Source organism: Delphinapterus leucas, chromosome 1 (genome assembly GCF_059928025.1).
Source record: "Delphinapterus leucas isolate spDelLeu-1000000601 "Yukka" chromosome 1, BTC_Dleu_Yukka2, whole genome shotgun sequence".
NCBI lineage: Eukaryota > Metazoa > Chordata > Mammalia > Artiodactyla > Monodontidae > Delphinapterus > Delphinapterus leucas.
Window position 1 is genome coordinate 53,936,878 of NC_143129.1, and position 66,600 is coordinate 54,003,477.

At 45.3% G+C, this 66,600-nt stretch overlaps 2 protein-coding genes across 2 annotated transcripts; both read left to right on the plus strand.

The window, feature by feature from the left end:
- The first annotated feature begins 6,333 nt into the window (after window positions 1-6,333).
- Window positions 6,334-21,273, plus strand: RGS16 (regulator of G protein signaling 16). The gene is made up of 7 exons (XM_089894357.1): window positions 6,334-6,429; window positions 16,807-16,838; window positions 17,054-17,197; window positions 18,048-18,194; window positions 18,977-19,041; window positions 19,330-19,496; window positions 20,917-21,273. The coding sequence occupies exons 1-7, from the start codon at window positions 6,334-6,336 to the stop codon at window positions 21,127-21,129; spliced, it is 864 nt and encodes a 287-aa protein (XP_089750483.1). The 3' UTR covers window positions 21,130-21,273.
- Window positions 21,274-29,087: 7,814 nt separating this feature from the next.
- Window positions 29,088-46,971, plus strand: RNASEL (ribonuclease L). The gene is given in 8 exon segments (XM_089910294.1): window positions 29,088-29,208; window positions 31,650-33,314; window positions 37,532-37,617; window positions 38,859-39,064; window positions 39,856-39,988; window positions 43,947-44,077; window positions 44,696-44,817; window positions 44,820-46,971. Coding segments are annotated over 7 exon segments (2,211 nt in total). The 5' UTR covers window positions 29,088-29,208; window positions 31,650-31,837; the 3' UTR covers window positions 44,876-46,971.
- The last annotated feature ends 19,629 nt before the right edge of the window (window positions 46,972-66,600 follow it).

The window sequence follows — 66,600 nt, forward strand, 5'->3', positions numbered from 1 at the left end:
GAAAAGATACTTGATACGATTCCAATTTTCTTAAATTTACCAAGGCTTGATTTGTGACCCAAGATATGATCTATCCTGGAGAATGTTCCATGAGCACTTGAGAAGAAAGTGTATTCTGTTATCTTTGGATGGAATGTCCTATAAATATCAATTAAGCCCATCTTGTTTAATGTGTCATTTAAAGCTTGTGTTTCCATATTTATTTTCATTTTGGATGATCTGTCCATTGGTGAAAGTGGGGTGTTAAAGTCCCCTATGGTTATTGTGTTACTGTCGATTTCCCCTTTTATGGCTGTTAGCATTCACCTTATGTATTGAGGTGCTCCTATGTTGGGTGCATAAATATTTACAATTGTTATATCTTCTTCTTGGATTGATCCCTTGATCATTATGTAGTGTCCTTCTTTGTCTTTTGTAATAGTCTTTATTTTAAAGTCTATTTTTTCTGATATGTGTATTGCTACTCCAGCTTTCTTTTGATTTCCATTTGCATGGAATATCTTTTTCCATCCCCTCACTTTCAGTCTGTATGTGTCCCTAGGTCTGAAGTGGGTCTCTTGTAGACTGCATATATATGGGTCTCGTTTTTATATCCATTCATCCAGTCTATGTCTTTTGGTTGGAGCATTCAATCCATTTACATTTAAGGTCATTATCGATATGTTTGTTCCTATTACCATTTTCTTAATTGTTTTGGGTTTGTTATTGTAGGTCTTTTCCTTGCCTTGTGTTTCCTGCCTAGAGAAGTTCCTTTAGCATTTGTTGTAAAGCTGGTTTGGTGGTGCTGAATTCTCTTCGCTTTTGCTTGTTGTAAAGCTTTTAATTTCTCCATCGCATCTGAATGAGATCCTTGCTGGGTAGAGTAAACTTGGTTGTAGATTTTTCTCTTCCAAGACTTTAAATATGTCCTGCCACTCCCTTCTGGCTTGCAGAGTTTCTGCTTAAAGATCAGCTGTTAACCTTATGGGGATTCCCTTATATGTTATTTGTTGCTTTTCCCTTGCTGCTTTTAATATTTTTTCTTTGTATTTAATTTTGATAGTTCGATTAATATGTGTCTTGGCGTGTTTCTCCTTGGATTTATCCTGTATGGGACTCTCTACGCTTCCTGGACTTGATTGACTATTTCCTTTCCCATTTTAGGGAAGTTTTCAACTATAATCTCTTCAAATATTTTCTCAGTCCCTTTCTTTTTCTCTTCTTCTTCTGGGACCCCTATAGTTTGAATGTTGGTGCGTTTAATGTTGTCCCAGAGGTCTTTGAGACTGTCCTCAATTCTTTTCATTCTCTTTTCTTTATTTTGCTCTGTGGTAGTTATTTCCACTATTGTATCTCCCAGGTCACTTATCCATTCTTTTGCCTCAGTTATTCTGCTATTGATTCCTTCTAGAGAATCTTTAATTTCATTTATTTTGTCGTTCATCATTGTTTGTTTGCTCTTTAGTTCTTCTAGGTCCTTGTGAAACATTTCTTGTGAAACGTATTTTCTCCATTCTATTTCCAAAATTTTGGATCATCTTTACTATCATTACTCTGAATTCTTTTTCAGGTAGACTGCCTATTTCCTCTTCATTTGTTTGGTCTGGTGGATTTTTACTTTGCTCCTTCATCTGCTGCGTATTTCTCTGTCTTCTCATTTTGCTAAACTTCCTGTGTTTGGGGTCTCCTTTTCTCATGCTGCATGTTCGTAGTTCCCATTGTTTTTGGTGTCTGCCCCCAGTGGGTAAGGTTAGTTCAGTAGGTTGTGTAGGCTTCCTGGTGGAGGGGACTGGTGCCTGTGGTCCGGTGGATGAGGCTGGATCTTGCCTTTCTGGTGGACAGGACTGTGTCCGGTGGTGTGTTTTGGGGTGTTTGTGACCTTATTATGATTTTAGGCAGCCTCTCTGCTAATGGATGGGGTTGTGTTCCTGTCTTGCTAGTTGTTTGGCATGGGGTGTCCAGCACTGGAGCTTGCTGGTCATTGAGTGGAGCTGGGTCTTAGCGTTGAGATGGAGATCTCTGGGAGAGCTCTCACTGACTGATATCAGGACATTGGACCAAGAGAGACATCCTGGGGCCAGGAGGTTCTTCTTGGTCCAATGTCCTGAACTCGGCTCTCCCACCTCAGAGGCTCAGGCCTGACACCAGGCTGGAGCACCAAGACGCTGTCAGCCACATGGCTTCTAGTGTTGGAAGGTGTACTGCAGAGGCAGGGGGTGGCTTTGGCTCACTGCGCGTATGAGGACCCCGGCAGCAGAAGTTCTGGGAAGTACTCCCCTGGTATATTTAAATGTTGGCTCATAGATCTTTGCTTGCCAAGAAAAGTATGAAGGCAGGGGGCAATGAAACTTTAAGCTGAAATACCCAGTTGTCAGTGCGTGCTGAAGAGCAGTTGGAAATTAACAATGATTTCTGAAATGATGGTGTAAGCCAATGAGTATATAGAATCAATTCCCAAAAATGCAACTCACATGCAGCTTTGGGGTCATATGTGTTTTATGAAAGTAAGCCCTGCCCATAGCAGTGTAAACCCAGAGGTACAGAACCCCAGAGAAGATTTATGGAGGCCTGGTGCGCTAGGCTCAGCGGGATGGAGAGGTCTGCCTTGACAAAGAAGAAACCATAGATCCCTGCCAAATGGCCTCACAGAGCTTGGCTACGTGGGAGGCTGGGACAGCTGCAGTCCTGGGGTATCAAGAAGAGACATAGGTGGTTAGCAGGTAAAGAGCTGGAGAGCCTCGGTCCTAAATCCAGATGGAGTTTACTGCCCCCTCCCTCCATGGATCATGGCTGAGATTCAGCAGCAGGGATTTCTTTTGTGCCAAAATTTTGCCTGAATTTCAACCCCACTAGGAGACAGCGTGTGTTCCTGTGAGCATAACGGATCTGTGTTCAAATCTGGGCTCAGCCATGTTCCAGTCAAGATTCCTAATCTCTCTGAGCCTTAGATTCTGCATCCAAAAATGGAGAGAGTGAGTAGCTACCTTGCAAAGACGTAGTAAGCCTGAGAGATGATGTCTGTAAAGGATTTGCATATAATAGGTGCTCCAAATTAGTAGCTATTATTTTTATTGGAAGAGAGGCTGAAATCCCATCAAGGGGAAAGAGAAAGGCTGCCATCAGCCAAAGTGTGTTTGGAGGGGGGCGGACTTCAATAAAGAGTGGATGGATAGTCAGCCCTAAGCTCCGGTCTGCATGCTTAGCAGCAATTGGACCGGTGCCAGAAGCTGCCTGTATCTGCCCAGCACAGCTTGGAAATTTGCATCAGAAGCAGCAGGGTGCCGGTTAGGTACCCTCATCTGGGACTCTTGAGTCAGGAGCTGGTGATGCAAAGAAATGGGGTGGGGGAGACTCCACTTTGAGGTTAGTGGTGGCCGTGGCATCTGTTTTCCAGGGGCAGCGGAGCCAGCGGGGGGGTTCTGGGGAGTTCCAGCGCTGGGGTTCTGGGGAGTTCCAGCGCTGGCTGTGGAGCGGGCTGAGACATCTAGCCTTCAGCTGTGGCACCTTGCTGGTGCTCATCAGAGTGGTTCTGTGGAGGGATTTTTGGCCACCGAGCCTCCCTTTGTTCTTGTCTGTGTTCGGAGACTCCCCGAAAATTCTGTAGGCTACCCCAAACTCCCTTCAATAATTTTTTTCTCTTTAAGTCAGAGACAGTCCATTTCCATCCTTAGCAACAGAAACTTGACCAGGACATCTTTCCGACCACCTTACTTAAAGTAGGTCCCCCTTTGCTCTCTGTTTCCTTTATTGCTTTCGTCACTGTTCATCATTATTTTACCAATTTGATGCTTGTTCCTTATTTCTCTTCCCCTTCCGGATGTAAGCTGCCTGAGGGCTTCATCTGCCGTCCTCTGGGGTCCACCCACAGCCAGGGCTCCTGGAAGCTGCTTGGCACAGCATCCTGGCTATGCCCACAGATGCCGGGGCCAGCCTGCCTGGGTCTGAACCATGGCACTGCCACTGTGAGATTTCAGACCTCCATGTGTCTTGGCTTCCCTAACAGTAAAGCAGGGATAATAACAGTTCCTGTGTAAAGTTGTTGTGAGGATTAAATGAGGGCACATATGAGAAGAGTGCCCGGCACACAGTGTTCATGGATGAACTTAGGAGAAATCCAGATAAGAAGGCAGCTGCTTTTCAGGATTTAATGATCTTCGTCCCATTGCTTTACCCTTCACTCTCAGTGGAGAACCCCTTTCCTAGGGTTAGGCTGAGTTTATCAGATTGAAACTTGGGGTCCAGAACCAAGGGCCCAGTCTTCGACGTGCTCTCATCTTTTGAGTATTTCATGCTGCCCCTGTTTTGTTACATGAGCATCCCAAACCTGGGTGCTCAGAGCCTGGGAAGCCAAGCTTCTCTGAACCACTGAGTCATGGCCCGCCGTTTCCTTCCTCAGAGGCCCCTCACTGTCTTTCCCCAGCCTGCTGGGGCTAGTGGGACGGCCACTGCTTCTAGGAAGAGCTGCTCCTTCTGGGATCCCCAGGCCTTGGATGATACAGGAACATCAGGGCAGAGCCTTTCACCCAGACAGGCTGTGGCAGGGCAGCCAACTAAAACATCACATTCTTGGATGACTGCTTTTCTCCAGAACCAGTGCGTTACCTTTTTTTTTTTTTTCAGTGTGTTACTTTTTCCATGGTCTTTGCTCTTCCGGCGCAGAGGGCTGGATGCCACGTTAGCCATCCATTTCTCGGTGTCTGCTGCCAAAGTCCACCGATGGTGCAACCGAGCCTGGGGCTATGAGCCCAGATGTTTGCTGCTCTATTTTAAGATTCCTAGTTCTGTCTGTTTCCCAGAAATTGTCAATTGGTCAGAGGAAAGGGAAAGCGGGGGTGGGAGAAGATGAGGCCCAAGCCACAGTGGCTCATTCCTTCCAGCTGGGTGGAAATTCCCATCCTTCAATGAAGCGAAGCACCGCCCTCCAGCCCCAGACAGAGTGACTCAGAATTCTTCACTGGTCCTGGCCACGACGAAAAAGTCTTGTTCATTTTAATAATAGAAATGAGGAGAGTACCGCATTATTTGTGTAAATCTTAGACTTCTCAGAGCACAGTCACACACTTTCCCAAACAGAGGCACAGAGAGGTTGGTCGTTGCCCACGGTCACACAGCTGGTTAGTCACGGAACTGGTCACAGAGGCTAGATCTCCTGAGTTTTAAACTGTTTTCTGCCATTCAGTAAACAGCCATTTATTATCTTTCCCCATGCCAAGGCGCTTTCCCGGGCTTGTCAGCGTCCATGTGATAGAGAACGTAGCCTGGGGGCTGGTCTATGGTAATTCCCAAGACTTCCTGTTCCTATGGCTTATTGCTTCTCAACCTCACAGGAGAGGACATTCATTCATGCAAATGAACAGTTATTGTGTGCCTGCTGTGTGCAACTACTGTGCTTTTGCAGATTCACAATTTGCAGAAGAGGAAGTTGCTAAATGCAAAATTACAATAAAATGTAGTAAAGTGCTGTGTTGTTGGCAAACACAGAATGTTTAGGGAACACAATGAAAGAGGTAATTCACTTTGTTGGGGGGAATTCCCTGGCACCCCAGTGGCTAGGACTCCACGCTTTCACTGCTGAGGGCGAGGGTTTAATCCCTGTTCGGGGAACTAAGATCCCAGAAGCCGCACAGCCAATAAACAAAAAAACAAACAAACACTTTGTTGGGGGCAATGAGGACAAATCACAGATGAGGTGGTTTTTCCCCCTAACTTAAAAAAATTTTTTTATTGAAGTATAGTTGATTTACAATGTTGTGTTAGTTTCAGGTGTACAGCAAAGTGATTCAGTTATATATACATAAAGAATATATATACATTCTTTTTCAGATTTTTTACCATGATAGGTTATTACAAGATATTGACTATAGTTGCCTGTGCTATACAGTAGGTCCTTGTCTCCCAACTTTTAATTGTGAAAATTTTCAAGCATATAGAAGAGCTGAAAGATGATTATAACCACCACCTAGGTTCAACCATTGCTATCATTTGCCATATTATCTTTCTCTCTCTTGATATATAGACAGGTGGATATAGATAACTAGATACACAGATATATACACATTTATGTAGGCATATAGCTGAATCATTTCGAAGTCAGTGAGGGATGTCATGACACTCGCTCCTAAACATCTCAGCATGCGTCTTTGAAGAATAAAGACATTTGGAGAGGTGCATTTTGAGTTGGGTCTTGTCAGATGAATAGGAGTTTATCAGACAAAAGGGGAAGGTCATTTCAAGTAATGGCAATGACAATGTATATGAAAGCAAGTGAACGGTGTGGAGTGTTTGGGGGAAAGGTTATGGAGTGTGACCAGAGCTGAAGGGGCTGGGGAGCAGGTAGAAGAGGAGCCTGCAGCAATGGATTGGAACCAGGCTGTGGAGGAACGGGAATGTCCTGCTAATGGTTTCAGTGTGGCCCTGGGGGAGGTGGGAGATACTGGAGGCTTGAAGAGGGTAAGGACACGCTCCAATTTTTCTTTATCTGGCACCACAGTAGGTAGGATGGGTAGGATGTGAGAAGATGGCTTAGGATGCAAGAAGGTGGACAGTGGTTGTGAGGATGGAGAAGGGAGAGTCCAGAGATTGGATGAGAGTAGACAGGACTTAGAGGCTGATTGGAAACAGGAGGGATGAAAGTGAGGGATCATTGATGGTGAGTGAGATTTCTCTCAAGAGCAACTGAATGGATGCTTTACTGCCATTCACCAATGCCATTCATCTAGTCACATGATGGTATGTATACCATATTGAATGAGTTTTGGACAAGTTAAGTATGAAGACACCTAATAAGCAGGTGGAAATATGGGTCTCGAACGCTAGAAGGGGTCAGAGAGATGGGTTTGGGAAGGCAGCAGTGTATAGAGAGTGGTTGAAGCAAAAACAACTTACTCTGCTAGAGGCTGAAGTACAAGGAGAGAGGCTGGCCAGGGCACAACCTTGGACGGCACCTATATGGAAGGACAGATAGAAGACAAGAGGGGCAGCCTCGGAGGTGGGAGACCAGCTAGAGGGAGGCCCGCCCACCCGCCAGGTTCCCAGTGAGCATTAAATGAGCTCATATGAGTGAGATTCCAAACTCCAGGCTAGGACTGGGTAGGTGTTGGATAAGTGAAAATACCATTTTTTTTTTTATGGACCATTTTTAAAGTCTTTATTGAATTTGTTACAATATTGCTTCTGTTTTATGTTTTGGTTTTTTGGCTGCAAGGCATGTGGGATCTTAGCTCTCCCACCAGGGATTGAACCCACACCTCCTGCATTGGAAGGCAAAGTCTTGACCACTGGACGGCCAGGGAAGTCCCGAAAGTACCATTCTTAGAGTGGATGGATGTTGTAGGTGATGAGTGTGGCTCCAGGGTCAAAAGCTGCCGTGATTGAAGGGCTGGCTCCTCCTGAACTGAGCCTTGGAAGCTGAAAGCCCTGTTCCTGTTCCCAAGAAAGGAAGACCAGACTGAATTAAAAGAGAAGGAAGGTAAACCTTCATCTCTCGAACCCTCTTAGAGCCGCGAATGTGAGTGTTTGGAACCCAGGGCAGGAAAGCACTTTCTGCAACTCTGGAGGGGGCGAGGAGGGGGCTGTCTACACAGTGAGTGGCTCACTGCGTGGGTGCTGGCGTCAGACGACCCGGTATCAAACCAGGGCTCTGGCCTCTTGTCCCTTCTTCAATTAGCCTCTCTATGCCTCGGTTTCCCCATCTGTAAAACCACAATAGTAGGCATACCTTCCGCAGAGGTTAGTGTGAGGATGAGATGAGATGAGAAGAACCATAAATGTGAAGCACAGAGAATGCTCGCTTCATGTAGCAATTGTCCTCACCATTGCTGCCGCCCGGGGGTTCGGGAAGCCTGAGGATTTGGATCCAACAGGTTCTCCTGTAGCCCACACCGGAGCAGCACAGCCACGTGGAGAGGGAGTGGCTCGCCGGGGCTCAGCCACACAGCCCAGCGCGTGTCTCCCCTGTGCAGATGTCCGGGGCCCATTAGGCAGAGCTCATTTCTTTCTCGGCCAAACATCACGCAGCCTCCCGCTGCGCTCTTCCCTCTGTCCACCTGGGCCTGTTTCTAGGACATCTGCTATGTCAGGAGCTGATGGCCGGGGAGCTTGTGAAAGGATCACCTGTTCCCATGGCTCCCCCCCGCCCCCTTCCCTCCCACCCCACTTCTGCCGGCCCCAGCCTCCCGTGGCTCAGACAGCTGGCCACGTTCCTCCCTTCGCTTGGGGAGCTGCGGGCACAGTGTAAGGAGGCACGTTTCCTCCCAACTTGTTACGGAGGAACAGCTAGGGTTGATGCTTTGTCAAGCCTCCTGCTTTCCTACAAGATTGCTTTTCCTCTGTGCCCCTCCTTCAACCCTCCCCACCGGCCCCTATTCTCTCCCTATTGAAATGGGGGTTCATGCACTGTGACTCAAAAGACGGCAGGTCCCAAACTCCCAGGAGATGGCAAACCACTCCTGTAGCTCCGACCTGACATCTCTGCACGTGTGTGAGACATTCACATGCTGGGGCTTGCTGTGTGAGCAGTCCTCGTGTGTCATCTGTGGCCTGTGTAAGCACCTACATATCCCTATCTAGGGCAGCGTGGAGAAATGGCCTGAAGTAGCAGCCAGGGGCCAGGGGGAATGCTGCTCAGAGGCAAGAGGACGGGACAATGAGTAGCCCTGCGTCCGGATCTGCTGGACAGAAATGGGTTTCAATGCTGGCACCTCTGTTCACTGGGTGGGTCACTGTGGGTAGATTACTTACCCATGCTGTTGGTTTCTCCATCTGGAAGGCACTGAGTTCAGTGTTGGGTCATGGGGGCCCTGCAAATGGCATGTCTCTTCCTCCAAGACAAGGTCTAGAGCAGGGCCAGGTGTTAGCCAGCTGCAAGCAGCTGAAATCCGTTCTTACTACCAAACACAGCATCTCCCTAGCACCTGCCTCTCTGGAATACCTAGGAGAGAGGGAAAGGCGGTGAGGTGTGCCAGGAGCTCTCCTTACTGAAGACCTTCAGAGAGACGGGACGAAGTGGCGCAGCTCCGTGTGTGTTTGGTGCCCTGTTTCCAACTCGAGCTGGGCTCTGGAATGACGGATGTGTGTCAGACTTTCCCTGGCTTTGTGCTGGTTTCCCTGCATTGGGGGACTCCACCAGCCCCAGTGGGGGCCATGTGAGGGAAGCGCATAATAATAAATTTCATTGCGTAAGGCAGACTGTCTGTGACCCAATTCCAGAAAGTCATCAGCTTGAAGTTCAGCCAACAGTGTCTGCGATCCCAAGGAGCCTGGAGAGGCTGAGCTGACGATGGCTCTCCAATGACATCCACCGTGTCCAGTGGGACGCGCTCCTTCTTTCCTCAGCCAATATTTCACGACTATCTATATTATGCCCGACACTGAGCTAGGTACAAATTCCAGGTTCCAGGCCACCCTGAGGCCATTTCAGACCCGCCCAGGTGAGCACCTACATCTCAAAGGCAGCTTTCCAACCGAGGAGAGCACACGAAGCGTCTCTAGAACCAGGGATGGACTGGTGTGCTGAGGTTCCCTAAGAAATGAAGGTGGGTGGGCTGGGGCTTAAAGTGCTGCTTGCAGAGGTTTCCATCTCTGAGGGTCTTTCAGTCCCCCGTCTGCCACCCCCCTCCCCCTGCACGTGGTTTGAGAGTAAAACAATGTTTCAGTTAGGCCATTTGCTTCCCAGAGAGCAGGGGGCCTTCTCCTTGCCCAGAGCATTGCCTATCAGTGCTGGTGGCTGCCCCGGCTGGTGAATATGGTAGAGGGAGTGAGTTGGTCAGAAGCCCCCTCTCCTCCCCAATCAGGGGGTGGCATCTGTTAGATTCCCCCGGTGCTTGTTTCCTGCCTGGAGTGAGACACAAGCCGGCAGACGATACCTGCCTCACGTCCCAGATCTGGAATCCCAAAGTCTTCACTCCTCAGTCCAGGAAAGAACAGGGAATTGGACATGTAAATTTCACCTTTCAGTCATCTGCAAATCCCAGGCCTCACTTTTTTGCCCCCTCTAATCTGTCATTCTACGTGGCTTCTCAGGGCCTTGGAAGATTATTAAATGAGAACAATCTAGATTTTTATAAACTTTGTTTCCAAGACTCAGTGAGTAGAAGTGAGATGCTCTCAGAAAAATGACATTCGTGACAAAAGTGAAAAAGGCGATGGGGAGGGAGGGTGAAAAAGAGGAAGACAGAAACCCAGGGCGCTTAGGTAACCCTCCTCTTTTGGAATTGGCAGTATTAGGGTGAGGGGGGGGCGCTCATTTATTGCCACTGATTTCGTTGATACTTTTAGGGAATGAATCAATATGCGAGCACATGCAAGTGAAAGCTGAGGCAGCACGCTGCAGGGGGACCCCGGACACCGGGAGAATTCAGGATTCAAGGCAGGCAGACAGTCTGGTTGGGCTGTGGGGTAAAGCAGGCCATCACAGCCAGACAGGCAAGCCCACCTGCATGGGGGAGACCACAAAACACCAAGGACAGGGCCTGTGAAGGGCCACGGCCCGCATGCAGCGGAGAAAGCATTAACCCCAGAGGCTCCATCTACCAGAAGAGGATGAACAAAGGTTTCCAGGGCCCACACATCCCAAAGGCTTTGGGAACTGAAGCTCTGCCTCCCTTGAAAGCTGCCCCTGGGCTCTTTCCAAGGTGGGAACCACGATCCTCTATGAGCAAAGAGGGCTTGGGAAGCACAGCTGGGAAAGGAGGTGCGGCAAAGCAGCTGAATTGAGTTTTCCTGAAAAGATAATAAAAGCCCAGATGTTAACCAAGGGATTTTAGCAGAGAAAGGAGCTCTCGGCAGCCATGTGTGGGAATTGCATACACAAGAGACAGAAGAAGCAGACAGGTCCAGAGCCAGTGATGGCACACAGCTGAAGGCAAAGACAGAAAGTGGGAAACGTGAATGGCCGCAGAGGGATGGGGTGAGCAAAGAAGAGGGGTCGGGGTCGGGGGGATACAGGAAAGAAAACCACAGAAAACAGAGGATGAGGTGTAACATCCTTCCCAAGCTTATGCTTCGTTCTTCTCATAGTGAGCAAACTCTGAGTTCTAGAAAACACCATACAGCAGACTGGCATGGTGTATGTTAGCAACACAGGTTCTGGAATTGGACTGAGATCAAAACCCAGCTTGACCACTCACTAGCTGTGTGATCACAGGCAAGTTACTTAACCAGCCTCTGCCAGAGTTCACTCAAATGTAAAATGAGGACAAGATAGAACCCGGCTTATGGGGTAATTGTGAGAACTGAAAGATAATTCAGGGGAAACAGCACACAGAACAGAGCCTGGCACACAGTTAGAGTTCATAGCTATTAAGATTTGTGTTGAAACAGAAGCCAGCCTGCCAGCCAACATTTACAGAATACACACCAAACTGGGCATGGTGCTAGGGGCTGAAGATAAAAAGAGGACCAAGGTTTGGGCTTCCCTGGTGGCGCAGTGGTTGAGAGTCCGCCTGCCGATGCAGGGGACATGGGTTCGTGTCCCTGTCCGGGAGGATCTCACATGCCGCGGAGCGGCTGGGCCCGTGAGCCATGGCCGCTGAGCCTGCGCGTCCGGAGCTTGTGCTCCGCAGCGGGAGAGGCCACAACCGTGAGAGGCCCGCGTACCGCAAAAAAAAAAAAAAAAAAAAAGAGGACCAAGGCAATGGTTCCCTGCCCTGCAGGAGCTCACAGAGCAAACAGATTGGGAATCAATTCTGAGTTCAGGGTAACATAGGCAGGAACAAGTTCCAGGGATGAGAGAGCACTTGCGCCAGGCCTCAAAAATACGTAGAAAACAAACTCAGGATTCAATGTGAGTCCTATGGTTCTAGGACTCAGACTAGTGGTTGCCTCTGATGGGGGGTGGGGGGCAGGCTGGCTGGAAGGAGCATGAAGTTTTCTCGGGTGACGGAAGTATTCCGTAGCTTGATTGGCTCTTGACTGAAATGCCACCCAGCAAGCTGGCATGGTGTATGCCATGGTTACATGGATGTCTACGTTTGTCAAAACTCATCGAGCTGTATACTTAAGATCTGTGCATTCATTATATGCAAACTATATCTCAATATATATAAATTAGTTTATTGACAATATCTTTTAAAATGAGTAGAACTGGGATTGGAGGGTCCTTCAGGCCTAGAGAACCTCATGCTCAGGGCTTGTTGGTGCAGGCAGCATGGTGCCTGGGGTAACCTCCAGCTGCTGAGGTTGGCTGGGTGTTAGGGTGTGAGGTGAAGGATGTGAGATCGGTTGATTAGAGCCTTAGGTGCCATGTAGAGGAGACTAGACATGACCCTACTAGCCATAGGTGCTGCTGAAGAGTTTCAGCCTCTCCCAAGTGGCTGGGACTGCCCTCCTTGGAGGCTAGGGGTCCATTGGTCCAGTTGGGTAGAGAGAAGCAGGCCTCCCATCCCCTCAAAACTCTGCTCAGAGGGAAGGAGGGGAGGGAAGAGGAGAAATCAGAGCTGAGTACTACAGCCATCAAAGTGAGCTACACCCAATGCCCTAAAGGATGATCAGGGGAAAGCAGTCGTTTCTTGCACCCAGGCTGAACTCTGTCAACTTCCCCTGCCCAGGAAGGGAGAATACCCACAGTTCTTGTCATGACGCAGCAGGGAACTGACCCCCAGAGACTGTCTATTTCATGGCTGCTGGAGGCGAGCTCTCCCTTCTCATGCAGGCGTCTTAGGATATGTGCTGCCCCTGCTGTTTTTGTGCTTCTAAACCTAAAAGCGGCGTCCAAGTGTGCACATTGCCAGCTTAAGCGCCTCTGCCTGTATGTAAGGAATTCCTAAATCTTTGTGCATCTTTGCTGTACCCCCAAACTACAACAGGCATTTCCTAGTTGTTTGTCCCACCGAGGCATGCGTTCTCCCACATGCCCTGCATATTCTGACCTTCCATGGTGCTCAAACCTCTCTCACTCCTGTTTTTTTTTTTAAACACTGCCAACGCTCTCTGATCTCTCCCTTTCCTGGACACTTGTTGCAACACCAGGCAATCATTTCCTATCACCTCTCCCTCTCCCCTCTGGTAGTTGTTTCCTCAGCTGGAAGGAAATATAAGGCCATTACAGTCAGAGAAGAGTCTTAAAAGCTGTTGTTTCCCCATCAACTTGGGAACATAGTACATTCTTTTTTGTTTTTTAATTCTCTTTTTTGGGGTCATGTTTCTTTTATTTATTTATTTATTTATTTATGTTTGCGTTGCTGCATGTGGGCTTTCTCTAGTTGCGACGAGAGGGGGGCTACTCTTGGTTGCGGTGCGCGGGTTTCTTATTGCGGTAGTTTCTCTTGTTGCGGAGCACGGGCTCTAGGCGTGCAGGCTTCAGTAGTTGTGGCACGTGGGCTTCAGTAGTTGTGGCACGCGGGCTTCAGTAGTTGTGGCTCGCGGGCTCCAGAGCGCAGGCTCAGTAGCTGTGGCGCATGGGCTTACTTGCTCCGTGGCATGTGGGATCTTCCCGGACCAGAGATCAAACCTGTGTCCCCTGCATTGGCAGGTGGATTCTTAACCACTGCACCACCAGGGGAGCCCCATAGTAAATTCTTAATAAATTTATTAGTAGATTGATGACTGACTTTGGAAGGTCCAGACCGCTGTGGGGATCATCTGTGCCAAAGTCGAGTAAGTATTTTCATTTCCTCTAACTGTTTTCAGCAAAGGTCCTGTCTAGACCTCAGTCTCTGTGGAAAGAGTGGTCCTGGGGGGTCAGAGGGGCTGAAGGAGATGGTAGGCAATGTGGCTGGGATATTGTGGGATGTTGAATCCTGACCCCAGATGACCCAGGCTGCAGAGCTGTGTCCCCATACTCTCCACTAAAGAGAGCACAGCTGCACTGGGAGCGCTGGGCAAAAATGAGGTCAGGTTCTGTCAAAGCCAGTACGATTCACAGGCGAGCTCAGCTTGCTGGATTGACAGCAACTGTTGAGTCATTACTGCAATTGTAGACATGAACCGCTTTACCTGCTGGGAAGAGAATTTAGGATAAACCGTGAACTTCAAAAAGTTTCTGCCTGGAAACTGAAGAGGTAACCATGGCAACCGGGAGGCAGGTTGAACTCGGAGAGGGTTCTTCGTCTTGAGCAGGGAGCTTTGTGCTCTTGGCTTTGCCCATCTGTGCACCATGCATCAATTCCTTTGTCTCTTTCGCTTTCTTTGTCAAATGAAAAAGTACTACCTCGGGAATCTGGAGATTCGGCCCAGGGTTCAGCTGTTTTCAGCTCCATTGCATTTAACTAAGGGCCTTTAGCACTGCCGTTTTGTTGTCTGCAGAATGGAAATTTAAAAGCTCCTCTGGCCTATTCACAGGGAATGCAGAAAGGACAGGAAGGTTTGAGGAGGTTTTCTGCCTAATCACTATTATTGTTGTCATGTGGCCACGTCCAGGCTGATTCCAACGTGGTACTACTGAGGGTAAGACCGGGGGTTCAATCTGTCCATAAACTTGCTTTTATTGCTTGGAGAAAAGCTGTCTCAGACACCACCCACGTCCCCATTCGGCAGCTGCATAATAAAAGCATATGCACTGGGGCAGAAGCAGCAGCAGGTGACAAAACAACCCTCATCCCAGCTGACGAACTCCTCCAGCAGAAGGGCCTGCTAATGCTGCCGGGTGGGCTGCGTCATCGTGTGGACCAAGGGCTGTGCGGAGAAGCAAACGTTCAAAAAGGCATCCTTCCGTTGCCCCCCTCCCAACTCTTGCCCATCGCCCTGCCCCACACCAATCCAGCCCTGGACTTGTGAGAAAAGTAGAACAAGAGCCCAGGTGGGCCAGACGGGGTGCAGGTGGGAAGCAGCATCTAAGATGGTGCTACCAATGCGTGAGCTGCTGCGTTGCCTGTCCCCGTGTTCCACTAACCACCGGGAGGCTGGGGAGGGTTCGGCTCTGGCTTCAGAGAGCATTAGGTTTTGACTAACTGGATCACCTTCTGCAGGCCCTGGCTTAACAAGGGAATCTGCTCTGACAAAAGACCCCCCATATTTTTCTGATTTGGGCCTCTTTTCCTATAGCGGTCCCTCAGCGGCTCTCTCACAGGCCTTCCTCTCCTCTTCCCCTCTGTGGTTTTCCCCTTTCCTTCCCTGATCAGCTTTTCTGGGACTTCTCACTGAGCTCTGTCAGGTGGAGCCTCTTCACCTCTGGTTTCCGACCCTTACTTCCAGGCGCCGCTGAGGAATAGCAACTCTTAAACGCCCCTCATGAAATAAACACCTAAACTCCGAGAGTCACAAAAAAAACTTGCTACTTTTCCTTGTTGTCTAGCAACCCCTGTAACCCTACTAAGTAAACCTGAGGGCCAAGGTTGACTGAGCGCTGACTACGAGCTGAGCTCTGTCCCAAGCACCTTCAAGGTGTGGCTACAGGGGCTGTGGTGTGTCTCCCAGATATGTGTTTGGGACCAGGGTGCTGGCTGCTGTAGGCTTACAGCCGTCTCTCCCTTAACAGAGGGAATTGCCTCGTTTAAAATTAGGCTGTCCAATGAACTGTTGATGTGGGATACAAAGGCCCAGCCCCTTGCTTCACTGCGGGTCTGCTCAGAAGAGTCATCCCACTCCAGAGCACCCCCTGGGACCAGCTTCCGGCATTCGTTTCCTCCCTCTGCCCAACCCTGCTTCCCTCACACCCTCTTAGTTCCCAGAACTCTCCCCAGCAAGTCTCTGCCTCCGAGGAACTAAGTTTCCCGTCTCCTGGGGAATTCAAACTAAGAATTAAATTTCTTTAGTCCTCACAACAACTTTAGGAAATAAGTGCATCATGTTTTCGTTTTAGAGACAAGGAAACGGAGGCATGGAAAGGTTGAGAAACTCGCCTAAAGTCTCCCATCAGTAAATGGTGGAGCCCAGATTTGAAACTGAGAAATCTATCCCTAGATGGCACACTCTTAACTTCAAGTGCAGCCTCTTAACAGCAATCCCAAAGGGAAGTGAGGGGCAATGGGGTGGCTGTGATGCCTTTATGGGAAAGTGAGGAGATAGGCAGAGCATTTATTACCTTTATCTCGGAGATGAGGATGCCGAACTAGCTAGCAACTGCTTAAAGGCAGGATCATTCACTAGTTCCGGAGGTGGTGGGATTCTAATCTGCGGAGGGGCAGTGAAAAAGCATGGTAAATTCATATTTGACTTCTGGCAAAACACTTACTGTGTGACTTTGAGCAAGTTATTTAACCCGAGTCTTAGTAAAAAAGTACACAGTAGGACTTCCCTGGTGGCGCAGTGGCTGAGAGTCTGCCTGCCGATGCAGGGGACACGGGTTCGTGCCCCGGTCCAGGAAGATCCCACATGCCGTGGAGCGGCTGGGCCCGTGAGCCATGGCCGCTGAGCCTGCGCGTCCGGAGCCTGTGCTCCGCAACGGGAGAGGCCACAACAGTGAGAGGCCCGCGTACTGCAAAAAAAAAAAAAAAAAGTACATAGTAGATGCTCAATAAAGCCAGCCACCACCCCCAACCTTTGTCTGCTATTTCTAACTCTGATCTTGGGCAAGTCTCTCTAACGTTCTGACTCAGTTTCTTCATCTATAAAATGGAGGTGATGATGACAAAGGGCTTACTTAGTTGACCCGTGGCCATTTGGGTAGGAGCACAGTAAATGGAAGTTATCAGTATAACCATGATGCTCTCTTGCCTGGCTTGCATCCTGTGCTCCGGTCCTGCAGGACCCAACAGACTCAGGCTCAGGCTGTGCTCGACACCGTGCGTGCCTCCCCGAGGAGGCACTTCAACACCAATCCTCCTGGCACCGCTGAGTTGGTTTCCTGCTTTTACTAGCGGCAGAAGGTGTTTTGTTTTTTTTCCCCCCCTACTAAACTGGGTGTGCGCTTCTCTTCTCCGTGTGAGTTCTCTGCCGCTTCTCCCTCCCCAGCTGGTGTCCGCCAAGAGGAGGGGGTTAGCCCCGTGAGCACCCCCGTGGTGTGAAGGTTGCACGAGGGTAGCGGCGCATCCCGGGCAGGGAGCCCCGCCCCGTCGAGCTCCAGGCCCCTCCTGCGCCTTCGCCCGCGCTCAGTACCGCTCTCCAATTGGTCGGCGGCGCGCAGCCCCGCCCCGCCCCCTCCAAGGCAATAAAAGCCGCTGGCTCGGCGCAAGCAGTTGAATAAACCCAATCTGCGCAGACAGGCGCTGGCCGCTGCTGCTCTGCCTTCTCGCGCCCTGCGGTGCCCGCTGGAGCCCGTCACCATCCTCCACACGACGTGCTGCCCTGCACCCGCAGCCATGTGCCGGACCCTGGCCGCCTTCCCCACCAACTGCCTGGAGAGGTAAGAGCAGCTTGTCCAGCTGCCTGGAGGAAGAAGAACAAGTCCCACCAACCTTAGGGAGTGCAGCGGCGGCAGGCTTGCAGACCTGGGTGGGCTGGAGAATGGGACGCAAGTGACGAGAGGCAGAGGTCAACTTGGTTCCACGTTCTCAGATGCCTCCTTAGAGTCTTAGAGAAGGATGGGCGACGAGAACGGAGAAGGCAAAGCAAAGGGAAGCAGAGGGACCACTGCTTACTGCCATTCCCCACCCTCTGACAAGTGGCACTTCTACTCAGGTGACCCAGCTTCAGGAAAACCACGGTGGCATCACCAGGCAGAACCGAGTCTTCCCCGGTTTCTTAAGCACTTGGTTTTCATTCTAAGTCATAGGTCTAGGGGCCCTCTGGCCCTGGAAAGGCAGGGAAGTGTTTTTCAGCAGCCCGCCCTGTGAGGGATGTGCCCGCTTCCCAGGGAGCTACTCACCCACTCCAATCCTTGCTGGAGCTGGGAAGGAAAAAGTAAAGAGGAAGGCAGAAATCAGCTTCCACACAGCTCCAGAAATATTTGTGACAAGTCTAAGAGAGTGCTGAACTGCCTTCTGCTAATCAACAGGCACAAAGATGGATCAGTGTGACTTAAGTGGGCAAAAGCCCATGTGTGCTGTACTGTAGACCCAGAAAGTATAAGACCTACCGAGGCACAGCTTAAATATTGCTTTCATTGTTTCTGGGTTCATGATACCGCTGAGAGAGGCAACGTTTAGGCCCTGGGAACAGTTACGGGTTCCCAGGAACCCCAAGGCTGGAATTTGAGTGACACTAACCTGAGCTTTTCTGGGACCTCATAAATCTCTCTGCCCTGGCTGAGCGAGTGGAGAATCCTCACAAGCTCGTGCTTTGTCTTCCAGAGCCAAAGAGTTCAAGACACGGCTGGGGATCTTTCTTCACAAGTCAGAACTGGGCTCCGGTACTGGGAGTGTTGGCAAGTTCGAGTGGGACAGTAAACACAGCAAAGAGGGGTAAGTCCTGCTGAAAAGCCTAGGGCCCCTAGAGGGAGGGAGCCAGATTCAGGAAAGGAGTCCTGAGAAGGAAAATACCAGGAGAAATTAGAACATGTCAGCGTGGACGTTGGTGACCTTTTCCTAGAGATTGTAATGGAGCTGGTCATAGCCGGTCTGCTATGGCTGCCTGGCTCATGGGTGACTGCGTGGATGGCTCCAGGCTTCTAATTCCACCAACAAATGAAGATACCCAGGGCCTGAATGTCTAGTTACCAGACTCTCGCACCTGGAGATGTCATTGCACATGCAACCAGGGCAAGGGCAGGGTCCAAGGCCACTGGAGGGTTTTAAATTAGTGACTACTTCCACTGACATGCACTTTACCTGGAAGCCCTTTTATACTGACCATCAACTGTGCCAGGTGCTGCGTTAGGCTCTGGGGTTATGGGTAGACATAATCTCTATTCATAAGACCCTTATTTCCTTAAGAAAGTATACAAAACAAGCTCTGAGAGTCAGGGGGATAGAAAGAATTTTGGACAGTGAAGAACACAGTCTTAGATATTTAATGAGGGCCAGAAGTTCCCTGCTTTGGTTTCTGGTTACTGAGCTGTCCTCTAGAAAACACAACTATTTCCCTGAACCCCAACTAAGAGTTTGAGGCATCAGCTCCAATAATTATCCAATTATACAATTGTGTGAATTATACAACTTCCATCAGCGTTCTGGCTAGGATTTGTGCTGTGCAGTAGTTTGTTGATTTTTTTTTTTAAATTAAAATCCTGCCTTTTTTTTTTTAGCAGAAACTTCTCAGAAGACGTGTTGGGGTGGAGAGAGTCATTTGACTTGCTGCTGAGCAGTAAAAGTGAGTGGGACCCTGTTGTGTCTGTCTGTGGATGGCACATGTGTGCCCATGTGCCGTGGAGGCAGCCTGAGGATGCTAAAAGTGTGGGCAAAATAGTAGTAGTAGTAATAATAATAATGATCCCCTAGTGTGCCAGCCTCTATTCAGAATACAAAGGCAGGTCCTTGTTGGAGAAAATTACATCCTAAAAATAGACCATTAACTACAATTGCTGTCTTTTCTTCTTCTACTCCCGGCTGGCTGTCCCTGCTGTCTGACCTGTCTCTTCCTCTCTCCCTGCAACCCCAGATGGAGTGGCCGCCTTCCACGCCTTCCTGAAGACAGAGTTCAGCGAGGAGAACCTGGAGTTCTGGCTGGCCTGTGAGGAGTTCAGGAAGCTCCGGTCAGCTACCAAGCTGGCCTCCCGGGCTCACAGGATCTTTGAGGAATTCATCTGCAGTGAAGCCCCCAAAGAGGTCAGAGCGGTGACATATGCCAGGGATCCTGCAGACCCTGCCTGCTCCTTCCCCACTGAGAATCGGGGATGGTGGGGGGCCAGCAAGGAAAGGGCCGAGTCTAGAAATCCAGTGGCCTCATTTGGCACAGGAGGCTGGAGACTATAAAGCCAGACTTCGGGCCACCCCTGCCTCCTTTTACCCTCATACTCACCAGTGGGACTGGAGGGGTTGGCAGGGGCTTTTTGGCTTCTGTCCATATGCACTTCTGTAAACGAAGCCCTTTTTAGAGCTCAAAACACTTACACAACTGGGGAGACAGGTCATCATAGGATAACCTGGCTCAGTCCCCTTGTTGACCTGCCTCAGGTCTGTGGTCTGTGGACCTTTTAACCTTCCCCCAGGCCTCCACTGTGTTTGATAGAGAATATGGCGCCACCTTGTGGAGAGAGAGTAGTAATGCCTTGCTCTTGTATCTGTACAATATATTTTCTGAGCACTTTTATTTATTCCATAAAGATTTGTTGAGCATCAGTGACATGCAAGGCAGTGTTATAGACATTGAGGATATGGCAATGAACAAAAAGTCTCTACCCCAGTGGGAGAAGGTGACAATAACCAATTAAATAAATATTGTCAGGGAATGATCTCTGCTCTGATAAAAACAAAGCAGGATATGGAAGGGAATACCAGAGTACAGGGTGGGAGGATGTGAGGTCTTTCCGATTTATAAAGGGAAGTGAGGGGTGGGCTGTTTGATAAGGTGACATGCGAACAGAGACCTGAAAAGGAGGAAAGAACATTCTAACACAGGAAACGGAAAGTGCAAAGACCAGAGAGTGCCTGTTGTGACCACAGACCAGCAAGTGGGCCCATGTGGAGTAGAGCATGAGGGAGAGAGAGTGGGAGATGATGTCACACAGGTGGCAGATGGCCAGGTGCCGGCCCAGCTGGCCGTGTGGGCTCATTGCACACTTGGGTTTTTCCTCTGAGTGACGGGTAACAACAGAGCTGCTAGCAAACTGACTTGGGTTTTAAAAGGCTCGCTCTGCTGGGTGGAGAATAGAGCCCGGGGTTAAGGGGAGAAGAGAGAGACACCAGGTAGCAGGCGCTGGCACTAGTCTAGGACAGAGGTGATGGTGACTTGAACCCGGGTTATTACAGTGGAATGGGTGAAAAGAGGTTGGATCTGTACCCATTCTCAACATATCCTGGGTCATTCTGAGAGACTGGAGGACAGACACTGGATCAGAGGTGGGGACAGGCCCAGAGTTGAAAAGCCCGTTGATGGTCCACTCTGGAGACCCCTGGTTCCGTGTTCGGAATCCAGTGCGCCTTCCACTGCCCCACGTGCCAGTCCTCCCGTGCCTGCTGGCCTCCTGCCTCTGCCACCCCATGCCCTGACGCCCACGCACCCACGTGCTTGCCCTCCATCCCACAGGTGAACATAGACCACGAGACCAGGGAGCTGACCAGGACGAACCTGCAGACGCCCACGGCCATGTGCTTCGACGTGGCTCAGGGGAAGACGCGCACCCTGATGGAGAAGGACTCGTACCCGCGCTTCCTGAAGTCCCCAGCTTATCGGGACCTAGCTGCCGAAGCCGCGGCCGCCTCCGCCTCTGCCTCCCCATCCGAGCCCTCGCATACCTGAGCCTCCAGGCTGGGAGGGGGCCGGCCAGGCAGAGAGGTTGGGTCGCCCATAGCCGAGGTGCCGCCCCCCCTGTGGGGGGGCGGGTTCTGCAAAGCCAGAGAGGACAGCGAAGGGAAACGCCCACCCGGTGACACCCTCTCCTCTAGACCCTGCGGGACTGAATTCCGTGCGTGAGAGGGTTCCCCCACTTCTAGGACCTGCGCCCAAGGGCTGAAGAGGAGGGTTGTGTGTGGCTCTCTGGGGGAGAAGAAGAATGGTGCAAGAGTCAGCATCAGCTCTGGCCCTTCTCAGCAGGGCAAGGGATATTCCAGGGTGCTTTGGGAAACTTGTGGATAAAGGGAAACTTGAAAATGAGTGAGGGAAAGACAAGCAGGTTAGCCGTTCTGCCTGTCCATCGGTGGACACATCCTGGTTTCCTAGTTCCCAGACTCTCCTGGGCACACAGGGAACCATGGATGTGGAGCCTTCCCATCCCGTCCTCTTCACCTGCCTCTGGGCTGCCCGGCGGGTTCCTTAGCTTGCATTTCTCAACACTCCTGTGTCCAGCCTGGCAGTCTTGTCAAGGCCAGAGAACCAATGTGATGCTTGCCCCAGATGAGATTTTTACCTCAAATACTGGCCTTCAAGCCCCTTTCCAGATCAGTAGAGAGCCCTGAAAAGAGGCCATCTTGCTTATGTGAAATGAACCTTGGTGCTCCTGGTGGCCTCTTGCGGGTGACCCGACCCTGTGTGTGCATCAGGGTCCACCTGTGAGCAGGGCCCGCTGAGGACCTCTTGCTGGGATGTGCCCTCTCTTAGCTCCGTGCTTGCTGTTGAACGTGGGGCCCATCAGGAGAAGGGCATGGGGTCTCTTGGTGAGCGGCTAGTCCAGCTCTTTTGCCGGGCAGGGTGGAAGGAGGGAGAAAAGGATCCTGAGAAACAAATCTCTTGGCAGTTCCAGAGAATCCTCTTTAAATCAAGCGCATCTTTTATTTTTGTGGGTATGAGAACAGCGAAAAAGAGATTCCCCAGGATGGAAGGGGAGCCTCGTGTTTCTTTCCTGTGGATGTGAGGTAACGCTCACTGGGGTGTCGGGAGAAATGAGGCAGGGACCTCAATGAACTTGGACGGACCGTAGAAGCTGGGAGTGAGGCTGGGAAGAGCAGGACTGGGGGCAATCAGAACCCGCTTGTCACCTCATGGCATCACTGAGCACATGTTCCGTGGTGGGACTTCTGCCCGGGCCCAGGCTGGGGAGGTGAATTAACCGGGAAGCTCCCCTGTGCCCCAGGAAAATCCACACTGTTCTCTCTGCGCTATGAGCTCCTCCAGGAGACAATTATTTAAGTCTAACGTATTGTTGGTTTTGTGACAGTGGTCATGGCACATTATTTTCACTGCTGTTGTCGTGTTGTTGCTATTGTTATTTATTGTCATTTGAGTTTGCCTCTACTGGAGAATCTCAACAGGAGCTGGCGGCATGACTGTCTCCCTCTCCACTGGACTCTACCTCTTGAACATGCTGGGAACCTCTTAGCACCTGTCAGGAACTCCTCCCTGTTTAAATATTTATTTATTGTTGACAGCTGGAACTGGTTTTCTAGATGTGAATGATGTACTCGATCCCCATTTTCCTGTTTCAGCATGTTATTTTATTGTGAAATAAAATAAAACCCAAGTATGAGATCCTGTCTCCAAGGGCTGTGTGGTCAGGGGAAGAGGGAAAGGGAAGTGCCGGCAGGAGTCTTGTGGGAGAGCTGGCGTCCGGAGATGCCACAGGATGCATGGGGAGCTTTCGAGTTATGGGCAGAGGTGACTGTTCGAACGGTGGCCACCAGGATGGGTAACTTCATTCAGCTGGTGACAGCCCAACTTGTGTCAAGCCATTGTGTCTTGTTGATTGGACCTGGCTCAGCTGTCATTTCAGGGCCCATCTCCTCTCTCCACCCGGCCCAGCACAAGCCATTCCCAGTTCTTCTTCGAACAGAGCAAGGGGTGGTTGCCCCTGGCCAAGTAGCCACACATTATCAGTTGGGGGGGGGACTTTTGTGCCATTTTCACCTTTACCCATTTTCAATTTGCATTAGTATCCTTTTAAGATGTCATATAAATTCAGGGAGTTAATATTCCTTATAATTTCATAGACGTCTCTGAGATGAGCTTTGGGAAGCCACTTGGTACATGGGACTGTTCCATTCCCGGGGCAGAGGCAATGAGAGGTTAGCGCTGGGCTGGAAAGAACTTTGGGGTAGGCTTGCAAGGATCCAATCTGCTCTCCCTCTGCCGATCACCTACTCGTTCTCCCTAAATTCTTCTCTATGTTGAATTATCTGTTTATATAAAGATAACTGAGTAAAGTGACCAGACTTCAGGTACATCGAGTAGAAAACCCCATGGAATCACATTCGAAGCCCAGATCTAAGAGGCGATTCTATGCGTGATGCCAGGAGGGATTCTGAGGTTAAGGGCCTGGGAAGGAAAATGGGAACACACACCGTGGCAGGCCCTGATCTCATTGAGTACTTACGACAGCTCTGTGAGGTAGGTATGATAACCCTACAATACAGATGAGGAAACTGAAACTCCTGGGGGCATCGGAGGGGGGTGAGAGGGGAACATGTCCAGGGCAGCTGGCTCGAGAGAGTGGCAGAGATGAGATTGGAACCCAGTGACACCGTGTCGGGCGGGGGAGAGTCCAGTCTGTGAGGGATGGTCGAGGGATACGATGGATGAGGGAAGAAGAAAGATGGTACCCAGAGAGGTGGGGAGGTAGGAACCTTGTCCTCTTCTCATTACTTTCCTTCCATCTTTTTGCCTCTTTTACATGCATTTATTGCATCTAGTGCATTCTATGTGCCTGGCAGAAAGCCAAACTAGTAGCCGTACCATCAACTGCAGGTAGCCTCACTTAATGGTGGGTGGGGATTCTGGGTAAGTTTAGACAAGGGCACAAATGTGTATTTTCTGAAGCAGTATGGGTGCCAGTAGGAAAACGTGGGTGTAAGCGGCTAGTAATGGAGAAATGAATGGGGGTGACGGACATCCAGTGACTGGGGTGGGTGCTGGCAGGCTCCTCAATCCAGCAAGACCATCCTCAAGGCTTGTTCCCCTCCCCTAGCCCTTCTTCTCACATACAGGGTGGTCTTGGAGCCCATGGCGTGGCCTGAAGGTGGTAGATACGCATTAGAGATAAAGAAGAACGACTCTTGGCTGACCTATACGTCTCCCAGGTGTCAGGCTCAAACCAACACAGGACCTCTGCTGGATTGGTTCTCAGAGTGTTTAAGGGATTTCCTGAAAATCACGCAGCCAGCAAGAGGTCTCCGATATCTTTAAACTCACTGGCTCTGGTCCTCCCCCAGGGCACTTCAGGCTTTGGCTTAGCAGACAAAGCACTTCCTGAGCGGCCTGCTTATGCCTTTCCGGCCTCTGCTCCCAATCGCTCACCTGCCCCTTGAAAACAAACCTTTCACGGTTCCCAGATTCACCCTACTGTTCAAGCCTCCTTGCTTTTGCCTCCTGGACCACCTCCCTGCTGTGCCCCCTACTCCCATCACTCCTTCATCAGCCTGGGGACGCATCTTTCAAAAGCCAGCTCAAGGGTCTTTCTGCGGTGCCTTCCCTGAGCCTTTGGGTCTGATCCCTGAAGCCTGTTCTTCATGTGCCCCCACTGCTGCTAACCCTCATCGGAGCACTTACATCCCTCCTTTCTGTCTCCCTTTACCAGACGGCAAACTCCTGGGGTTTAGGCATGTCCCCCTCTCCAATTTTCTACACCCAGGGCCTAGCATATACATGTTTAGCAGATGGCTCTTACGTTAATGATTAATTTTAAATCCAGCAGGAGAAACGTTTAGATGACCATTTCCAACTTCCTACCAGACTCCTCTCCCTGGACGTCCCACAGGCTCATCGTATGGAGCGCATTCAAAGCCGAGGTCATCACCGTCCCCCTCAGATATCCACTGCCTTCTGCTCCCGTAACCCTGATAGGGAGAGATGTTGCTTCTCCTCCCAGCTCACCAGACGTCTTTATAGTTTTTTGAAAAAATAAATTTATTTATTTATTTATATTTTTGGCTGTGTTGGGTCTTTGTTGCTGGACACGGGCTTTCTCTAGCTGCAGTGAGCAGGGCCTACTCTTCATTGCGGTGCACGGGCTTCTCATTGCGGTGGCTTCTCTTGTTGTGGAGCACGGGCTCTAGGCACGTGGGCTTCAGTAGTTGTGGCACATGGGCTCAGTAGTTGTGGCTTACGGGCTTAGTTGCTCCATGGCATGTGGGATCTTCCCGGACCAGGGCTCAAACCTGTGTCCCCTGCATTGGTATGTGGATTCTTAACCACCACGCCACCAGGGAAACCCTCACTGAGATTTCTTAGAGGAACATTTCATCCTCTTCAACATAGGCTATAAAAACGACTTCCCACCTGGTGCCCCTCCCCAGTGCTCTCCCCCTCCAGTTCATTTTCCATGCCGTGTCAGTCTTTATCCATAAAGCATAGATCTGAGCACGCCATGGCTGCATTCAAGCCCTTCAGTGGCTCCCCTTTGAGTACGAGAGAAAGTCCAGCTCTTACAATGACATACAAGGTTCGTGCTGATCTGACCCAAGTCCCTCTCCTGACTTCGTCCCTGCCCAGATGGCCCTTACACACATGCTGTTCTCTCTGCTCATAATGCCCTCTTTGTCTTTCTTTTAATTAGGGGTTGGGGGCTGAGGAGGAGAATGCCCTTCTCAAAAGGCCTCCTGAAAATCTAGCAAAAACATCACCTCCTCAAGTGAAGCCTTCCTTCCCAGACATCCACTGCCCAGAGTTCATCTCTGCCACTTCCATGATTCTAGGACACCCTGTCCTAACCTTGATCGCCTCATGTGTGACATGGCACTGTCACTTGCCTCTTCGCAGCTATTTTTCTTTCACTAAACCACTCTCTTCAAGATGGGGAGCCACATTATTTGATAAGATGGGGCAGGACAGACCACGGCTGAGTGATACACAGCCCAGCTCGTGGGGTTGGAATGTTGGGGCTGGAACTGGCCCCTTCGCTGTATGACCTTGGGAAGCTGCTAAGCCTCTCCAAGGCTTACTTCGCTCATCTGTAAACGAGTGCAGTAAGAGTGCACCCCTCAGAGGGAACATGGAATGAAAGAAAAGGGGCACAATGCTGATATCCCACCAGTATTAACTATTATTATTATCTGATTCCAGGTACTCAGCACAGTACCTTGTCCACAGTCAATAACTATTTATTGACTTTTTGAAAAGAATGGAAGAGTCACAATTCAAAGCCAGGATTCCAAGTCTACTTTCCCAAGTATAGTACAGCTGTTTCCATACTGTATTTTATCTGATATGAAGAGCATTCCAGAGTTCCAGATGAGGAAATCAAGGACTGAGCCATTAAATCCAGATAGTACTCACTCAACCCAGGCTCGTGTATTTCCGCATCAGTGCTGTTGCTTCCGTGTTGGCTGTGGAGGGCTCTGGCCTATCCCGCACCCTCTGCTACCTCCCTGTGGCCATGTCAGGTCAGGCTATACAAACTTTTCCCTTGGAATTGCTTAGCTTTGCTCTCATTTTAAGTTGGCTCCTTCCTTTGGAATTGTATCCAAGAGGTATAACTTTTAGTTTTGTTTATTAATGCAGCTTAATAGAGATGTGAAATTTCAATAGAACTGAAAATTATTAGCATAATTGCTAAGGTATCCCAGGGGGTACAGGGGTTAAAATTAGATTTCTTTAGCCAACAGGGCTGAAATCACCTTTAAAAACTGAAGCTCTTGGCGTGGATGTAGAGAGAAGGGAGACCTTGTGCACAGTTCGTGGGATTGTAAGTTGGTGCAGCCAGGATGGAAAACAGTATGGAGCTTCCTCAAAAAATTAAAAATAGAACTGCCATATGATCCAGCAATTCTACTTCTTTTTTTTTTTTTTATTGTAGCTATATGAGATAACGGATGTTAACTAAACCTATTGTGGTAATCATTTCAGAGTATATGTGAATCAAGCCATCATACTATATAACTTAAACTTCTAGAGTGATGTATGTCAATTATTTCTCAATAAACCTAGAGGGAATTCCCTGGCAGTCCAGCGGTTAAGACTCCGAGCTCCCAATGCCGGGGACCCAGGTTCGATCCCTGGTCAGGGAACGAGATCTCGCATGCTGCAACTAAAGGAGCCCACATGGGGCAACAAAGATCCTGCATGCCGCAACTAAGACCTGGCACAGCCAAATAAATAAATAACTATTAAAAAAAACCAGTACCTACCTCATAAAGATTAGATTATATGATTTTATATATATATATATATATATATATAAAGGGCTCAGAATAGTTCCTAGAGCATACTAAAGAGCTACATAAATGCTTGCTACCATCATCATTCTTCTTCTTCTTATCATTATTATTAGTTCAGGTAGCAAAAGTGGCATGTGCAGAGACATGGTGGTGGGAAGCAGTGTGATGTGATGGGGACCTGGATGGTAGTAGTGGTGATGCCCATGAGGAATCAGGACAGTCAGGGACCATATCAGGACCTGAAATCATGTTACATATTGCATTTCTCAATTATTTATGATCTATTTCTGCCTACTAAGATGCAAGCTCCAGGAAGACCCCCACGAGGCACTTGTGTGATAAATCACCGTATCCCAAGCATTTAGAATAGTCACTGGCAACATTGTCAGTGCTCAATAAATATTAATTGAGCGAATGATGGGTTAAGGGTTTTGAACTTTGTCCTGTACACTATGGCGAGTCAGTGAAGCAGGTATTACTAGATTAGAGGCTGAGAAGCAAGTCATCAGTTTCTTCCAGTAAGCGATAGTAAGGGCTGAAGTAGTCATCCCCTGGCAGATGAAAGTAGGAGACTTGGGATTGGAATGAGAATGGGAAGTGGCATTCAGGGGGTAGTGCCATTCATGGGGATGGAGAAAAAGGAAAGGAGCAGATTTAGGGAGAGATGAGAATCTCTGTTTGGGACATGTTCTAGATTTGTGGGTCTGAAGTTCAGCAGAGAGGCTGGGGCTAGAGAGAGAGGCTTGGGAGTCACTGGGGTGTAAGGGGCAACAGAGGTCGAGAGTCTGGATGGCGTGCCGCTGATGACCAACATGTCACCACACCTTGCTCGCTGTTCATAACCCTCTAGGAAGTTTGTCTCCCGGCAAGACTGGATGTTCTTTGAGGACAGGAATACTTCCCATTGTAGCCTTCAGTATACAGCGTGCATCTCCATGTTAGGAAAATGGTCAGGAACAGAACTTCTAGAGCAGAAAGGAATCTTAAAAACCATATTAACATGAGAGAATGAGGCCCAACACTGTTCAACCACTTGCCTGTGGTCACTCAGCAAAACAGCCACAGCTCTGGCTGCAGGACGAGGTCTTAAGACTGCCAGCCTTGTGCCCTTTCCAGGAGGCCACATTGCCTCAGGGTGGTGAGTTGACAGCACCCAGGTGAGTGAAGGAGCTTGGGCTTTGGGCTGATCTAGCTTCCTGGAGCCTCAGTTTCATCATCATCAGGATTGTTAGGGGTTGATTGGGTCCGAGTCTCTTGTGATGCAATGAACATAGTGCCAGGCACCCTGTCGGTGCTCAATAAATGTTTATTTACCATTCATTTCCCTCAAGAAGATAGGGGGTTTGGAACAACGTGGTCAGGTTGGAGCTGTGACCTGAAAGGCTGAAGGCTGAGCAGCACGATCTTGGACATCAAATCAGCCCTCAGCAATCAGTTAAGAGCCACCGAATAAATACATGTATATGTATAACTGAATCCCTTTGCTGTACACCTGAAATTAACATATTGTTAATCAACTATACTCCAATAGAAAATAAAAGGTTAGAAAACAAAAGAGCCACCGCTTTCCTCTAGGAGGTTTAAAGGTGCAACTAGCTCAGGCCACCTCTGCCGAGTGTAGGCGTGGTCAGTGTCCCCTCCCTCCTCCTTTCACTCTCCTTTCTAGGCTCCGCCCCGGCTGGTTCGCTTCTCGACGCTCCAGCCCCAGAAAGGACTGTTTCCTTGCTGGCTACAGTGTTTGAGGGTTAGGTGCTGCCAGAGAAATAACCAAGGAAGAGGCGTCTGTATTTAGAAGGTAAGGTGGGCAGAAGGAGAAGAGCTGGGAAAGCTTGAGAAGTTGTTTTCTTTGAAGGATTCCTTGGGCTTCGGGGACTGGAGATGGCAGTGGGTGTAGAACTGGAGGAGGGGAGAGAGCTCACAGAGCCAGCTGGTCAGCCCCAGGGGGCCCTTTGGGCCTGAGCCCACCTGAGATTCCCAGGGTTCTGTGACAATCCACACATTATTTATGCAAGTCATCTCAGTTTATCAGGCACATCTTGTCATGTGGAGAAAATGAAACTGAAAGCAGGACTCTTCCCTTGCAGTGTTTTTGATGGGTTATTTTCATTTTCTACTCTGATATTTCACTTGGGGGTTCTTTTATTATTATTATTATTATCATTATCGTCATTTTTATTTGCATTTCCTCAAAAGGAGTCCAAGATGTGGTATTCTTAAACGATTGTATTACACTGAAGTTAGCAGTTGGAGGTGGGCTGGAATAAATAAAAGACCGGAGGAGGAAAGAAGTTCGAAGAAACCCTGAGTCTTCCAGGTTTCTCCGAGATTCTTTCCTTCTCTGGTCCTTTATTCCAGCCCACCTCACACTCACTGTCACCGGAAGTGTTTACACAAACATTGGGTCCAGAGAGTTCATTACCGGGTGATTGTGCTTCCGCTGCACATTTGATTAGACCTCTGAGGTAAGGGCTTTGACACTGTCGGAGGGGGTGAGATTGCTGAAAAATGGTTGCTCTGTGAATTTTGCAGCAGACTTAGTTATGTAAATATTCAGGTAACAGTTTGCTGCCATCTGCTGTTTGAATTGGGTCTAAATTGCTCAGAGCTGATCAAGGGCAGTTGGATTAAACTGACACCCCAGGTTCTCTATTTGTGTAGTGTGTATATGCACATGGGTGGGGAGACTGGGATTTGTTAACTTTTGTTTTCATAAACGGACGTAATTAGCTCTACCATTTATTGAAGGCTTAATATTTCCCCCTCTCCCTACTTCAGTGCACTTTATACGGGGGACTGTATTTATTGTTGCCCCCATTTGAGGGAACAGAAAATTGAGACTTAATAATCTAAGGTTACACGATTAGGAAGTAAGAGTCTAGAATTACACGACCAGGGGCTCAAACTTCGATCTTGCTGAGTTGGGAGTCCGAGTTCTTAACCATACTCTACACTAGTTTGAATAGGACTGCACACATGCAAAGAACCAGGAATGTGCTGAGCGTGTTCAACCAGAAACACAAACTGATGAAAAACACATATTTTCTTATTAAATGAGGGTTCTGGTTTTTTTAAAAGGCCATCTATTTCTAGTAAGAGTATGTTTATATGGCATTGGGAAAAAATGTATTAATATAGGTTGAGAATCCTAAAAACAATCATAGCCTTTGACTCGGCATTCAGTTCTTTGAAATCTATCATAAGAAATCTATTATAAGATCTATCATAAGAAAATAAGCTAAAGTAAGCTAAATTTGCTCCAACATTATTTTGAATTGTGAAAAAAATAATCATTTTGAAACTCTGTTTTAAAAGTTATTTTAAAAATTTGCTCCATAGTAGAGAACTGAAAAACCTCTCTGATGGCATGTTGCATAGCCATCAAAATGTTTTAAAACACTTGTAGGGCTTCCCTGGTGGCGCAGTGGTTGAGAGTCCGCCTGCCGATGCAGGGGACACGGGTTCGTGCCCCGGTCCGGGAAGATCCCACATGCCGCGGAGCGGCTGGGCCCGTGAGCCATGGCCGCTGAGCCTGCGCGTCCGGAGCCTTTGCTCTGCAACGGGAGAGGCCACAACAGTGAGAGACCCACGTACCGCAAAAAAACCCCCAAAAAATCCCACTTGTAATAACATAGGACATTATTTATAATAAGGCATTAAATGAAAGGAGGCAGGATACAAAGTTACTTACAGAGCATGAGCCCAACTATTTTTTTAAAAATCTATAGAAATATACTAAAATATTAACAATACCTGTTCCTGGGCAGTGGGAGAATAAAGTAATAATTTTCTTGTTTAAAATTTATATATATTTATAATATTCTATAATAAAAATTTCTATAATAGATGTATTTTGAAAAGGTTGCTAGTAAAATTAATTTCTCAAATTCAAATGTTTTCGTTTTTTTATAAATTTATTTATTTTTGGCTGCATTGGGTCTTCGTTGCTGCGTTCAGGCTTTCTCTAGTTGCTGCAAGCGGGGGCTACTCTTCGTTGCGGTGCACAGGCTCCTCATTGCGGTGGTTTCTCTTGTTGTGGAGCATGGGCTCTAGGCGTGTGGGCTTCAGTAGTTGTGGCTCACGAGCTTAGTTGCTCCACGGCATGTGGTATCTTCCCGGACCAGGGCTCGAACCCGTGTCCCCTGCATTGGCAGGCAGATTCTTAACCACTGCACCACCAGGGAAGTCTAAATGTTTTCTCACTATTATAAAATTATGAAGTTCCTCTCTCATCTCCAGGTGGAAAGTCGGAAGACTTCAAGAGTATTGTCCTTCCTGATACTGGTGGTCTGTAGCCAGATAATTCTGATTTACCCTGACAGGATTTTCTAAGAGTTCCACGTCTCTTTGATCAAATCCCAAGGAGATAAGTTTTTCATTTTCTTGAAAAAAAGGCAAAAAATTTGTAACCAGTGGTATTTACCATCATGGAGACCAAGAGCCCTAACAATCCTCAGGAAAGACCCACACCCTGTACTAATGGGAGGGTTTCAGAGGAAGACAATCATTTGTTGATTAAAGCTACTAAAAAAGATGACATTGAGCTGGTCCAGCAATTGCTAAAAAAAGGGGCTGATGTCAATTTCCAGGATGAAGAATGGGGCTGGTCACCTTTGCATAATGCAGTACAAAGTGGCAACGAGGACATTGTGGATCTTCTGCTTAACTATGGTGCTGAGCCTCGTCTGCGGAAGAGGAATGGGGCCACTCCCTTCATAGTTGCTGGCATCACTGGAAATGTGAAGGTGCTCAAACTTTTACTTCCGAAAGTAGCAGATGTCAATGAGTGCGATGTTCATGGCTTCACAGCTTTCATGGAAGCCTCTGCATATGGTAGAGTCAAAGCTTTAAGGTTTCTGTATAAGAATGGAGCAAAGGTGAATTTGCATCGAAAGACAAAGCAGGATCAAGAGAAGATTAGGAAAGGAGGGGCCACTGCTCTCATGGATGCTGCTGAAGAAGGGCATGTAGATGTTGTGAGGATCCTCCTTCACGAGATGGGGGCAGATGTCAATGCCCGAGACAATATGGGCAGAAATGCTTTGACCTATGCTCTTCTGAACTCTGACAATGAGAAGGTGAAGGCCATTACTCGCCTTCTGCTGGACTGTAAGGTTGATGTCAGTGTGAGGGGGGAAGGAAAGAAGACGCCCCTGATCCTGGCAGTGGAAAAGAAGAACCTGGGTTTGGTACAGATGCTTCTGGAACAAAAACATATAGAGATCAATGACACAGACAATGAGGGCAAAACAGCACTGCATCTTGCTGTTGAACTCAAGCTGAAGGAAATCGCCCAGTTGCTGTGCCACAAAGGAGCCAGAACAGATTGTGGAGACCTTCTTGCCATAGCAAGGCGCAATTATGACCATGACCTTGCAAAGTTTCTTCGCCAGCATGGAGCCGTAGAAGATTTTCACCCTCCTGCTCAAGACTGGAAGCCGCAGAGCTCACGTTGGGGGGAAGCCCTGAAACATCTCCACAGGATATACCGCCCTATGATTGGCAAACTTAAGATCTTTATTGATGAAGAATATAAAATTGCTGACACTTCTGAAGGGGGCATCTACCTGGGGTTCTATGAAGACCAAGAGGTAGCTGTGAAGCTATTCTATGAAGGCAGCACACATGGACAAAATGAAGTCTCCTTGTTGCAGAGCAACCGAATCAACAGTAATGTGGTGACATTCTATGGCAGTGAGAACTACAAGGGCTCTCTGTATGTGTGCCTCGCCCTGTGTGAACACACACTGGAGGAGCACTTGGCCGACCACAGAGGGGAGGCTGTGCAAAATAAGGAAGATGAGTTTGCTCGAAATGTCCTCTCATCTCTATTTAAGGCTGTTGAGGAACTACACCTGTCTGGATACACTCACCAGGATCTGCAGCCACAAAACATGTTAATAGGTAAGTCCCCAGTGTTCTCTTAGAAACGTAGGGCCTTTTGTTACGAGAGGAAAGGATTTTCATGGCAGAACAGGGAAGAACTAGAGTCAGTGTGGATTGTTCAGTTTGAGGATTAATGTAACAAATCGATAGTGACAGTGCAACCTCTCCTGCTACCAGGTATAACCCGTATTCCACGTGGAGGTCGAGGATGCCAATGGAATAGCAGGCTAACCTTATATTGCCCTTGGCAAATACAAATTTGTAGGTCTTGGATGGAGCCAGCTCCAGAAGTTTGAATTCTTAGAGTAGTCTTCAAGTCAGGGAACCTAGAAAGTGTGTTCCTTCAGAGAAGGTGGCAGTTACAGTGAAACTTAATGGCAAAGCTGAGGTTAAAATTGGGATCCAGGTTAAGATGTGACACGGTGAAACATACTGCAAGCAGACCGAACAAGTCAGTGTCCACTGCTGCAAACCAAAACCAAAATAAACTAAAGCAACATTCAAGGATACAAGCAGAGCTGAGGGCTTCGCTGGTGGCGCAGTGGTTAAGAATCCGCCTGCCAATGCAGGGGACACGGGTTCGAGCCCTGGTCCAGGAAGATCCCACATGCCGCAGAACAACTAATCCTGTGCGCCACAGCTACTGAGCCCGCGAGCCACAACTACTGAGCCCGTGAGCCACAACTACGCTCCTAGAGCCCGTGCTCCACAACAAGAGAAGCCACCACAATGAGAAGCCTGCACACTGCAACGAAGAGTAGCCCCTGCTCGCCGCAACTAGAGAAAACCTGCACAGCAACGAAGACCCAACACAGCCAAACAAACAAACAAAAAAACGAAGCGGAGTAGGGAACAAATGTATGGACCCCAAGGGGGGGAAAGTGGGGGGGCAACGAGATGAATTGGGAGACTGGGATTGACATATATACACTAATATGTATAAAATAGATAACTAATAAGAACCTGCTGTATGAAAAATAAATAAATAAAATAAAATTCAAAACTTCCAAAAAAAAAAAAAAAACAAGCAGAGCTGAGTGTAAAGTCCCAGGGGGCAAGTTGGGACAGTAAAAAGAGCCTTGGCTTCAGCCATATTTAAGGAGCCTTGCAGCCTTGTCCCACCACTTTGTAGCTTTGTAACCTCAAGCAAGTTGCTTAATTCTGTGAGCATTGGTTTCCTCACTTGAGACTGATAATACCTCCTTCATAAGGTTGTTATGAGGTCTAAGTGCAGTATGTCAAATGGACAAGTCATCTGTACATTGTAAGTGCCCAACAAAGGCCAGGTACTTGTCTAGAGGGCTAAGCAGAAGCAGATACCTAACCTACAGACATGCACTGACATTTAAGCTTGGTGTAAGGGACCAGGGCAAAAAGAAGATGTGGGTACTGAGAGTCAGAGAACGGTACTTAAGGTCCTGGAAGAGAGAAATAGGTAGACGTAAGATCTGGTTTCAGTGTGAGGACAGGTGTTTGTGGCACTCCTTCCTGGTTTTAAGCAACTTCGCTGGGGAGACTGACAAGGGCCAGAAATATGTGCAACTCTACCCACTAAGGAAGAGTCTTTGAGGTTCAGCCAAAGGTGAGGTCCTTCCCAAGTTTACCTGCTGATCTTGATGCAAAAGGATCACACATCACGTTCTAAAGAAAAATAAGTTGTGACTACCTATTCTTTGAAATTTCTAGCACCACTCCTTCCATTCTTAAGCTTGAACAGTAAAGAACTGATTATATTTCTGCCTCAAGGTGGCGAACCTAGCACATACTGCAGACTCTTCCCTGTATTAAATCCCTCAAATGATGGGAAAAGATTTTTAAATGAATTCATAACTGAGATCAACATTAAAAAAAGAATTCCTAGAGGACAAAATCCTTGAAGAATCATGGAGAGACTAAACATAGATAGGATGGGATTGAAGAATAATACAGGAGTCCAGGACAAATGCAGGAAGCCACAGATAAACATTACTTATGAACGTAGGAACAGTGTAGAAAAGTGCCACTCCAAAGTGATGGAAGCCAGAAGCAGAAGAGGACCAAGGACCAGCTAGCAGGCAGATTGCTGCGACAGTCGACACTAGGAAGATCAAACCCTGGGCTTCCCCTCTTCCCCAGGGACCAAGCATCTATGACAGACCTTTCTTCTACAGACAGGGGGACTGCTTGAGACACTGGGTCATTGGTGATATCAAGAGAAACAAAGAGCAGTTAAACATGCAAGATTTCTGCCAAAGCAGCTACTAAGTGGCATGTCCTGCTTACCCCTGAGCTTCACTGAATAAAATGCAAAGCAGAAGCCCTGACGACTGCTTCCATCCCTCCACTCTGTTGGGTGGCATTAACAGAAACAACTCACAGGACGTCAGGGAGTCTCAACCGCAAAGTAAGGCTTACAGTCGAAAATCACTTAGGATATTTAAGAGGTGCCAATACCGTGAAAGAGAGGCATGAAACAGAAGAATTTACACCCAAAGAAACATAGCTAACCAAATGTGTAAGTTTCCATGGCTGTTAAAAGAAATTGTCACAAATCTGGTGGCTTAAAACAACAGGAATTTAATCTCCCACAGTTCTGGAGGCCAGAAGTATGAAACCAGTTCCACTGGCACCAAATCAGGTGTCAGCAGGGCCAAATTCCCTCTCTACACTGTAGTACAGAAACTGGGCATAAGCATTAAAACTTATTATAGCACTTTAACAATGTCTGTTGAAACTAAAAATAAAAAATTGGGGCGTGTAAAAAACAAATCAAATGTTAGAAGAGATGTGAGGTATTCCATTAGGTAGTTTCAAATTTCAGTAGCAGAAAACTCGACTCCAAGTGGCTTAAATAAGTGAAGGGAATTTATCACTTCAAATAATTGAAAGTGGTCTGTGGTTTATGATCTGCATCCCATCTGCCCCTTCAACCTCATCACAAGCAACTTTCTGACTCTGTCCCTCCTCCCTAAGTGCACACTTGGGCCTTCCTTCTGCCAGAGTGGAATTCTCCACGCATTCCTATCTGGAATTCTCTCTTCCCTCTGTTCCCCATTCCACTCACCTACCCAAATTCTACTTTCTGATCTTTTCTGCCTAGGTGTCTCTTCCTTTTTGTTTTTTTGGCTGCACCATGCGGCATGTGGGATCTTATTTTCTCAATTAGAGATTGATCCCGTGCCCCCTGCAGTGGAAGTTTGGAGTCCTAACCAGTGAACCAGCAGGGGATTCCCTAGGCGTCTCTTCCTTAAGGAAAACTTCTCCACCCTCCCCGCACCCCCACCCCAGCCATGTAGCTCTTCTTGTGATACACTTTTAGGGCATCCTGCACTTTTGGCTAGCATTTTCAAAATTGCAATTAATTTAACGTTTATCCTCCTTTAGTATCCGTCTCCTTGCCCAGAGATTCTAAACTCTGTAGGGCCAGGACTGTGTTCTCCTTCCTCACCATCATTTTTTTCCCCTCACTAAACACTTGTTGAATGATTTAATGGGTTCCTTTTTGTTAGACTCTGAGTTTCCTCACAACTGTGATGTCTAAGTTCATAATGAAAGGAGTTTGAGAAGCACACAGTTGTACTGGCCATCATCCTATGTGGGGTTACCCAACCTTCCTCTCAGACTCCTTTAAGCCACCTCTTCGAGGACAAATTACTGACTCACCCACCTTTCATTTTGTTCCTGACCTCTCTCATCCATGCATCCCTCTTTCTGAGGACTTAGTGGCTTCCTTTAAGGGAGGAAGATTCTGAAGGGGACAAGGAGACAGTGACTCATTACAAGCACATGGTTTATTCGTGGTAACAGATTACAACGTCTTAGTGGGCAGTGACTAGTGGGCTTGATTTGGTGGAATGCTATGCTTAAGGTGGTCTTGGATTCGGATCCTTGTTGTTTAGTTGTTCTTTAGCTATAGGATGTAACCTTAACTCCTGCCAGCAGCTTCTTTACAGATCTGTGCTCTTTGACCCCAGGAGTTGCATGACTGGGGAGCTGGTTATACTTATCCTCATGCTTCCCCACCCCTTGGCTTGGAACAAATAAAATGTAAGTCCTGCTCTTGGCAGATACCTGAGAGATCAAACGACACAGTGCACATGACAGTGTTTTGAGAAGCAAACAACAAAGCAGATATGAGCTTATCATTGTCTTCCTCAGAGATGATAGATTGTACATTGTGTTACAGACTTATTTAAATTAATTACAGCATATGGAGAATGAGGATTTTCAATGCATCTCTACAAACTATCCCTTAGATTACAAGAATGGTGCTTACCTGGCAGATTTCGATAAAAGCATCAAGTGGACCGGAGATCCACAGGAAATCAAGAGAGATCTAGAGGTAATTTCTACAAACAATTTACTTTTCCATCTTTCTGCTTCCTTCTTTGTTCATTACCTTACTCCCTGTGGCCAGTTAGAGGATGTTCTTATTTCAACCAGAAGGAAAGACATTTCACGGCATTTCCCTGGTACTCACTGCCTTCACTCCCTTGCAGACAGCCAAGTGGGTGTGGGGTTGACCATCGCCGTGGCCCCTTTCTCTATCTCTTTAGATCTCTCTCTGACCCCACAGGCTGAATAGTAAATACACTGAACATGCCACAATTCTTTCAGAATTACAGCCAGGAGATTTTCTCCAAAATAATTCCACAATTCCTGTAGGAGGTATTTTCTGCCTAAAGACAAAGTAAATGAGATTTCTTTTCCCACTCTATTCAAACACGTGTGCCAAACTCCTAGGAGGGCCAGCGACTAAGGCCCTCTCAAGCACAGTGGAGGGATGGGATCGATCCACAACTCAAAAGAGACTAAACTTGGCCCCAAAGATTAAGATCCTGAAAGAACTGTTTCTCCAGAGACAGAACAGAGACGTAGCCTCTGCAGACCACGGCTCCCAGATAGATTCTGAGCTTGTCAGCGCAGCTCTCGCCTGGAGTTTTCCAGGGCGCTGAACTTCCAACCCAATAGACAAGAACTCTCCATCCATGCCTGGCCTTTCTGGTTCAGTGGCTCCAGATTTTAGCTCCTTCACTGACTGGTGTCCTTCCCAGTGCAGTTTCTATGCTGGCCTCCTTCCTGGTCCTTCCTCCCTTGCTGTGCCCTGACTCCTGGGGCCTTCACTCTATTCTGTGGGACCTGGTCTGGCTCCTTTATCTGTGGCCTGACATAGGCCCGACCCAAAGTCCCAGTTCCCAGCCAGACTCTGAGCATCCCCCTTGTTTAAAACCTTCTCCCTTTCCCCTGTTTATCTAAATTCTATCCGTACTTTGAGGTCTAGCTCAAATTCCTCTTCCTCTAAGCAGTCTGCCCTGACAACTCTGGCCTGGGATTATCTTTTGTTCCTTATAAACCTAAACCTATAAACTATACTACCTTGAAGGGGTAGTATCCTAAACTATACTACCTTGAAGAGTTCTCTATGCACAAGCCCATGCCTTCTCTCCCTGACCAGGCTGGGGAATCTCCTCGAGATTCTACCCGTTTTCCATTTGCTCATAGCCTGTGCCACACCCTACAAAGTTCCCCAAATAGAGTGATAATTCATAAGCGCTTTTGACTTGATTTATGGCTTTTGTGTAGGCCCTGGGACTGCTGGTCCTGTACGTGGTAAACCAGGGAGACATTTCTTTTGAGAGTCTGAAGGATCTAAGAACTGGAGAGTTGATTCAACTTTCTCCAGATGAGGAAACTTGGGACCTCATTCATCACCTGTTCTTCCCTGGGGACAATGTGAAGGACCATCTGAGTGGCCTGCTGGGTCATCCCTTCTTTTGGAGTTGGGCGAGGTAAGGAAAACTGAGTGTATATTACAGGCCTCCAGGACAGAGACAGTGAGTGTATTAGTCAGGGCTCTTTATATATGTACAAAATAAGGAAATGCCTCATGCAATATTGGGGCTGAGAAGTTCCACTATTTGCCATCCTCAAGCTGGTGACCCAGGAAAGCCAATGGTGTAATTTAATCTGAATCCAAAGGTCTGGGAACCAGGGGAGCTGAAGATGGAGATTCCAGTAAGGGTCTGAAAGCCTGAGAACTGGGACAGCTGAGGGCAAGAGAAGAGCCATGTCCCAGCTGAAGCAACCAGGCAGAGAGGGGCGAATTTCCCCTTTCGTTCTAGGCAGGCCCTCCATAGATTCGATGCTGCCCACTCACATTGGGGACGGCCATCTGCTTTACTGAGTCCACTGGTTCAAATGCTAATCTCCTTGGAAACATCCTCACAGACACACCCAGAATATTTAATCTGGGCCTTGTGTGGTCAGTGACATTAACACATAAAATTAACCATCACGGTGAGGTGGGCAGGAGTCAGGCTGGGAGTCAGCAGACCCAGGCTTTTCTCTCAGCTTGGCATTTCCTGGCTGGGTGTCATTGGAGCAGTGACTTAACTTCTCTGGATCTGGTTTTCTCCATTGAAGAATAGAAAAAGGATGAGGGAAAACAGAGAGAGAGCGAGCTCTCCCCTTATGCAGATTTTAGAGACATGCTTTTACTACTCCTATCAAAAGCCAAAATCTAATAGTTCTGTAAAGAGTGGGAAGGATGGGACAACCGTGATGATTCTGTCATTCTCAGCCGCTACAGGACCCTTAGGGATGTGGGAAATGAATCAGACATCAAAAGGAGAAATGCTAATGGCAAGATCCTCCAGCTTCTGCAACCTGGAACATCTGAATTTTCCACAAGTTTTGCCCAGTGGACAACTAAGGTGTGAACAACTCCTATGGTCTTGGAGTTATTCCAGGAATAAGAATCTGTGTCATGTGTTATGTTGGTTTTCCTAACTTTTTTATACTATGGGCCTGGCCCAACCAAGTGGTGAGAAAGGGGATTTTCCTCTCCCTCCTCCCATCCCAGGTCCCCTCTGCCCTTTTGAGTCTCTGCTCCAGGCCAGGCCCTCCTGAGAGACTCATCCAGGCTCCTCTTTAGGATGGCCTTGTCACAGCCCAAGAGCCTTTCTCGTTTCTCTTCTTTTCTCTTTCTCTCAAGCCTTGTTTTCTGAGCGAGGTCTGACTAATAATTCTATTTCCACTGTGACAAGAGCAGCTGGTTAAATAGAGTTTAGCCCAGAGGAGGTACCCCCCACGGGGCATTTCCACCTAGGGAGACTGGCTGCCTCCGCTGTCGGCGCACAGCCCTGCCTGAGCATCCATATACACACCTATTTTCTGTATGAGAGAACAGAAAGTGAAAAAAAGAAAAAAAAGATGATCTTTCAAATTCCTCCTCTTCCAGAGAAGGTCCACTCAATATAGTGGAACATAAAAATTAATCACCCTTTCAGTCTAGTCAGTACTATCAGAACTTTCGTTATTATTAGCGAGCAGACATCTATCAAGTACCAGTATGTGTTAGGCCCATGCAAGGTCAGAGATATACAAAACAGAGTACAGCATCCATGTGGGGCGGAGAGACCCACAGAATGATGGCTGTGGGATACATGCTGGGTACCCCAGAGACATGGGCAAAGCATTATGGGAAAATCCATAACTCTCAAGTCTTTGAGTGAGACCAGCAGCTTCTGTATCTTAAGCCTGATGTAGGACTCTTGCTTCTTCCAAACCTCTTCATTTCTGCATCTCATTTTGCTTTCCTTCCCTTGCTTGCCTCTAGACCACATATCACACTCATAATTGCTGGCTTAACGTCTCTCTTTCTTGCTACACAGTAAGTTCCACGAGGGCAGAGACCATCCGTTGTCTTGTCTGTCATTGTATTCTTGGCATGGAGTAGGTGTGCCATGACTCTTTGCTAAATGAATGTCTATAAGAGTTCAGCTAAAAATTAAACTTGTAGAAACAAAGACATTTGAAACCAGAGCAGACGATGGTAATAGCTAACGATCACGTAGTGCTAACTACATGGCAGCCGTAGTTCTCAGGACTTTCCATGAGTAACCACAGGTAATCTTTACAACAGCCTCTGAGGCAATTAGCTCCGTCTTGCAGGTGGGCAAACTGAGGCACAGACAAGTGATTTGTTTCAAAGGCACAGAATCAGTAAAGGGTGCAGCAGGATTTGAAGCTGGGCACTCTGGCTTAAAGGCCATGTGCTAACCTGTAGCTGATAGAGATTGTCATCTTCTTTTTCTTTTTAATGTCTGAGACAGAGAAACAGTACTACAGGCAACAGAAAGGAGAAATCCAACCTCAAGACTGAAGTGCTAAAAAAAGTGGTTGCAAAAGTAGAAATAAGAGAAGTATAGAGCACAAAGCACAGAAGAAGCAGGTGATGAAAGCTATTGTTTCCCTTCTTTTCTCACTCTCCACTCAGTGTTAAATGGAGCATTATTTTCAGACCATATAGGAAAGTCATTCTCTTGAAGGTTAATTATCTGGCCTTTACTTTCTGTTTGAAAGCAGAAGCAAGGTTTGAGAAAATGCAGTGGTGTTGGGTAAATTATCAATCAAAGCCCAAAGGTCCAGAGGCATAAGAAGGAAGGACAGAATTGGAATGAAGAGGAAAGTACAAATAAAATGCTAAATATCACTAGAGAGATAAAGGTTATGGAGGTAATGGAATGTTATCAGTCATCAGATGTGATGATACAGGTGGGTTCTAAGGTGCAAAAATGTAATTTTAAAAAGTGTTTCCAGGGGCTTCCCTGGTGGCACAGTGGTTGAGAGTCCGCCTGCTGATGCAGGGGACACGGGTTCGTGCCCTGGTCCGGGAGGATCCCACATGCCGCGGAGCGGCTGGGCCCGTGAGCCATGGCCGCTGAGCCTGCGCGTCCGGAGCCTGTGCTCCGCAACGGGAGAGGCCACAACAGTGAGAGGCCCGCGTACTACAAAAGAAATAAATAATTTTTTTAAAAAAAAGTGTTTCCAGAGAACAAGATACAACAACGAGGAACCTGGGAGACAAGGGGGTTGGAGAAAATGGGGCTGAACCCAAAGACGCAAGACTCTATCATCCAGAGAAAGGAGCCTCAGTTTTATTTATAAACATGAAAAATTATGGTAGAACTACTTTTTAATCCTCAGATAATTTACATAAGATTTTATTCTGATTGTACTTCAAATGACAAAAAGGATACCCAATCTACTGTAATAGAAGGTACAGAATTGAAAAGCGAATAGGAAAATAGAGATACAGAAAAAAAGATAATACAAATGAGACCAAATATTAAATGTGCCAATTCCCCTAGAGAAACATTTAAAACTGGTTAAAAATAAAAATATAAAAACGTATTTAATCAACAAGGTCCTACTGCATAGCACAGGGAACTATATTCAATACCCTCTAATAAACCATAATGGAAAAGAATGTGAAAAAGAATATGTATATATATGTATAACTGAATCACTTTGCTGTACCAGAAATTACAACATTGTAAATCAACTATACTTCAATAAAAAAATGGGAAATAAAAAAAAAAAGGCCACGCGCTAAAGCAGCTCACTGCACAATGTTAATGATGCCGTCAAGTCCACCAAATCATTTAATTGCCAAGGAAGTTGAGGCTCAGAGGTGGAACCCCAAATACTCAGGGCTGGAAAGCCAGAGGTTGGCAGAGCTGGAAAGAGAATTCTGTTCTTTTGCCTCCCAGTTCATTGGTTCTTTCCCTTAAATTTCACTGACATATGTGGAATTTTGATTGACTTCAAGTCTTGTTTGTGTTTTCATTTTCAGCTTTGTTGTCCTGTTGATTTTGGTGATCTGCCCATTTTCCTGGGCGTGCAACCAGTTTTCCGGTGTGGACTCCACCTTCTTCACATGGCTGCCTCTTCTCACACACATACATGCTCAGCATTTCTCACATGTGCTCCACACATAGTACCCCCAGGCAGGCTTCTAGTCACCAGTTACTCTTCCTAAGGGACCCTCTGGCTTCATGGTTGTTGCATCTTATTCTCTTACTCCAGACTCTTTCTACCTATCAGAGCCATCTACAAGAAGAAGGCATTATTATTATTATTATTTTATTTTTTTGCGGTATGCGGGTCTCTCACTGTTGGGGCCTCTCCCATTGCGGAGCACAGGCTCCGGACGCGCAGGCTCAGCGGCCATGGCTCACGGGCCCAGCCGCTCCGCGGCATGTGGGATCCTCCCGGACCGGGGCACGAACCCGTGTCCCCTGCACCGGCAGGCAGACTCTCAACCACTGTGCCACCAGGGAAGCCCAGGAAGGCGTTATTAATATGACAGCAGCTGCCCTGGGACACCTAGGGACAAGGAGAAACATGTAACCTTTGGAAACATAATTACAAACAAAACAAAACAAAGAACAACCACGCTCACTATGGCAATGGCTGCAACGCCTGGTTTCAGTCAGGACAACCCTCTTGAAGGAGGAGATGTAATCAAGTATGAATTTGGAAGGGTGGCCACAAGGATAGTGCTTCTGTAGAGTATAGTGAGCAAATTTCCTCGTATAGTAGCCAACGATTTCCTAAACCATGTTTTAATGTAGTTAATTTCTATGAAAACAATTCTCTTGGAAAATGGATACACGGATTTAAAGTTATTTATAATTCCACATCCAAACACAACTACGGTTAGCGTTGTGGTGTGCGGTGCTTACTTCCATTCTTTTCTTTGTATTAATTTGCTTTATCAATTAGTGGAGAATTTGACATATATTCAAATTTGTATTCTGCCTTTTTGTATTAACATTCAGGATATATTTTGTGTTGCTACCACATTTCTGTGTTATGTTTTTTTAGATTGACAAATTTGTGATGGAAAACATGAATGACTATTATAAAAAAGGCAACGTTTATCGGGACACCGTGGGTGACCTGCTGAAGTTCATCCGGAATTTGGGAGAGCACATCAATGAACCAAAGAATCGAGAGTAAGTCATGTATGAGGAGTCATGTATGAGATGAGAATAATTGAAAAATTCCAGTTCTAAATTTATATCTGCTAATTTGATAGAAAGAAGAAAAGTTATTTTGATGAAAGTCATTCCTCCTTCTGTGTGGGAAAGGGCCATCACAAGGGTCTTACAGTCAACAGTGGACATGCCCTGCAGGTTCTCCTCTTCCTTAGCAATTCTTGTGTGACGAAACACAGGGGACTGCGTGGCTGGGTAAAGCGAATGTAGCATTAGAAGAGTAGCCCCGCGTTAATCCAATTAGCTTTTGCTACCAAAATTCTTAGCTCTAAACTCACAAAAAACTTGCAGTTTTGAGGGCTTTTTTGGATTTCAGCATTGTAGATAAGGGATTGTGGGATAGTATTATGTTCATTTTATGGATAATAAAACTGAGGTTCATAAAACTTAAGTTGCCAAAGTTTAGTCCATTAGTTGGAGAGTCAGGAGATGAATCTTGCTCTGTCAGATTCCAAAGTCCTCATTTATTCTGCTATAGAAACCAGGGGAGCAAAAAAGATTTCCAGGGCCATGTGCTATAAAGGGGGGATGTAGAGTTTGGGGCAAGCATATCAAAATATTTATGTTTCATTTCAGGATGAAGTCAAAAATTGGAGAACCTTCCCAGTATTTTCAGGAGAAATTTCCCGATCTGGTCATGTATGTCTATAGGAAACTACAGAACACAGAATACACAAAGCATTTTCCAAAAACTCACATCTAAATAAGCCTAGGTGTGATGGAGGTGGTGGTGGTGAGCAGGCTGGCCAGCCCTAGTGCCTCTTGAATTCAGGGAAGTACTTTTTTACTGTGTAATCCTGGGCGAGTCACAACTCTCTGGGCCTCTTGACATTTTTTTTTTTTTTTTGCCCACACCACGTGGCATGTGGGATCTTAGTTCCCCTACCAGGGACTGAAGCCATGCCCCCTGTAGTGGAAGCACGGAGTCCCAACCACTGGACCACCAGGGAATTCCCTGAGCCTTTTGACTAACCTGGTTGCTTGTGAGCAATGAATTGGATAGCTGATGTGTCAGTTCCTGGTGCCGTGTTCAGCGTTCTCCACGTTTATAACAAAAAAAAGCATATGCTCAAACTACTCTAGTCCTTTTTAAGGGTAAAGCTTAGTGGCAGGAGCTGGGAGAGCATCCTGCTAAGATTCCTCTTGTCAACTGCACCAAAGGAGTGAGTTCCTAAACCTCTAATGCTTTATGTTTTACATCAATTATCTCATGTAATTCTCCCAACAACCTTGCAAGATAAGATTAATATCCCTTTTTAGGAACTGAAGAGCCTGAGAGACTCAGGGAAATTGAACTACTTGCCCCAGATTATACAACTTGCACAGAGCGCAGTATAAATGGACGTGGTGTTATTGTTACCTCTCACTCGGCACCTTAGAACTTAATTACTAGCTCAGAGCTCTTCTACATGAGACCCAAAAGGTCAAATGGGCTCTGGGTGGCTCATTCATTCATTCAATATTTGTTGAGCACTAACTAGTATAAGTCTAAGCACCAACTGGATGAAATGCATTCTTCTAGAATCACCTGTGTTGGTTTTCTATTATGTCAAGGCTGTATTTCTCAACTGTAGGCAATCTTGCCCTTCAGGGGCCATTGGGCAGTTAAAATGTCTGTCAAAGCTGAGGGTAGGGGGTTGTACTGGCATCTAGTAGATAGAGGTCAAGGATGCTGCTGAACGTTCTATGATATGCACAGGATAGCACCCCCGAAACACAGAATTATCCGGAAGAACAGAATTATCAGTGACACTGAGGTTGAGAAATTCTGCCTTAGTGGGCTGTGCTACCTTTGAACTGGCTGGGAGCCCAGGACTGTGGATTGTGTGGCTCACCTCACAGAGGACTGACTCGAGTTTGATGTCTTGCTTTTTGATCTGCGGTGAGACAGTTCCAGTTTCACCCCCTCAGGAAGTCCTCTGAATGCCCTCACTTTCCACACCCCTCTCTGAGTGTCCTCTCTGGCTCCCTAGCACCCATGGCCACACCAGAGCATGTTTCTCTCCACCCAGAGCATGATTCTTCCCCACTGGAATGATATATATATATATATAATTGGCTCCTTAGGGCCAATGATATATATATTTTTTGATGTGTATCGTACAGCCTAGCAAAATGTCTGCCACATGGTAATGACCAATAAATATTCATTGAAAAATGAATGATCCATCTTCATACATGAGTAATAATGCTAGGACACGCTTTGATGGTGTTTTATAGGTTATGAACTACACCTGCATATTTTACTTCTTTTAGTTTTCAAAATAATCCCGTAAGATAAGTGTTGTGATCCTCATTTTGCAGACGAGGAAACTAAGGTTAGAGACGTGTTGATTTACTCTAATGCATAGGAAGTGTCACTGTCTGAATTTGAAAAGATTTTCTGGCACGAAGTCTGATGTTCTTTCCATTTATCCTCACTGTGGTGGTGAAGATGAAGCTTTGTAATGAGAGGAGCTGTGAGAAAAAACAGTGTCTTAGGTTCTTTCTGAAAAGGAGATGGTCTTGACTTCCCTGGTGGTCCCGTGGTTAAGGCTCTGCACTTCCAGCGCAGGGGGTGCGGGTTCGATCCCTGGTTGGGGACTAAGATACCATACGCCGCAGGGCATGGCCAAAAATAAATAAATAAATAGAATTTAAAAAGGAGGTGGTCTAAAAGGGGTGTCACTGAATGAAATTAGCAAGTACTGGAAGAAACAAACTGAAAACTTTTCTTTAAGGTTTTAGGAGCAGCAAGGTTGCTTTAAGTTTTAAAAGTAAGATTTGTTTTTCTGATTTGTAGTGAGTACTTCGAGATGACAATCAAATGCCCATTTGTAAAGCATATTCAATAAAACTTTGAATTACCTGAATGTCTGATTTTCTCTGAGTGACATTTCTACTTTAGAGAGTAGTGATATCTACAATAGAAAATGCTCAGTGATTAATTCCCGGGGAGGTTTTAAGAAAGGCATCCTGCTCTTTAAAAATGGGAAAAGGAGCCTAATTTCAGCCCTCCATTAATTCGGGAACAATACACACCTTGGGGGTCCTTGTAGAAAAGGAAGGGTCTGATCATTGTACTCTCTACTTTAATCCTCTAAGGGTTTCTGTGGACATGTTGCAAATATTTCTTATTCAGTTGCCATTATCACAAACATTTAATTGAGCTTGTAGTTCATGTTAGGTACTGTGTTAGGCAAAGTGATTCTGTGCTTGGGCTTGTCAAGCAGAAGTGCCAGTTACACAGAGACGAGGGGAGCTTGCCTGCCTAGAATGCACTGAACAAGCAACACAGGAGAGGAAAATTATGGTAAGAATAATAGTTACCACCTCTTGAGCGCCTACTGCTTTCCAGAGCCTAATGCTTTTATATCTGACATCCCATAACAAACATGACAATGCCATAAGATGTAATTATTCCCATTTTACAGAAGAGGCAACTAACGCTCAGAAAGGATTGCTAAGTTGCCCAAGTTCGTATGGGTAGTAAGTGGAAGAGCCAGGGTGCAAACCCAGGTCTGCAAGTCCAAAGGGTGTGGTTTTTCTGGAGAGCCAAAGATGGGGAGTTCAGGTAGGCTGGATGGTCTTTGTGAGAATGTGTATCGGGGCTTTCATCCATTCCTTCCTATTAAAGCCTAGGAGGTCAAGGTTACCCATGGCCTTCATAGCAACCAAATCCAATGGTCCTTCTCTGTCTTCGTCAACCTCACACCACAGTTGATTCAGCTGACTACTCTTTGGCTCTTGCACCTGTCTTCTTTAGCACCTGCAGCACCACACTTACCTGCTTCTCCTCCCCAATGGTTGCTCCTCCACAGTGTCCTTTGCCAGCTGCTTCTCTGCTCAACCCCTAAACCTTGAGTGCCCCCGAATTAATCCTCAAGCAATTCACTTTTCCTCTTTTCTCCGTGGATGATCTTTTCAAGTGCCGTGACAAGTATCGTCATAAATAGACAGATGATATCCATGTTCTGAAATTTATCCACATAATTGCCTACAAATTATCAGTCTTGTTTGCTTCTTTTTTCCCATACGCCCTACATCCAATCTATTAATAAGTCCAGTTGGTTCTCTCGCCAAAATAAATTCTAAATCTGTTCACAACCTTTTTGTGCCTGCTGTGCTCAAGCTACCGTCATTTCTCATTTGGACTGAAGCATGAGCCTTGTAACTGACTCTTGTGCTTTCATCCTCATGCCCCATCTTTTCTCCACAAAGTGATCTTGAAAAAATAGTCCATGGTGAGAAAGTGAAATGAGCTCTTCCCCCGGTCCCTCTTTCAGCCTTGCGCATGACCAGACCCCCACTAGCTCAGTGTGAGTGAGGAAAGATGGTGACCAGTGAGATGAGTTGGGCCCTGATTATGTGGTGCTTTTGAAGCTAGGCACCAGACCCTCTAGTGACATTCATCAAGTGACATGGGATGGACATAGAAGTATGTGTACAATCCACAGATCAAAGCTACCCTCCATCGAAGGCCCCTTGCCTTCTATGGTCCCTAGCTGACAGCGATGTTCCCAATACATATCAATGTATTGAAGGAGGGAGGTGACTACAATGGGCGATTTGTTACAACATTTTACTCAGTGGGATCTCCGGAATCTTAACGTTCCCTGGTTTCCTTTCTCCTTTGGCTAGTTGAGCTGAGAATCAAGTTGTCAAATCAACCCTAGATGGAAATCTTATTCATTCATTCTTTCAACAAATATTTATTATGTGCCTACTAAGTGCCGAGTACCATTCTAAGGGTTTGGGATACATCCACAAACAGAACAAAAATCCCCGCCCTCAAGGAGCTTATACTCTAGCAGAGGAGAGAGACAATATACAATAAGCATAATAAATACATCCTCTAGTGAGAATGAAAGTTATAAGCATTACAGGAAAAAAGGAAAGGAGGATGTAGGGAGAGCTAGGGCAGGGGTGGATGAGTGGGCATTGGGCCATCAGGGTAGCCTTCAATGAGGAGGTGAGAACTGCCCAGAGACTTGAGGTGAAGGGAGGTCCATGTGAATACATGGAGGAGGAGCCTTCTAGGCAGCGTGAACAGCCAGTGCAAAGCCTTGAACTGGGAATGTGTCCACTATGTCTGAGGAACTGCAGGGAGGCCAATCTGGCTGCAGTGAGGGAGCAAGAGAGAAGCAGGAGATGAGGTCAGAAAGGCAATGGTGCCAGGTCTCTAGGACCTGGAAAGGCATTTTAGGGGCGCTGGATTTCACACTGAGATGGGAGCCATTGGTGGTGGTGGTGGGGAGGGTCAGCGAGCAGAGGAGTGACATGAACTAACGGAAGTTTTAAAAAGCTCACCCCGGCTGCTGGGAGCAGAGAACAAGAGCAGCAATGAGGGGACTGATTCAGAGATGATTTCAATAGCCGGGCGAGAAATGATGGTGGCTTAGGCCAGGTGATAACAGTGAAGGTGGTGCTACCTTTGATTCTGAACATATTGTAGGCCATTTGGCCGTCATTAACTCTCTCATGTCTGGCTGCAGTGAGACAAACAGCCCAGCCCATCAGACTCCTGCTTGTTGCTCTTGGTTCCGATTTTTCAGCCTAAGATTTTGCCACAACACAGCCTGAGCCAACCGTACATCTAAGGCTATGAAGGCAGCCCGTATCTGTACCTTACTGTAGGACTGACAGGCACGGGATGCTGTGCAACCTAGCTGCCCAGGCTTCTCCCCACACACACCCTCCGGCTTACCTCCTTCTGGGGACCGAATGAAACTGATGAACTCCTGACAGAGAATGTAATGGAAACACAAGTTGGTTTTACAGGAGAAAGGTAATCGGTATTTTTCCAACCAGGTCAATAATCCTTTGTACTTTTCAATCTGGAGTCCAAACAAATAAGGAACAGAAAAGAGAAATGGAACTGAATTGCTAAGAAGTGCAGCTTAGCAAGGGCAATAAATAACCTCATGCTTGTAGTATTTGGCCCAGAGGAGAGGTGTGTTGATTAAAAATAGTATCTAAGGGAGGTGGAGACTGGGGTTGAGGTTCTCAAAGGACAGATTGGTAGGAAAGGAAAGGCTTGTTTTTTCATCAGAAAAATCTTTCTCATTCCTGGGTGAGGTTGTTTAAGAAAAGGTCAAAGTAAAAAAAAAAAAATCTAAGTTTTGTTTGAGAGAAGAGAAGCAGGAGAGAAGTTGGTCTGTTGTGTCAAGTCATAACTCTACTCAACTTGCTTCTTCGTAAGCACACTTACAATTTCTCACAAGCTCCCAACCCGTATCACCTACACAACACAACAAAAACACACAAACACTCACACATAACATCATTTAGAATATGGGATGGATCCCTGAAGGATGTAACTACCAGAGAAAAGAAAAGAAAAGAAAATTGTAAGTCTTGGGGTTCTCCTAAGGAAACCAAATATAAGAATCCAAGTGGAGTGTCTTTCTCAGCTCTCCAGATCCCAGAGAAAAATAAAACCTTGTTGTGAGAATGGCTGAGTGATCTTTCTGATGCCATATGTCACAGGTAGGGCATGAGGAAGCCATTGATGAGTCCAAGGTCTACAGAGTGAAAAGGAGAGCAGGAAGGGGGGAAAAGGAGAAGAGAAAGACAGTGAACAAGGACAAGGAAAAAACATATAAAGAGAAAAAATGATTGGGAGAAAGATATGTCTCATGGTCAAGCAGTCATTAGGAACTTTCGAGTGTCATCTTGACTTGAGCTACACCTTACAATGCAAATAATTGCTATGTGGCCCATTGGCTGCACTGCCTATCTCACACCCATGGCAAGCATTGCCAATCAATTCTCAGACTCTTTCTGGCTTAGGTGTGGCCTCTGAGTTCTTCTCAACACAGTCCCCCAAGCATCTACTACCAAACGACCACAGTGGACACGAGAGGTTAATCCCTTTTGCTAACCATGGACTAAAATACAGAGGAAAGAACTCACCAGCAGTTGCTTGCCCAAGTGGTAAAAATGTAAAAAGCAGAAATGTCTACCTGGCTTGATGCTGTTTGTCCTACTTACCTGCTTTATAGCTTCTTCCATAGTCACCCTCAGGAGCTCCTATCCCTCTCTCTCTCCGAATCCACACATCAAATTCAGCTGCCTCTTCCCACATCCCGAACCATACACCATTCAAGAATCATACTCACCAAGTCATGGGGTATTTCTGGCCACAAGCTCCACTATGAATTTTCAAGAGTGTAAAATGGTGTCTGACCAAAGACCTGCAAAAGAAAGCTAAGAAAGAGCCAAAGGGGTCTAGAGTTTCTCTTCATGAAAATGTCACAGTCCATCTGCAGCCACAGGCGAAGAGAGGTTCCATTGTGTTCCTATATCAAGGGACATTAATTCTTAACTTTATTGCACTGAATCAACTTGCTTTTTTCAAAACAACCAAGAAAGATTAAACTGCAAGATTCACTTATCTTTTGGCTCCATCCTGCCCCGACCTGGGAGTTATCTTGCCCGTGTGCAAAGGCCAAAGCTCATGACATTAAAAGGTATTTATTTTGTGTATTGCATTATTCATTTCTACAGGACTTAGAAAGAGCAAAGGCTTAAAGCCTTTTCATAAAGAGAAATACCTTTGGATTTGCCTAAATTCTTTAACTGGAGAAAGTAGAGAGAACAGAGGATGTGAGGATTAAAGGTACAAATTACTTAGGGGGGCATTAAGAGTGTCCAAAATTGATAGAAAATTCTAGGCTACTGTCCTCTTTTGTCAAGGAGAAGGGTCTGTGACCTAGGCAGTTTTGGGACTAATGTGAAAGGGCTTGTATGTTTACAGGTAGCTATGCTTAGCAGTCTCACTGTAGGCATCAAAATATCTCAAGGTGCCCCCAAAGTACTTGTGATAAACCAGAGGGGCTAAAGTGAACTCTCAGCACAGCACGTCATTCTGACCTTCTCCCCGAGACCGGCAGCCCCAAACTTTTGTCAGTCTGCGGCCCCCTCCTTCTCTTCTCTTTGTCCTTGGCTGTATCGATGGAAGGTGATAGTGTTGCCTGCACTTCACAAATATCGGTCTATGAAGGAGACTCAATCCTTAGTGACCCCTCCCTGCTCTGCACTCAGTGTTGGACAAGACACGCCCTGCCTGGCTTGTGAAGTTACCTTTATGGGATGTGCAGTGGGACTGTGAAATCGTGAGATTTTGTGGGAGTAGCGCGTGGGAGCATTTTCACCATGTGACATTTGTGCCATTCAGGGCAGGAGGCTGATGTGGAAAACACGCCAGGCCTGGAGCCACGGGACCTGGTCACTCTAGGACTGCCCCAGATTTGCCAAGTGATCTTAGGCAAGACATTTAACTTCTGAGACCCATCTGTAAGGAGGGAGTGATGTTGACCTGACAGGGTGATTATGGAAATTAAATAGTAGAAATTTGTAAATTGACAGCAACACTCAACATGAAATACCACTGTCTTCCTAAATAGACCACAGCCACCTAAATGGCCAGGACATTCTCAGGATTCTACTTCCCACATTACGTTCGCCATTTCTATAACATTATTGTGGGCTGCATAATTAAGTTGACAAACTGATTAGCTAAAATGCCTTAAGGTTACTTCTGAAACCTTTCATTAAGACAGTGGCAGATGCTAGAGTATGAGTGCGGATCACCCCCAAACACCTGCTCTTCGAGGCCTTTTCCTCCTTCCCTTTTTTACCATGTCGCTGGCACCACCATCCACTCAGGCACCCAAGCCTGCTACCCTGATCCCTCTCTTCTTGTTACCACTTCTCTCTGACATTCAAAGTGATAGGTCCTGCGTTTCGCTTTGTGAAAAATCTCTCCTATTTATCCATCCTCTTCATCATTTTGCCTTTAGACTCTCATCACCTCTCACCTAGACTCTTGAAACAATCTCCTGACTAGTTTCCCTGTCTCCACTGTGGCCCCCTGACAGCGCTATCCATGGCCAGACTTCTGCAGAAATAATTTTCCTAGATGAAAGTCTGATCATGTCACTCCTTTACCTAAACCTCTGATGATTTTCTATTGCCCTCAGAATGATGTCCAAACTCCTAAGCTCGGCCTACATACTCTCGGAGGCCTGGCTGTGCAGCCTCATCTCTTGCTATGTCTGCCTCTCACAACTTTTTCTTCAGCCTTAGAGGTTCCCCCAAGGTGCCATAGGACTGTATTCCATGGTGCCTTTACTTACTCTGTCCTGTCCCTAAGGCCTCTGCTTCTCTTGATACTCAACCCCCCAGTCTTTTCCTCTTGCTTCTTTATCCACCCTTCCCTCCCCATCTTCGTCCCCAGACAATTGTCAAATAACTAGTCTTCTTTCCAGGCTTGGCTTGTGTGACCTCTTCACTGCCACCTTTCTGACTCTTCCAGGTAGGAGTGGCCTCTTCCTCCAATGTACCCCACTGCCTCCTAGAGACTTCAATCATGTCACTCAAAACCCTTTGCACACTAACCTTAAATACTGGTCTCTCACATTAGACTGGAATTCCTTGAAGACACAGATGGTATCATTAATATCTGTGTCGCCAGGACTAAGCTCAGTGTCTAGCACAAAGTGGCCACCCAATAGCTGTTTGTGGAATAATAGTGTTTTTTCCTAGTTTTGTGAAATTTCACCTTTTAACAGGCAGCATCCCTGGAAAAAGGTGCACTGAGATGAGCAACTATTTATAAGGCACCAGCATTCAGATGTAACCAAATATTTAAACCAAAAAAGCAGAATTAGTGTAGGTTTGGTTTTAAGAATATTTTGGTATTTGAGGTTTGTTTTAGTTGCATAGATTGAGAATATATATAAATTTGGTTTCAGTTAACAACTCAGCAATTGCTATCTGCCAAACACCGGGTGAAGGGAGTAGAGCAGAATGAATAATCCATGGTCCTTCTGGAGGAATTCACAACTTCACAATCCAGTGGGGCAGATACACACATATAACACAAGAAAGTTGCAAAGTGCCAAGGGGCACAGAGGCAGGGAGAAATAAGTTCCTATTGGGAGGACCTAGGAACTCCTTAAGCAGAGCAGGATTTAACTAGAGATCTGAAAAATGGTTAAGAGTTTGGTAGGTGAAACTATGGAAACTAAGAACACAGCCAAGGAGAAGCATAGAGGTGGGAGAATGCCAGGTGTGCTTTGCAAGGGTAGAGCGGCCATCACTGCAGCACTGGGTACCAGCAAAGGGTGTGATGAAAGATAACTGTGTACAGGCAAAGGCGATCAAGGAGGCTGGGGATTTAGGATTTCATTATATCAATAATTGGAACTCCTGGAGATTTTAGAGGATTTTCTACTTCATATTTATTTGCTCAAATTGAAATAGTTTTGATTTGGTAAGAAGTTTATTTTTTAAAAAATGCTGGAGAGGGTGTGGAGAAAAGGGAACCCTCTTGCACTGTTGGTGGGAATGTAAATTGATACAGCCATTATGAGGAACAGTATGGAGGTTCCTTAAAAAAATAAAAATAGAACTACCATATGACCCAGCAATCCCACTACTGGGCATATACTCAGAGGAAACCATAATTCAAAAAGACACACGCACCCCATGTTCATTGTAGCACTATTTACAATAGCCAGGTCATGGAAGCAACCTAAATGCCCATCGACAGACAAATGGATAAAGAAGTTGTGGTACATATATACAATGGAATATTACTCAGCCATAAAAAAGGAATGAAATTTTGGGTCATTTGTAGAGATGTGGATGAATCTAGAGACTGTCATACAGAGTGAAATAAGTCAGAAACAGAAAAACAAATATCATATATTAACGCATATATATGGAACCTAGAAAAATGGTACAGTTGAACCTGTTTGCAGGGCAGAAATAGAGACACAGATGTAGAGAACAAACGTATAGACACCAAGGGGGAAAAGTTGGCTGGGGGTGGTGGTGGTGGTGGTGGTGGTATGAATTGGGAGATTGGGATTGACATATATAGACTGATGTGTACAAAATGGAAAACTAATAATAACCTGCTGTATAAAAAAAATAAAATTTTTAAAAAAGACACTCAGCTCAGTAAGAGTCACTATTCAGCTGTTGATGAAACATTTGGGTTTAAGTCTGAGAATGCTTACTAGGAGAGAAAGAAATGTGTTGAAATAATCAGCAAAGATTTCATCCTGTAGCAGAATTATAAGACTTGTAGAACCAATTACCTCTATATTGGTAGAAAAAAAACCTCTCATAAGCAGGATTGCATTTAGGATGGGAATATTAAGCAATAGAATAGATCATTTTACAAGGGTAAATCTCAGCATGACGATGGCTTTTAGGGTTATCTAACTCAATTTCTCCCCTCTCCAGGACCCTCGTCTGCAACATCGCTCTGCTTAAACACTCCCAGCTGTGGGGAGCTCCCCGCCTCACAGGACTGCCCGTTCCATTTATGCAGAGAGAAAATAGTTTCATAAGATCTTTCCTACCGTGAACTGCCTTCCTTTACCTTCTTTCCGTTTGTTGAAACTCTGCCCTCTGAAGCTTGATTGAATTCATCTAAGTCCTCTTTTAATGGACAGAGATCCCATATTTACAAAGTCATTACAACCTTCTGCCTACCTTCACCCCCTCTGGCTAGTCACTAAGCATTTCTTCAATTATTCATCACATGACCTCCTTTCCATCTGGTTCTCTTCTCCTTGGCTAGAGGGGCACCCACAACTCAAGCATTCCACATCCTTCTCAGGGAGGAGCATAAGACAACTATTACCCATGTTCTATGTTATATTAGCATGGTCGGAAACGGGGTTAGCTTTTCTCACGTTACACTATTAACTCCACCATCTTTAATTTATGCAGTCACTTTTCAGAAACCAAGTCAAATTTCATCTTGTAGGTTTGGGCCCAACATTAAAGCCCCAAAAGAGGTTTTCTGAATATATTGGTAATGCAACATATTTATTATTTCTCTCAAGCTTGATCATTGTGCTGCCCAAGTTAATCTCAGGAAATAAGTGTTGACTGTCTCAAAGTCAAGCATAGAGACCACAGGTAGACTAGCTGGTCTCTCTAAGTTTACTCTAATTCACTGTCTCTGCTTTTTAGTGTATAAAGTCAACTCTTTAATAGTAATTTAATTGTTCTATCAAGGGCCCAGCATTTTCCCATCATACCTAAAGTGTATAATGAAAGACTTACAGGGCTTCCATGGTGGCACAGTGGTTAAGAATCTACCTGTCAATGCAGGGGACATGGGTTTGAGCCCTGGTCCGGGAAGATGCCACATGCCGTGGAACAACTAAGCCTGTGCACCACAACTGCTGAGCCTGTGCTCTAGAGCCTGTGAGCCACAACTACTGAGCCTGCGTGCCACAACTACTGAAGCCCGTGCGCCTAGAGCCCGTGCCCTGCAACGAGACAAACCACTGTATTGAGAAGCCCACACATTTCAACAAAGAGTAGCCCGTGCTCGCCACAACTAGAGAACGCCTGAGCAGCAACAAAGACCCAACACACCCCAAAATAAATAAATAAATAAATAAATTTATTTAAAAAAACCCAAAACACTTATAAAATGAGAAACCTAAATATTATACACTAGTCCTATCTCTCAGTCCAGCTAAATGTCTGGTGAGAAGAGTATGTGCCACTCCTCTGGGGTGAAGTTATAATAACATAAGAAAACTAAACAATCCCTTTCATTATTTTTCCTAATGACACTTTGGTGGTTATTGTCTTCTTATAATAGAAACAGAAATAGAAACCCAGACAATCAAACACTATTATAACAGAACTGATGCCAGTTCCTGCCCTCTGCTCCATAGATGTCTTTTCTTTTCGGTACCTAGTGTTGTAAACATTTATGTGTTTTTGTCTGTCTTCCTCCTCAGCCTTCTGCTCATCTTTTTATGAGAATTCCCTGATTCTTTTTTTTTAACATCTTTATTGGAGTATAGTTGCTTTACAATGATGTGTCAGTTTCTGCTTCATAACAAAGCGAATCAGTTATACATGTACATATGTCCCCATATCTCTTTCCTCTTGCATCTCTCTCCCTCCCACCCTTCCTATTCCACCCTTCTAGGTGGTCACAAAGCACCAAGCTGATCTCCCTGTGCTATGCAGCTGCTTCCCGCTAGCTATCTATTTTACATTTGGTAGTGTATATATGTCCATGCCACTCTCTCACTTTGTCCCAGCTTACCCTTCCCCCTGCCCATATCCTCAAGTCCATTCTCTAGTAGGTCCGCATCTTTATTCCCGTCTTGCCCCTAGGTTCTTCATGACCATATTTTTTTCTTTTTTTTTTAGATTCTATATATATGTGTTAGCATATGGTATTTGTTTTTCTCTTTCTTACTGACTTCACTCTGTATAACAGTCTCTAGATCCAACCACGTCTCAACAAATGACCCAGTTTCATTTCTTTTCATGGCTGAGTAATATTCCATTGTATATATGTACCACGTCTTCTTTATCCATTCGTCTGTCGATGGGCATTTAGGTTGCTTTCATGACCTGGCTATTGTAAATAGTGCTGCAATGAACATTGGGGTGCATGTGTCTTTTTGAATTATGGTTTTCTCTGGGTATATGCCCAGTAGTGGGATTGCTGATCATATGGTAATTCTATTTTTAGTTTTTTAAGGAACCTCCATACTGTTCTCCATAGTGGCTGTATCAATTTACATTCCCACCAACAGTGCAAGAGGGTTCTGTTTTCTTAACAGCCTCTCCAGCATTTATTGTTTGTAGATTTTTTGATGATGGCCATTCTGACTGGTGTGAGATGATATCTCATTGTAGTTTTGATTTGCATTTCTCTAATGATTAATGATGTTGAGCATTCTTTCATGTGCTTGTTGGCAATCTTTATATCTTCTTTGGAGAAATGTCTATTTAGGTCTTCTGCCCATTTTTGGATTGGTTTGTTTGCTTTTTTGATATTGAGCTTCATGAGCTGCTTGTAAATTTTGGAGATTAATTCTTTGTCAGTTGCTTCATTTGCAAATATTTTCTCCCATTCTGAGGGTTGTCTTCATCTTGTATATGGTTTTCTTTGTTGCGCAAAAGATTTCAAGTTTCATTAGGTCCCATTTGTTTTTGTTTTTATTTCCATTTCTCTAGGAGGTGGGTCAAAAAGGATCTTGCTGTGATTTATGTCACAGAGTGTTCTGCCTATGTTTTCCTCTAAGTGTTTGTTAGTGTCTGGCCTTACATTTAGGTCTTTAATCCATTTTGAGTTTATTTTTGTATACGGTGTTAGGGAGTGCTCCAATTTCATTCTTTTACATGTAGCTATCCAGCTTCCCCAGCACCACTTGTTGAACAGGCTGTCTTTTCTCCACTGTATACTCTTGCCTCCTTTATCAAAGATAAGGTGACCATATGTGCATGGGTTTATCTCTGGGCTTTCTATCCTGTTCCATTGATCTATATTTCTGTTTTTGTGCCAGTACCATACTGTCTTGATTATTGTAGCTTTGTAGTATAGTCTGAAGTCAGGGAGCCTGATTCCTCCAGCTCCGTTTTTCGTTCTCAAGATCGCTTTGGCTATTTGGAGTCTTTTGCGTTTCCATACAAATTGTGAAATTTTTTGTTCTAGTTTTGTGAAAAATGCCAGTGGTAGTTTGACAGGGATTGCATTGAATCTGTAGATTGTTTTGGGTAGTCATTTTCACAATGTTGATTCTTCCAATCCAAGAACATAGTATATGTCTCCATCTATTTGTATCATCTTTAATTTTTTCCATCAGTGTCTTATAATTTTCTGCATACAGCTCTTTTGTCTCCTTAGGTAGGTTTATTCCTAGATATTTTATTCTTTTTGTTGCAATGGTAAATGGGAGTGTTTTCTTAATTTCACTTTCAGATTTTTCATCATTAGTGTATAGGAATGTAAGAGATTTCTGTGCATTAATTTTGTATTCTGCTACTTTACCAAATTCATTGATTAGCTCTAGAAGTTTTCTGGTATCAGCTTTAGGATTCTCTATGTATAGTATCATGTCATCTGCAAGCAGTGACAGCTTTACTTCTTTTCCGATTTGGATTCCTTTTATTTCTTTTTCTTCACTGATTGCTGTGGCTAAAACCTCCAAAACTATGTTGAATAATAGTGGTGAGAGTGGGCAAGCTTGTCTTGTTCCTGATCTTAGTGGGAATGGTTTCAATTTTTCACCATTGAGGACGATGTTGGCTGTTGGTTTGTCATATATGGCCTTTATCATGTTGAGGAAAGTTCCCTTTATGCCACTTTCTGGAGGGTTTTTATCATAAATGGGTGTTGAATTTTGTCGAAAGCTTTCTCTGCATCTATTGAGATGATCATATGGCTTTTCTCCTTCAATTTCTTAATATGGCTTATCACATTGATTGACTTGCATATATTGAAGAATCCTTGCATTCCTGTAATAAACCCCACTTGGTCATGGTGTATGATCCTTTTAAAGTGCCGTTGGATTCTGTTTGCTAGTATTTTGTTGAGGATTTTTGCATCTATGTTCATCAGCGATATTGGCCTGTAGTTTTCTTTCTTAGTGACATCTTTGTCTGCTTTTGGTATCAGGGTGACGGTGGCCTCATAGAATGAGTTCGGGAGTGTTCTTCCCTCTGCTATATTTTGGAAGAGTTTGAGAAGGATAGGTGTTAGCTCTTCTCTAAATGTTTGATAGAATTCGCCTGTGAAGCCATCTGGTCCTGGGCTTTTGTTTGTTGGAAGATTTTTAATCACAGTTTCAATTTCAGTGCCTGTGATTGGTCTGTTCGTATTTTCTATTGCTTCCTGGTTCAGTCTCGGAAGGTTGTGCATTTCTAAGAATTTGTCCATTTCTTCCAGGTTGTCCATTTTATTGGCATATAGTTGCTTGTAGTCATCTCTCATGATCCTTTGTTATTTCTGCAGTGTCAGTTGTTACTTCTCCTTTTTCATTTCTAATTCTATTGATTTGAGTGTTCTCCCTTTTTTTCTAGATGAGTCTGGCTAATGGTTTGTCAATTTGGTTTATCTTTGCAAAGTACCAGCTTTTAGTTTCATTGATCTTTGGTATTGTTTCCTTCACTTCTTTTTCATTTATTTCGGATCTGATCTTTATGATTTCTTTCCTTCTGCTAACTGTGGGGTATTTCTGTTCTTTCTCTAATTGCTTTAGCTGTAAGTTTAGGTGGAAATAAAAACAAAAATAAACAAATGGGACCTAATGAAACTTAAAAGCTTTTGCATAGCAAAGGAAACCATAAACAAGATAAAAAGACAACCCTTTGAATGGGAGAAAATATTTGCAAATGAAGCAACTGACAAAGGGTTAATTTCCAAAATTTACAAGCTGCTCATGAAGCTCAATATCAAAAAAACAAACAAACAAATCCAAAAATGGGCTGAAGGCTTAAACAGACATTTCTCCAAAGAAGATATAGACTGCCAACAAACACATGAAAGGATGCTCAACATCACTAATCATTAGAGAAATGCAAATCAAAACTACCTGTCAGAATGGCCATCAACAAAAATCTACAAAAATAAATGCTGGAGAGGCTGTGGAGAAAAGGAAACCCTCTTGCACTGTTGGTGGGAATGTAAATTGATACAGCCACTATGGAGAACAGTATGGAGGTTCCTTAAAAAACTAAAAATAGAACTACCATATGACCCAGCAATCCCACTACGGGGCATATACCCTGAGAAAACCATATTTCAAAAAGATTCAGGTACCACAATGTTCATTGCAGCTCTATTTACAATACCCAGGGCATGGAAGCAACCTAAGTGTTCATCGACAGATGAATGGATAAAGAAGATGTGGCACATATATACAATGGAATATTACTCAGCCATAAAAAGAAATGAAATTGAGTTATTTGTAGTGAGGTGGATGGTCCTAGAGACTGTCATACAGAGTGAAGTAAGTCAGAAAGAGAAAAACAAATACCATATGCTAACATATATATATATATATATATATATATATATATATATATATATTGAACCTAAGGAAAAAAAAAGGTTCTGAAGAACCTAGGGGCAGGACAGGAATAAAGATGCAGATGTAGAGAATGGACTTGAGGACATGAGAAGGGGGAAGGGTAAGCTGGGATGAAGAAAGAGAATGGCATGGGCATATACACACTACCAAATGTAAAATAGCTAGTTAGCGGGAAGCAGCCACATAGCACAGGGAGATCAGCTCACTGCTTTGTGACCACCAAGAGGGGTGGGATAGGGAGGGTGGGAGGGAGATAAAAGAGGGAGGAGGTATGGGGATATATGTATATGTATAACTGATTCACTTTGTTATAAAGCAGAAACTAACACACCATTGTAAAGCAATTATACTCCAATAAAGATGTTAAAACATAAAAATAAAAGCATAGTGTCTTAAGGAATGTGGGTATATATCAGTGCTGTATAGACCACTCTTCTAGGAAGAGAACTGAAAGAATTTCCTTTGCTCAGGTTATGATCTCTATTTTCCAAAGGAAGTGATAATCTAAGGAATAAAAGGTGATTATTAAACTATTCAGAGTTTCACCCTGAATTGTCTTAAGATGTGTGCATGTGTGTGTGTTACCCTGATTAATGAATGAGGTAATTGATGATTGAAGAAGCATGGTAGGCTACAAACTCATCTTGGAACACATGAAACATCAAGATACACATGCAAATATATTGTACTTTAAAAAAAATGTGTGCTATTTTGTGTATGTTGTTTTTTGTACAATAAAATGCTTAAATTTTGTTTTGCATTTTAAAATCTGACATTAAATTTACAAGAGCCTTTTTAAGTTCTTAGGAGAAACTTCTTTGTTAGGTTTGTAAATCTGCCTTGTTAGGTATGTAAAGTATTTTTTAAAATCATATTTTCAGCTCATAATATGAAATGCCTAAGGAATTTTAGTTAACAAAATATAGAAGTGGAATCTGTTTAGGAAAATTTGATTTATCAAATGTATGATTTTATTGAAAAATAAGGAAAAAGTGAAAGCAATTTAAAATAAAATTACATTTAAAAGTAACTCTATATGCCAAGTTTAAAAGCTTAACAATTAGTTTATAAATGTGTACCATAATACGTTGAATATTGATTATAACACAGCAATTGCCAGCATTTTGTGGTTGGCACCACGCTCCACTGGAAGAGCCCATTAATAATCGTCTACCTTTCACCTGAAATGCAAATTAACGAACTTTCCATAAAACAATTTGTGTGGTTTTTCCTTAGCCACCCTTCCTAGGGGGCAGGAACTCAAGAGTTTTCTCTAGTACCATCGGGCCATGAAATCCCATCACTGGAACTGCAGTGCTGCGCTTATGAGTACAGGAACGTATGACGTCAGAGTGCCTGCCCTGAAATCCTCTAACAAACTCCTGCGTATCCCTCAAAACCCAGATCAGAATTAAATTGACATTTCATCCATGTTACACCTGTACTAGATGCTTTATTTACTCATTCACCAACTATTTATTGTATGCCTATGTGATGAGCTAAATGAGCATTTTGATGATTTTTATAGAGTTGCTAAAAAACAGCCATTTTAGCTCAAGCATTTTGACACTGCTGTGTTTTTGAGACACACAAACATATATATCTATATATTTATGTATATACAGCTATCTGTATCTATATATCTATCTATATATCCATCTATGTATCTGTGTATGTAGATCTATACATATATACTCTATATCAGTTGAATTTTATGCTTATTCATGTCCACACATCTAAGTTTAATAGGAAACAAACAGACCTTCATTATGCTTACTAGATGCTCGGAAAACACTGGCTTATGTATTTTTCTACCTTCCTCTTCATCCTTCCCTCATTTCTTTTAAAATTGATACCTCAGCACAAATGGAGAGCAAGAGCCCTTTCCTAGCTCATGCAAAGATGGTGCCCTCTGGTGGATGGTGGTAAAAATTACACCGTTCTCTCCAGAATTCTGTTTGGGTTTTTTTATTTTTCTCTTTTTCCCAGATTTATCTTCAGTTGATTTTACATTCCAGCGTCATTAGGATTACTGTCAGAGTGCTCATAGCTACTGTGATATGAGGAATGCAGAAAGTTCCTTATCACCCAAACAGCAGCCCTGCCCATTCCACCATTATATCAGGCCTCAGTAATGATCCTTTGTGGCTTTGAAGGTCCCTGCTACTATTTATTATTTTACCTCAAAGGTACACATTGTGAGACATAATAATATTTTGAGGCATTAATTTACTACAAGAGATGAGCTCATCAGTATCTGATCTCAAAAGTATTCAGAAGCAAGACAGATCTGTCAAAAAGTGGCTTAGGTATCTCTTCAACTTCTACCTTTGTAGAGAGAAAATACCTTAAAATAGTAATATTTTGTCTGTTCGTTTCTGTCCTTGTATATAACTTTTCTCCCTATTAGTGAAAGGCATTGCCTCAAGATGAGGTCAGATTGCAATACCAAAAAAATAAAGTCAATTTTTAGGTTAAAATAAATCGAAAGTATGCTTTTAATATGAAGAAGAGGAGGCCTGCATGAAGTAGAAAACAGAGTTTTGTCAAATCACTAGGAACGAATATAGAGGAAAACCAGACTCCCTGCCACCCCAAACTCAAGGCACTAGAGGAGTTCGAACGAGGCCACAGGAAGGAGGAGCTGCAAGGCTGGGCAAGGCCTGAAAAGGTACCCAAGGTTGTGGGTAAGAAACAAGGGGATGGGACCCAGAGGTGACAACCAGAAACAGAGAAGAACCTCCAGGGGAAAGTGCAGAGCTCCACGGTCACCAGGAGCAAGGAGAAGCACAGAAGCTGAACTAATCTCTGGGGAATATTTTATTTCCACCCCGGGGACCATGGCTCATCTCCTGTGGACAGCATCATTACCTGATCATCCCCCTGGTGCAGGGTGTACGCCTCCCGTGGAGAGCTGCCCGCTGCTCACACACTGGACTTTCAGCACATGCATGCCAGCCTGCATCCTGAGACACTGCTGAGCCCCCTGTAAATAACACTGGGTAGTACCTCCCTCCTTTGCAATCGTCAGAATGCTCACAGGTCCCCAAAACCAGAGAGTAGAGGCTCTTAACAGCCAGACAACAATTTACCCCTGCTACACCTTAACTTTTGAACAAGAAAATTAACACAGAAGAATAACGCCAGAACCAAAGGAAAAGGGTTACATCTTGTTTTCCTAGGAACTAGAAGTAAGGGGGAAACTAGAAGGATAATGGCTCTCTAGAATCCTTGTCCCAGCCTCACTCTGTTCGAAGCATAAATATTTTAGCCGTGACCACAAGTAGGGAAGCTTAGATTCTCCACATCCTGGGGACAGCAGGGAGAAAAGCAGAATGGGTCACATAAAGACACTCTTTTGCAAGATCCCAATACTTGAACTCTACCCGCACAGAATTCTATTCCCTTTGACTCGCAGCTATAGCATTATGTGACATGGCTAAATGTCTACCTACATTAAGCCACTTTGTTACAATTTTGGAGTTTTAGGTTATCATCTATAAGTCTACTTCATAGAATAGTAGTGAGGATTAAAAAGAAAAATATGCAGAATAAACAAGCCATTGGATTTTGTATCGGAGTATAATTGCTTTACAATGTTGTGTTAGTTTCTGCTGTACAATGAATTATATCAGCCATATATATATATATATATATATATATATATATATATATATATCCCTTCCCTTTTGGACCTCCCTCCCCTCCATCCCACCTATCTAGGTCATCACAGCGCACTGAGCTGAGCTCCTTGTGCTATACAGCATTTTCCCACTAGCTATCTATTTTACACATGGTACTGTATTTATGTCAAACCTAATCTCCCAATTCATCCCACCCTCTCCTTCCCCTACCCTGTGTCCACATGTCCATTCTCTACGTCTACATTTCTATTCCTGCACTGCAAATAGGTTCATCTGTACCATTTTTCTAGATTCCACATATATGCATTAATATACGATATATGTTTTTCTCTTTCTGGCTTACTTCACTCTGTAAGACAATGTCCATCCACATCTCTACAAATGACCCAATTTCCTTTCCTTTTATGGCTGAGTAATAGTCCATTATATATATGGACCACATCTTCTTTATCCATTTGTTTATCGATGGGCGTTTGAGTTGCTTCCATGACCCAGGTACTGTAAATAGAGCTGCAATGAACATCGGGGTGCATGTGACTTTTTGAATTATGGTTTTCTCAGGGTATATGCACAGTAGTGGGATTTTGGGTCATATGGTAGTTCTATTTTTAGTTTTTTTAGCAACCTCCCTACTGTTCTCCACAGTAGCTGTATCAATTTACATTCCCACCAACAGTGCAAGAGGGTTCCCTTTTCTCCACACCCTCTCGGCAGTTAGTTTCATGATGGCCATCCTGACTGGTGTGAGGTAATGCCTCACTGTAGTTTTGATTTGCATTTCTCTAATGATTAGTGATGTTGAGCATCTTTTCATGTGCCTCGTAGCCATCTGTATGTCTTCTTTGGTGAAATGTCTGTTTTGGTCTTCCACCCATTTTTGGATTGGGCTGTTTGTTTTTTGATATTGAGCTACATGAGCTGTTTGTATATTTTGGAGATTAATCCTTTGTCCATTGTTTCATTTGCAAATCTTTTCTTCCATTCTGAGGGTTATCTTTTCATCTTGTTTATGGTTTCCTTTGCTGTGCAAAAGCTTGTAAGTTTCATTAGGTCCCATTTGCTTATTTTTGTTTTTATTTCCGTTACTCTAGGAGGTAGGTTATAAAAGATCTTGCTGTCATTTATGTCAGAGTGTTTTTCCTATGTTTTCCTCTAAAAGTTTTACAGTGTCTGGTCTTACATTTAGGTCTTTAATGCATTTTGAGTTTATTTTTGTGTATGGTGTTAGGGAGTGTTCTAATTTCATTCTTTTATGTGCAGCTATCCAGTTTTCGCAGCACCACTTATTGAAGGGGCTGTCTTTTCTCCATGGTATATTCTTGCCTCCTTTGTCATAGATTAACTGACCATAGGTGCATGCGTTTATCTCTAGGCTTTCTATCCTGTACCATTGATCTATATTTCTATTTTTGTGCCACTACCACACTGTCTTGATTACTGTAGCTTTCTAGAATAGTCTGAAGTCAGGGAACCTGATTCCTTTGGCCCCATTTTTCTTTCTCAAGATTGCTTTGGCTAGTTGGGGTCTTTTTTGTTTCCATACAAATTGTAAAATTTTTTGTTCTAGTTCTTTGAAAAATGCCAGTGGTAATTTGATACGGATTGCACTGAACATGTAAATTGCTTTAGGTGGTTTAGTCATTTTCACAATATTGATTCTTCCAATCCAAGAACATGGTATACCTCTCCATCTGTTTGTGTCATCTTTGATTTCCTTCATCAGTGTTTTATAGTTTTCTGAATACAGGTCTTTTGCCTCCTTAGGTAGATTTATTCCTAGGTGTTTTATTCTTTTTGTTGCAATGGTAAATGGGATTGGTTCCTTAATTTTTCTTTCTGATCTTTCAATGTTAGTGAATAGGAATTCAAGAGATTTCTGTGCATCAATGTTGTATCCTGCAAATTTTCCAGATTCATTGATTAGTTCTAGTAGTTTTCTGGTGGCATCTTTAGGATTTTTTACATATAGTGTCATGTCATCTGC

Bases quoted from the DNA above. Each gene is read 5' to 3' on its own strand.
- RGS16 (XM_089894357.1), top strand. From the start codon at position 6,334: ATGGATTGGAACCAGGCTGTGGAGGAACGGGAATGTCCTGCTAATGGT. The intron at 6,430-16,806 runs GTAAGGACACGC...CTCCCTCCCCAG, and splicing joins ATACTGGAGGCTTGAAGAGG to CTGGTGTCCGCCAAGAGGAG. The intron at 17,198-18,047 runs GTAAGAGCAGCT...TGGCTGAGCGAG, and splicing joins CCCACCAACTGCCTGGAGAG to TGGAGAATCCTCACAAGCTC.